The sequence below is a fragment of the Triturus cristatus genome, chromosome 11, assembly GCF_964204655.1.
Source record: "Triturus cristatus chromosome 11, aTriCri1.1, whole genome shotgun sequence".
Lineage (NCBI taxonomy): Eukaryota > Metazoa > Chordata > Amphibia > Caudata > Salamandridae > Triturus > Triturus cristatus.
In genome coordinates this window covers 599,715,593-599,787,681 of record NC_140594.1, presented here as the reverse complement: position 1 = coordinate 599,787,681, position 72,089 = coordinate 599,715,593, and positions in this window count along the sequence as shown.

Below are 72,089 nucleotides of genomic sequence, written 5' to 3'. Positions count from 1 at the left end.
TAATTTGAACACAAGTTGGTCGCACACTGCTCGTCACACCAGCAAGTTGCCCCAAAGGACTGTGGTGAATGTAGTGGCGACGGCGGGTACGCCTATGCCACGATGTGTAAAAAGAAAAAAGTATGTGTTGCATTTAGCCATCCCTGGACACGTGTTTCGAGGTAGTTGCCTCTCGTCAGCAGGGAGCAGGACAATGTAAAGGGGTGCCGAGTGGACTGCCAAAATGTAATTAAAACAGGTCAAATACCACTCATGGCGCGCAGGTGCAGAACCAGGGCTCGTCAGCCCGATAGCTCACAGGAGCCGTAATAATTTGAACACAAGTTGGTCGCACACTGCTCGTCACACCAGCAAGTTGCCCCAAAGGACTGTGGTGAATGTAGTGGCGACGGCGGGTACGCCTATGCCACGATGTGTAAAAAGAAAAAAGTATGTGTTGCATTTAGCCATCCCTGGACACGTGTTTCGAGGTAGTTGCCTCTCGTCAGCAGGGAGCAGGACAATGTAAAGGGGTGCCGAGTGGACTGCCAAAATGTAATTAAAACAGGTCAAATACCTCTCATGGCGCGCAGGTGCAGAACCAGGGCTCGTCAGCCCGATAGCTCACAGGAACCGTAATAATTTGAACACAAGTTGGTCGCACACTGCTCGTCACACCAGCAAGTTGCCCCAAAGGACTGTGGTGAATGTAGTGGCGACGGCGGGTACGCCTATGCCACGATGTGTAAAAAGAAAAAAGTATGTGTTGCATTTAGCCATCCCTGGACACGTGTTTCGAGGTAGTTGCCTCTCGTCAGCAGGGAGCAGGACAATGTAAAGGGGTGCCGAGTGGACTGCCAAAATGTAATTAAAACAGGTCAAATACCTCTCATGGCGCGCAGGTGCAGAACCAGGGCTCGTCAGCCCGATAGCTCACAGGAGCCGTAATAATTTGAACACAAGTTGGTCGCACACTGCTCGTCACACCAGCAAGTTGCCCCAAAGGACTGTGGTGAATGTAGTGGCGACGGCGGGTACGCCTATGCCACGATGTGTAAAAAGAAAAAAGTATGTGTTGCATTTAGCCATCCCTGGACACGTGTTTCGAGGTAGTTGCCTCTCGTCAGCAGGGAGCAGGACAATGTAAAGGGGTGCCGAGTGGACTGCCAAAATGTAATTAAAACAGGTCAAATACCTCTCATGGCGCGCAGGTGCAGAACCAGGTCTCGTTAGCCCGATAGCTCACAGGAGCCGTAATAATTTGAACACAAGTTGGTCGCACACTGCTCTTCACACCAGCAAGTTGCCCCAAAGGACTGTGGTGAATGTAGTGGCGACGGCGGGTACGCCTATGCCACGATGTGTAAAAAGAAAAAAGTATGTGTTGCATTTAGCCATCCCTGGACACGTGTTTCGAGGTAGTTGCCTCTCGTCAGCAGGGGAAGGACAATGTATAGGGGTGCCGAGTGGACTGCCAAAATGTAATTAAAACAGGTCAAATACCTCTCATGGCGCGCAGGTGCAGAACCAGGGCTCGTCAGCCCGATAGCTCACAGGAGCCGTAATAATTTGAACACAAGTTGGTCGCACACTGCTCGTCACACCAGCAAGTTGCCCCAAAGGACTGTGGTGAATGTAGTGGCGACGGCGGGTACGCCTATGCCACGATGTGTAAAAAGAAAAAAGTATGTGTTGCATTTAGCCATCCCTGGACACGTGTTTCGAGGTAGTTGCCTCTCGTCAGCAGGGAGCAGGACAATGTAAAGGGGTGCCGAGTGGACTGCCAAAATGTAATTAAAACAGGTCAAATACCTCTCATGGCGCGCAGGTGCAGAACCAGGGCTCGTCAGCCCAATAGCTCACAGGAGCCGTAAGAATTTGAACACAAGTTGGTCGCACACTGCTCGTCACACCAGCAAGTTGCCCCAAAGGACTGTGGTGAATGTAGTGGCGACAGCGGGTACGCCTATGCCACGATGTGTAAAAAGAAAAAAGTATGTGTTGCATTTAGCCATCCCTGGACACGTGTTTCGAGGTAGTTGCCTCTCGTCAGCAGGGAGCAGGACAATGTAAAGGGGTGCCGAGTGGACTGCCAAAATGTAATTAAAACAGGTCAAATACCTCTCATGGCGCGCAGGTGCAGAACCAGGGCTCGTCAGCCCGATAGCTCACAGGAGCCGTAATAATTTGAACACAAGTTGGTCGCACACTGCTCGTCACACCAGCAAGTTGCCCCAAAGGACTGTGGTGAATGTAGTGGCGACGGCGGGTACGCCTATGCCACGATGTGTAAAAAGAAAAAAGTATGTGTTGCATTTAGCCATCCCTGGACACGTGTTTCGAGGTAGTTGCCTCTCGTCAGCAGGGAGCAGGACAATGTAAAGGGGTGCCGAGTGGACTGCCAAAATGTAATTAAAACAGGTCAAATACCTCTCATAGCGCGCAGGTGCAGGACCAGGGCTCGTCAGCCCGATAGCTCACAGGAGCCGTAATAATTTGAACACAAGTTGGTCGCACACTGCTCGTCACACCAGCAAGTTGCCCCAAAGGACTGTGGTGAATGTAGTGGCGACGGCGGGTACGCCTATGCCACGATGTGTAAAAAGAAAAAAGTATGTGTTGCATTTAGCCATCCCTGGACACGTGTTTCGAGGTAGTTGCCTCTCGTCAGCAGGGAGCAGGACAATGTAAAGGGGTGCCGAGTGGACTGCCAAAATGTAATTAAAACAGGTCAAATACCTCTCATGGCGCGCAGGTGCAGAACCAGGGCTCGTCAGCCCGATAGCTCACAGGAGCCGTAATAATTTGAACACAAGTTGGTCGCACACTGCTCACATACTTTTTTCTTTTTACACATCGTGGCATAGGCGTACCCGCCGTCGCCACTACATTCACCACAGTCCTTTGGGGCAACTTGCTGGTGTGACGAGCAGTGTGCGACCAACTTGTGTTCTAACTTTACCTAAATATGCTGGACATAACCACTGTATTGTAAAGCAGTACAAGGCTCACAACACTGTGCCATTTAAATATGAAGTGCAGCCCTTAGGCCTTGCCATCAGAACCACTGCCACCCTAGTTGTGGTCTATTGGACAAGTTGGAAATGCAGAACCAGGAGACACAGTTTTTAATCCTGGCCTCCCCTATGGACATATTGAGTGCTCTTTGGCAATCACTTTTTGGAATATTTAGAACCTGTGTAAAAGCTGCTAGAAAATGTGTGTTTAAACACATGGACTTGATATTATCTGGGGGAGATGAGAAGTACTCAGTCTCTTGGGATATTCACAAAAAAATGAATTATGCTGAAAATCTATACCATTTGCCGCTAGTAGCAATGTGGTGCATTCTCAGGTCAACTACTCAACTTTGATCCTGGGCAAATCATAGTCTCCTTGTACCTCTGTCCACTGCACTGATGATATGTCAACGCTCTGAACAAGGATTAATGGAGGAAGCATCAATGGCATGCTCAGTGGACAAATTCCCCGCAAGGTATTTACTAACATACAAAGGGCTGTTTATAGGTCAGCAACTAGATTTGCATCCCAATAGATGAACATGTTCCTGAAGCTGCATTGTGGAGGACGTCGCCTGTGCTGCAGCTCCTTCCACCTAGCCACCAGTAGGCACCTCTTTCACAGCTCATCAAGGGCTGAAAGAGTGAGAGTTGCTTGTCTTTGAGAGGTTTAAAAGGGGAACCAAAATGGTGGACAATTAGCACCTTGCAGTGCTTGTTTGCATGCAGTGGAACAGGAGTCCTGATTGGAGGATAAACCTGCAAACTGCAAGATGGTTGGCCGCTCTAAGTCACACCTCAAGGAAAGCACTTACGATCAGCATCAGCAGACCAGAGGCGTCTGAGGAAACACCCAGCATTAAGTTGATTCGCCCAAAATAACGGACACCACACATGTAACTCAATAGCAGAAAAGGCCACTTTATTGGACGAGGTAACTCATATTACTTCAGGCAACTTAATTTCCTAGAACAATTTCACAATTTGGGCCAAAACCATTTTATTATCACTATGCCTAACAAACTGTACATTTTCCAAGCAAAACCAATGTTTACTTTTGCATTTCCATATTTTGTTTTCAATCCTTTTTCTTCCCTTTTCTTTAACGACTTACCAATAACGAGGGTTGGGTAAAATCCGCTCCAAATTTACCCTCCCCCATCTTGCCTACACAACTATACGTGCCTGAGCGAGTACCTGTCCAACTGTGGCGAGACACACCTCCCCAAATCCAACCCGCATGGTCCCCTCATGTATCTATATATATATATATTCACTGAAAAAACCATAGGTTTCACACATGTTATAGTTAGCGGAAATTTTACTGATAAAAAACCAATGAAATTCCCCCATTATAGTTAGTGCAGGCAACTATAACTCACGCGACCGCAATCCTCTGCTGATGCTAATACTGTATTTAGACACTTATTTGCCCATGTCTTCTTCCATACATTTTTAGCTATACATATATTACAAATATTTTTTTTTCATAAAGACACATATGTCATCAGCAGAAGATTGCGGTCGCGTGAGTTATAGTTGCCTGCACTAACTATAACGGGGGAATTTCATTGGTTTTTTATCAGTAAAATTTCCGCTAACTATAACATGTGTGAAACCTATGGTTTTTTCAGTGAATTTGCAAGGTTTTTTAAATGCTAATTCCTAACTATAACGTGTGTGAAACCTATGGTTTTTTTCTGTGAATTTGTACGGTTTTTTAAATGCTAAGTTACTTTACGCCATTCGTGGCGTGCGCGCCCACTTAACGCAGTTTGTTCCGTGCGCGCACGGTGCGCTTCGCGCACCGTGCGCGCACAGTGAGCACAAGGTGCGCTTCGCGCACCGCGCGCCCACTTTACGCAGTTAGTGCCGTGCAAGCACGGTGGGCACGCGGTGCGATGACAAAGCAAGAAAGCACGTCAACAAATCTGTTTCTGCTTTCCTCCGTGACTATGGTATGGGTGCCATTTACCACAACAACTTGCGTTATGACATGCAAGACATTTATAGAGGAGATGGTGTGCACTTCAATGATGAAGGGAACAGAGTCTTCCTCTTGAACCTTAGACTCTGCATCGGTACTTACTTGTAGGTACCACTAAAAAATCATTTCATAAACACAACGGCTCTTTTTAGAGCCCCCTAATATCTAAACACTTAAATCTGAATTTCATTTATTTTTTTATTTTTTTTTCTACCGTACGCTTACCGTAAGCTTACCGTACGCGTACCCCGTGATTTTTTTTAAAATCAATAAATGTTTTCTTTGTACTTTACAGTCCTTCTTTGACCCCCTCACAAATGTAAGGGGGTCTGTAACTCTCCTCATTGCCCCCTTTTCTTGTTTTCACTCTTTTTTTTCTGAGTGAAACATACAAAATGGCGGCCGCCGCTTCCTGGTTTCGGCCGATTCGAATGTTTACTAAGATCTAACAGCCAATCAGAATCGCGCTCGCGCACGCCACCGTACGCGTACCGTAAGCTTACCGTAAGCGTACGGTAAGCGTACCGTAAGCGGGCTCAGATATATATATTGATTTAAAGGCTATTTTCTCAGAATCTACTGAACAGATTTACACCAAACCTACAAAAGGCACTTCCTTGACATAGGGACTACCTCTCTGCCAAATTTCTAGTAGTTCTGTTCAGCCGTTCGGGCTGTAGCTCGTTCTAAAGGTCCTATGGAAAAATGCATGGGAAAAACGCGTTTTGGGACCCCCCTTTTATCTCAGCCCCCGCTTGACGTATCCCCCCGAGACTTTCAGGGTAGGAGCGGAGCGTAGCGCCCCACCTATTTTGAGAAATTTGCGAGGATTCATCGACCGGCGCCAAAGTTATTCAAAATAGAATGTTGCGGATTTCCTATGGAAAAGGGGTCCTAACTATAACTACCTACTGGCGACCGCCAGTAGGTAATATATATATATATATATATATATATATATATATATATATATATATATTTTTTTTTTTTTTTTTGGGTGGGAGGGTGGGAGAAAACAAACTTCCCCCACCTAAGTGCTTCTAAAAGCGCTGCGCCACTCCACGCTCGCGCTCCTGACTTCCTTATATAACCTACGCCTCGCGCTGCACGCTACGCCTACGCCGCCTACCTCTGTCTGTGGCCGTACCATTTGGGCGAATGACCCCGGGGGGAAACCGCTCCGCTCTGCTCCCCCCGAGGCCCCCATTCTTCCGGTTTTACCAACATTCGCCACCCTATTTTGACACGAACTTGGCTGTACAATAACAACTCAGTATTTCATTGGAGAATGAGGTGCAATCGTCATTCCTATTTCAGTGCCCTTCGTCCATTCAACTGCGTGGTGTAGTGTAGTTGACGTCATTGTCTTAGTAATCGAGGTGCTGGTGCATGAGGTAAAAATAATGATATCTTTTCAAAGAAAATCAGAGCGTGATTACATTTTAGATTTTGCATATGATTAAGTAATAGCTCTTTTCTGTAAGAGCAGTGATCAATGGACTCGGCCACTGTAACTGCGATACCGAATCTTTTAAATACCCTCGCTAAATAATATTTTATTCGCAGATCTAACCGCATACTATATAATTACTTTTACATTCCTAATTGTGAGTTTTTTCGTGTGCCTTTTATGGCCAGGCTCGTGTGATATCATACGCCATACATAAAAATGTTATGATAAAATACATTCGTTGACTAGGTGCATAACGGGGCCTTGTGCGAGGGAACCATGGCTGGAAAACTCACAAGAATAGGAAACAGGTTCAGAAATAAAAACAACGACACACATCTTCTCCGGTTTATCAACCCTCCCAGGAGCCTGTCTACCTGCCCCATTAACACCCAACAACAGCTCAGCCGAGCTGCGCGCGGAGCAGTGGCGCAGCCTTGTTCCTCGGACACGGGGCAGTAACTCGACAATCCCAGCCCGAGATGGCGGACTGAGCCCCGCGAGACTGCGCCGGGGAATTCACGAGCCGCAGCCTTGTAAGTTGCATGCGATGCAGCCGACATGACAGGTGATTATTCATGGCAAGAAAGCCTGAAAATCTATTGCTGCCCGCTGACGAAGATTAAGGGGGGCGAGAGCTGCTGCTTCACCCCGCACAACACAATCAAAGCAGAAAGACCTGTGATCAGAAGAAAAAGGTGGCTACAATGAGGCTCGGCCGCCGGTGGCAGACAGGGCACGGCTCTGTGGGAGAGATATCCTCTGCGCCCAGGGAAACTGCCGTACAACCGGAAGATCCGAATGTCAGATAACTCAGTTAATTACCTCACCGATTCTTTCATTCCCACTTGGCCACTCCATTTTTGAAGGAAACAGAATATAGGGCACTGGGTATGATAGAGACATGCTGTACTGTCGTTTCACTCGGTGCTATATCAAGGTAGACGGGACAGTACTCCAATAATACCAGGACGAGTGGAATTATATGGTTTTGCGGCAGTGGCGTTTTCCGCATATTTGTGGATTTGCATCATTTGCCACGTACTCCATGATCTGCTGCATAATATTTAGATTTTATCAAAAGAATGTTTCTAGCTCAAATAGATCAAAAGTTACAAAAATACAGCAACACATGTTGCAGTGCAGTGGAAGGCCCTTTAAATGTAACTAATCAATCACCTTTCTGCTGCTTTCTGTTGTATTTGGGTGTTAAACTGGTACTAATGATGTGAAACCTTTGCCCAGATGGAGTTAATGTATAAAAATGATACAATAATGAGGGAATGCTATCACAAAAGTTGCCGTATTATGTCACATAATTTGTCTTTTCCTGCTGTATAATTTGGTCAAATCTGATGCATAATTTGGCCCTCTCCTGTTGCATAATTTCAGAGGCCCAGAATACTGCAGTCATGTACCTTTCCAGGCAGCCATAGCCCCCTATTACTGATTACAGACGGCCAGGCGATGACTAGGATTGCAGACCCATTACCTGTTATACCTGCTAGCGTCGCTATGCTCCCTTCATTTCAGCCCATTGAGCAATACTGAGTTCATTCAAAAATCCTCTCTTCTACTTCATGATTCTTGTCCAGCTAAGTACTTAAAGCTCTGGTCCTCTCTCACTGCCCTCTTCTAACTGAGTTATTCCATCACTCTCTAGTTATCGGTCCAGTCCCCAGCCTCTGGGATCAAGCACTTGTACTCCTGCTTTTGAAGAAACCCTTACCCTTTCCTAAAATCCATTTCTAATTACAGGCCTATCTATATCTCTGCGCCCTGCTGCCACATACATTCTGGAATCGGTTGTGAACTTGAAGCTGTCCACCTTCCTTGAGTCATCGGTTTTATGACTCTCATCAATCCGGATTTGGTCCTGGCTGTAGTACTGAAATGGTCTGAGTGAGCGTCCAGAATGGTATCCGTTTATGCTTGGATGCTGGCAGCTCCACCAGCCATGATTTCTCGATTTGTTAAGTTTATTCAAATAGCTGAAAAGAAACTATTATCCTGTGAAGGATCGGCATTATAATATAGGGATAAATATTATTGAGGTGGTTGTAATTATGAAATGAAAACTAAGTAGTCAATTATTAAATTGCTATAGTATCTGTCAATCAGTATAAATGAAGAAAAAAAAATGGTTTAATTATAGCAAGGATATTACAATTATTACAATTGCCAAGTATATTTATAATATATAATTTTAGAACAATGTATTGTATATTTTATATTATTACCAGCAGTCAATGAAAATACGCCTAGAAGAAAAAAAAAAAGTTGCATGAATTATAGTCGGGATATTACAGTTGCAATGTCAGCACAAATGCACTTTACTTTTTTTGTTCTAGTCTATTGCCGAGTATATTGATAACACACAATTTTAGGGTTATATAAAGTATATTTTAAATCATAGCTATTAAGAATTGTTACCACAAATGCACCTTACTACCCAATGTCCTCTATCGCTGCTAAGTCAACTGTGTTAAGTTTCCTTTACTTAGTGTACATAATGATTTGGTAAACTTTGTTTTTATGCACATTTTATGCAGTAGCCACCAAAAATAGGAATTGGTCAATTATTCCCATGCTCTATGTGATTTTGATACTATATCGTTGTTTTATTCTCATTGTATATGTGTGGTTGCTATTGATTGTAATGATTTTAATTAATCGACCAATACATTTACACCATATTCTTTTGAACCAACGCAGTGCTTGAAATGGAACAAAAGAAGTGCAGGTACTCTGTGCCAGAGTACCTGCTTGTTTCTGAGAAGTGCCGGTACTCTCCAATTAAAAGTATTACATTTTCTTGGGAAGTGCAGGTACCCTCCGTCTCAAAATAAAGAAGTGCCAGTAATCAGTACTGGACAATACCGGCCCATTTAAAGCACTGTATGTTGGTGAACTTTGACATGACTCTCACTTATGTTAATTCATCAGTTTATGGAGGCATGGGTGAGGAGTGTGCCCTGAAGTGGGTGACATCTTTCCTCTCAAACTGTGCACAGGCTTTGCCCTCCCTCCTCTCCACTCCCACTTGAAAAACGTGCCATATGGAGTGGTGCAGGAACTGGGACTGAGTATTTCTTTGTTCAAACTCTATGTCAACCTGCTTGCAGCAGTTTTTCATGTCTTGGGCTTTATTTATTTATTTTACATTAATGACATTCAACTTATCATTAGACAGAAAGGTGAATTGTCTTAGGCCCAAACTAGATCAGGCACTATGTCTAGAATAGTTAAATGGATGAACGAAAACTCAAATCATGCTTCATTCATTTAAAACTGAAGGTCTGGTGTTCAAAGAATCTTCCATCTGGGATTCCATCTGTTAGCCAAACTGGTGCTTCTTCCTGTGCGCAATGTGACTTTCAAAAACCTGGGTATCAATTTTGATTCCAAGCTTTACTTCCAGTAATGTATTTCCAAAATGGTCACTTTCTGTGTTTGTTCTACTGAAGTTTCTAATGAAAACCCCTTCTTCCCAGGGACTGCTGGAAAACCGACACCCAAGTCACTGTGAAATCTTGATTAGACTACAGTAGTTCAGTTTTACTCGGACTTCCTAGAAAACAAATCTACACACTTTAAATAATTAAAAAATCCACCACTTCTCTACTTTGCCTGATTCCAGCTCATCTCACATATCTGAATGTCACTTACTCACTGCAGAGAAATGATGCATTTTCAAAGCCCTCTGGCTCATATTCATAAGGAAAATCATGCAACGCAGCACTGCAGGCCACCTTGCTGGTCTGCATTGCATGAAAGGAAAGGGCAGGAATGCTCAGTATTTACCTTTATATGGCGCATACCTGTCCTTTCATAGTGCTGGTGCACTTTTATCTACCTAGCTCTAATGCAGGTACCCTTGTGTCATGGTGCAAGGGTGCCCGTGCTGCAGCCAGGATTTTTTTGTGCAGGAAGGGAAATATTCCTGCCCAAAAACAATCCTCAGAGGCATTTTCCTGTTGTTAAGTGTGCTGCTGGAGGGGAGGTGTACAATTCTGACTCACTGCCAGGTCTGCCAATGTTGGTAAATCCGGGGATGTGTCAGAATCCATGGGTGGATGCGTGGGAACACTCCACCCATGGAATGCCTCCCTGGCGCAAGGTGGCCTTGAGTGGCTTGATAAATCTCATTCAGGTTTTTCATTGCTGGTGATAAATATGGGCCTTTGTTTCTATCACCGAGCACTTCTTGATAACCATCCAACCTATTTAAGAAACACGTTCTCCCGGCTTGTTCTTTTCAGCCTTTTAAGGTCCTCATCTTCCAGAGTTCTCTCTATTCTATTAGTCAAGAAAACAACGGTGGATGGCTGGTCCTTTTGTTATCGCATGGCTACACTCCAGAATAAATGACTTTCCTTTATCTGCCCACTTCTTTCATGTTGCAGACACATCTTACTGCACTCCTCTTCTCTTCCTAAACAAACTTACCTCGAGGTGCTTTCCTGGGTTCCCAAACAGTGCCATGACACCTGTTCAGTAGCTGTGTGCTTTACAAAATATCAATGACTCAATCAGTAAAGATTTACAGAGTTTCAGATCTCCCATATCAAAAACTAAACACCATCGTGTTAACTACACCACGTGTTAACTTCACCACCAAATTATCATTGGGGCTTATAGCCCAAATTAAAATCCTTCTCATCCACTCTAATCATTTGCCAGATTCAGACTATTACAGTTAATCAGCATGCCGAGAGTACTAGTGGGAGGCAGTGAGTGGGCCAATCATGCCCATGCAGTGCCATAACAAAACTTGAGGGGGCCCCCATGGAAAGTACAGGGAGGGGTCCCCCGCTGGACCCAGTCAAGAGCTCTCAGGCCAGGGTACTGTGCTGATGAAGCCTCCTGGAGTTTGCCCCCCCCCCCGCATCGCGGGAGCTGAGGGGGCCTATGTTATTCCACTGTGCCCATGTCTGATGGGCAGAAGCTCTGAATTGTCCATTAAAAGGGACATCAACACTTGTCCCCGAATTCACGTACTATAAAAGTATAATAAGCCACAGTGTCTTATTTTATCTCTTCGGGGTGTAGTGGTTTATTTAGTGTTTTGTCTATCTGTCAGTGAAGACCATTCTGGCAGGATAAAATACTACTTGACTATGGTATTTTTCTGTAACTAGACACAAAAAAATAGGAAAGGCGCACCAGATTCCCAGATAAAACTTATCTGGATCTTAGGGGTCATTTACACTATATCAAGAGTTCCACCAGGTGAGCAGAGGCTTGACCTCCTCTCCCTGGTAGAGGAACACCATTCAAATTTAGAATTTCTAGTCTGTCTGACATGGATCTCTGCAGTGATTGTTCTTCTGGTGGTTCACCTTAATGGCTGCTAAATCAGAGAGGGCCGCCAAAATGAAGCAGCGCGCTCAGCATTCTCTTTTGTCTTACAACAACAAACACCCAAAGCGGATTTTGTTGTTGCAAAAGACAAATGTCCTTGATATGCAGTATGCAGGAAGTTTTCATACTGCAGATCAGGCACATTAAAACTTTTTCCTTCCCAGGGCCTGGGAACAGAAAAAAAAATAATAGTTGCTTTGCTACCCTATTTTTTGGTTCCTGAAAAACGATGCTTATTTTTTAGGTTCATTTTAGAGGTGTAAGACATGGGAGCTTGCGACCCATGTGTAACAACCTGTCTCTCATTTCCTTATTAGAGCCGGCTTGTGAAGTAAGTAGTTGCCTTTAATAAAGGAATGACATAGCTGCTCAACTGTAATATGTAGTTGCAGTTGAGTTCTGACATCACAATACCTGCTGCCCATCCAGCAGTCTAGAAAAGCAGGTCAGAGAGCATAATTAAAGCTGCACCTTAAAAAATATTAAAGTGAAACATGGCTTTTCCTTCTTCTGTCTGCTTTTCTAGCTAAACATCGATAAGCAGAAAGGAGATATGGATGGCAACATGCTCATTTTACGAAAGCTTTAGGCAAATATAGGATATATAGAATCTGTCTTCATATTTCTACCCATTCTAAGCCACAATGTTTTTCTTTTTTGTACTCTAACTTGTACTTCACTGATGAAATTGTTTTTACGAGATATCTAACTGCTTTTTGTTGTGTTTAATTTTACACTAGAGATTCTAATTGCATTCTTTATGTTTAGAAACATCCTATCTCTTTCATGTGAAAGAGCACCACACCGATAATATAGTGGCTTGTGGATAGGGTACAGAGTGATCATGTATTATATGGAAAAAAGTACCCTCTGCTGTACATTATAAGGATATTGACAGTCACCTCAGATGTCCATAACATGATAAAAGATTCAGCCTTCTGCATCATTCCTCTATATGCTCACAGAGCTCCTCAGTGACTTGCAATGTTCTTAAAATGAATGGCAGGGGGTACTTTATTCCATGTTCGATAGTATATAAAAGCATTAAATTCCCACTCCTAATTTTGTTATTCCTTGTTTCCTTTATCCCTGTTACTTATATCAATTCAAGTTGTATAGATATAAATTCTGCACCAGGTAGTAACATTAGCAGTAAGAAACACCTTAATTTCTGTTTCTAACAGATTTTTTTATTTAATCTGTGGCAAAGCAGAGACAATGAGTTGGAGCATCCCAATTAGAACATCTTATGACAAAAGGGAGATGATGTATTTTTGAGTTCGATTCACCATCAGACTCCAATGCCTTTTTTTTTTAAAACAAATTTTACATTTTGTAAATTATGTCAAAAATGGAGACCAATAAATCTTACTTCCGCAAATGAATATTTAATTACACTGTCATGTTCAGGTATAAAAGAGCTAACAAGATTTCAGAGTATGAGCAACAAATCGCCATGGGCCTCTAAACGACTATGTATGCCTCTGAATTACTAAAGTCTTCCTTTTCTGAAGGGCAGTTTCCGCCTTGATGAACAGTAAATTTATTTTTGGCCTATTAATACGGTGCTTCGCCAAGACTAATTATTATTAGAGGCTTGGAAAGAGAACGCCCTACACCTGCAAGCATTGGCATCATACACGTCATACGCATGACTTGACAACCAAGTTTTTAAAATTTTAATTTGTCTTCGTTTTGGTTTTCGCACTGGTGACAGAATTAATGCAGTATAAGGCAGGAATGCTGCACTTGCCTCACCAGAATAGGAACAAAGAGAATCAACACGTTTTGAAGTACTTTCAGAAATTAATAACTTCCATCTAGCATATAGAAATCAATCATCTTTAATATTTTTATACTTGGGAGGAACGTCTCACTGTTTCAGGCCACAGTTATTCCATCTTTTGCTTTGTTCCTTGATAACAATAGGCATCTACGAATCCTGTTTTAAAAAAAAAATATTTGCAGTTTTTATATAGCGCAAACTCCACCCGAAGGTATTGGAGCGCTTTACATAAGCACCAGTTACATTATACAGGGGCACATTTCTTTTTTTTGGTAGCCAGGGGAGATTAAATGATTTGCCCAGAACCAAACGATGTTGAGCAAACGCCAAGACTCTAACCTGGTTCACCATCCCCAAAGTCGGCAGCCCTAGCCATCAGGCCACATCATCGGCCGCAAATGCACCTTACAGGTGTTCCAGAACCTTCAGCCATGGACTGTGTGATCTATCATGAAAAGCTCTGATACATACTTTTGGAAATCTGATGAGGAAAGAAGAGTTACCTTTTAGGGACCCATGCCCTACAAAGCTTCCTATATTTGTGTATTATAGCTTTACAGTCTAGTATTTTTTTCAGCATGAGGAAATACCTGTCAGGAATCATGAAACTGAAGACACTGAAAGCCCCAGAATTACTATGGGGCAGATTTACAAGCCCCTTGCGTGACTTTTGCGCTGCAGTTGCGTCACTTTTTTGCTGCAACAGCGGCGCAAACAATGCGGCCTATTTAGAACGTGACGCATCTAGGGAGATGCGTCACGTTGTAAAGCCCTGCGTCACATTATACCTGCGTCAGGTATAATGTATGCAGGGTGCGCGTTTCCACGCAGGAAGGCCTCGTAAAAGGGACTCAGTGAAATCTACAAGATTTCACTGCGCCACTTTTAGGCCTGCTTCAAGCAGGCGTAAGTAGTGACGCAGTGTAGTGGGAACAGGCCTCAACACGCATTGCTGGTGTTGCGTCGTGCTTGCGACACGACACCAGCAAATGCGTGACTTTTCCGTCAGCAGATGCGTCAGAATTTCTGACGCATCTGTCAATCCTTGCTCCATAGTGCGCCGTTTTGTAAATACGGCGCATCTATGGTGGCGCAAGGGTTTCTAAGGGTGGCGCAGGGAAAGTGACGCATCTGTACAGATGTGTCACTTTCTTGTAAATCTGCCCCCATATGTTTATTTGGGCGCCCTAATGACCCAAGGCAGCACAAAACAACGCAATTGTTACCAATGATCAACTTTCTCACACAAAGCCCTTCACTTACCCTTGAAAAGGCAGCGTGGCCGGAAGAGTTAAAACGCCCATAGGTGTCCTACTAAAATGACATGACCCGGCTTTCCATGAAATCCTAGCACTAAATGAAACCAGCTGCAAACAAGCAACAAGAATAACATTTCTACAAGTAACATATCATTTATTTATACAAATTTTTATCAGCAGGTATAATTGAGTCACCAATAAATTTAGAAACATGAACGTGGACTCAACAGTTTTCGTAACCCTTTTGTGTTTTGGCCTGGTGACGCTTCTGGGTCAAGAAGGCAAACTATTGCAATGTGATTACAAGAAATGTCCGTCAGGTAGGACATTGTGTTTCTATCATCCCTAATTAGGCAAAAGAGTTCTTCCATTAATGTGAATTTATGGTGAATTCATTGTGAGTACATTAGACGTGGGGATTCGTTTTATGCAAATGGACCCTTCACCATCTAGAAATGGCCTTCAGTAGTAGAAACAGTCAAGGCATTTCTGTTACCCCTGCTTTATGGCTGATTTCTGGACGACCAGTCCCATCTCTCTGGCTTATCTGTTCTAAGCATTGCCACACTGGGCTCCTATTGGGGTAATGTGGCTTCAGTGGCATTGGGGTGAAAGACTTGCCTAAAACCCCAACTTTGTGGTTATTCATCCAGGCAAAGTATGTGTATTCCACTGGTCATTTCTGTCACAACTTCTGGTGTTCAATTTAGTTACTAAGTTCCCATCCATGAAACAGCCTCTCGAGTCATTTGGCCTTTCCTTCTTCCAATCAATTATTCCAGCAATAAAGTAAAGGCCTTGTATCTTCTTTTTACGAACCCTAACGAGATGGAATATGGGGGCATATTTACACTGGGTTATCATGCCAGAACATCCCTTTTTTGATGTTCTGGTGGTGATAACCCCTTCGCCTTATTTACAAGGCGGCATTAACCCCTTCAGCGCTGCGGGAATTCCCCCGCGGTGCTGAAGGGTTCGAGTGCGGGCGGGGCCATGACGGAACGGTTCCGTCATGAGCACAGCGCAACCGATGCTCATGACGGAACGGTTCCGTCATGGGCATGGAAGGGGTTAAGCCACTTAACGTGGCTTAACACTGCCTTGTGAATAATGACCCTGTTCCAAAGTGGTGGGCAATGGGTTTGCAGTGGGCATTTCACCGCAACACCCATTGCTTTTTGATGCTGCCCCTTGTTTACAAGGCTGGCATAAATCTGGGGCAGTGCCAAAAATAAGACTAGGGAAAAACTGGTCTTAACCTCTTCAGTGCCCATGATGAGATAGTCTCGTCATGGAGCACGGTTGCGCTGTGCCCATGACGAGACTATCTCGTCATGAACCCCGCCCGCTAATGTAACGCCCGGCACAGGGCGGGGAAAGGGCGTGGCACTGAAGGGGTTAAACTGGTGCAGTGAGGAGAAATGATTAATGTCAGCTCGTTTTTGCTGTTTCTATGTGTGCTGCAGAAGGCAGCACACATAGAAAGAGCAAATCACCATCAGTGATTGTTCATGTGCAGAAAGGGGAAGAGTCCCTTCCTGCACATAAACAATTGTTAGATAATGATGAGTTGCACCTTCTATGCATACTACATAGAAGTTACAATTCACCATTAGGCATTGTTTATGTGCAGGAAGGGACACCTTCCTGCACATGAACAATCATTCATGCACTATGGTGCAAGGGTGCCTGTGTTGGCTTTAGGCAGCTAAATTTAGCACCAGGGTTAGGGGAAACACAGGGCTGTGCTGTATTGTTGTAAATACAGCGCATCCCTGCATTTTCAGAATGTCAACGCTCTGATTACCAATTATGGCGTAACATTGCACTCCGCCATACTCTGTAAATATGCCTCATTGTTTCTATTTGATATTAGTCATTAGCACCTTTGCTCTCTCTCCCATCGAGTCATCCCCACCCGATCCATTGTCTTTTTGCTTTACTGCTTTTCACTCTCTCTTCCTTCATTCCCAATCCTGTCTCTGCTTCTCTTGCTTACCTTCACTCCTCCTAGAACCGGATCTCTCCCCACATATTCTCATCTCCCTCTAAGCATCTTCTAACCCTCCACATCTTCTCTCTCCCTCCCTACTTCTGTCTCCATGACTCTGCTCTCCCTCCCTACAAATATTCTCTCTATACCTTCCCTTTATCTCCCTATGTGGCCCAGATTACGAGTTTAGGTGTTATGTATCACACCAGATAAATAAGAATACCACAGGGTAGGTCATTTATCAGGTGCGATAAATAACATCTATTACATGATGGTGGGGAATAACATGGGGATTTTTGTGTTTAATGCACAAAAATCCACATGATACAGTAAATACCTTATGCTTTTCCCCCATTAAATTTTGGCAGGTTTGAATAGGCGAAATGTAACGAAGGTTGAGGTATTTAATTAATCCAATAATTGTCGGATGCATTAAATACCTAACAACTCCTGATTCAAGCACCTGCTTAAACAGGGGTTTACTCACGGGTCGGTATAAACTGACCAACTTGTAATCAGGCCCTTTGTGTACTGTGGTTCTAACTCTGGCCCCCTTATATAGATGCCAGTTCAAACAGAAGAAATGCTCTTTCCAGAGCTAGACTAGGAGCGAGGATGCCCTCTCAGAGACACTGTTATGGTTTATTTACTTAATGACATTCGATCATATGTGGGCAACTATAAGTGTAAGTGACCAATCTTGGATACTTTGATTCACCTGGTTCTGATCATAGAAAAACGATTGTGTCATGCAACAGCAAATCGACGAAAATCCCAATTTGTGTCTGACTGTATTTCCATGTTATTTTTATGCAGTTGCATACTTGCTAGCCTCAAAACAATAAGACATTTTCAAAATTTCGGATTTTGCCATGTCATGAAGGCCATTTTAACTCTACCAGGAGGTAATTATTGCTTAGATATTGCAAGCGTGTGGAATAGAGTTACACAAAACCTCTTATTTGACCCCTGCTTCCAAAAAGTGATATTATTTGTCTGCATCATGATGAAGTGCAGTCAATATGTTTTGTTATGTAGAATGAAATGAGTGTGGTTCGGAAGGTGATGCCCTTGAGGTATAGATAGGCAGGAACTTAAGATGAACCATCCTAACTAGGGATATTTGTTGTGGGTGGTTTATGAGAGGGAGTTGAGCAGTGGTGGTCTGCTTCTCATCACAACTCTACACCTACTCTACTCTACCTCACTTGGGCACATCATGCTCTGTGCGAGCGACTGGACGAGTGTCCGCCCATATAGATTAGTTGATGCATGTTAGTCACAGGCCAGATGACAAGTGCAGAGGAGAGACATGAGGTATTTACCTAACCCGCTAATTACCAACATCACAAGTCAAGTCAATCCTTTCTATTCAGAGTTTAAACTTGGAAATGGGGCAGAACATGGTAAGTTCGGTGTCCAACACAGCAGAACTTGTCCAAGTGATTACCAGGCACTTTTCTCCAGGTAAAACCTGTTCAAATTGTTCTGGTGAAAATTGCACAGATGCAGAGTTTATTGCACCCAATATTTACCATTGCAGTTGGAGGTGTTTGTGCATGGTTTGGAATTGTATTGCCCCATTTGTGGTCAGAGCCATAGAGCATTGTTTGAATGCTCTGTTTTAATGTCTGTGGTGGTTCATTCCTGCACAATGGTGTAAAGGACCAGGTGAGAGATTCCTTGATTCACTTTGGAACTAATGGTGTATCATAAACTGAGGGTCCTTCTCCCCTGCAGAATTTGAAGAGGGGTCCATGAGTCACACATATTGCACAGATATTGTGTCTTGGTGTACAATGGGCCCGCCCCCCAAAAGGGTTGGTAGGGCGAACGTTTGAGGCCTCCTCTGCACCACAGGGGCTTGTGTTACACCCCTGGTTGGAAGAGCTGAATTGTCTACTAATATAAACGTTAAATGTTATCGTACAATTTATTGAAAACCGAGATGTGTGCCTAGTGTCTGCCTAGATGAGTTCTTATCCATGGGCATGTTGGAGGTGTGGTTGTCAGTGCAATAGAAAGCATGCTGGCTAAAAAACCTGTTACAAAAGGCAAATGCGTGCACTGTGAGTCAAAAAGTATATTTTCTAAACAGGTATGCAGAATTAGTGTGTCTGGCTTCATTACAAAGCAGTCCACCCAAAATTAATTGTGAAGTTCCATAAATGCGCCATTCTCTCAGTGCACGTTGCTGGGCAGCTAAAGGAAAACCATGCCCACTATTTGAAAGTGTAAGAAGGTAAAAAAACAAGTGGAGCTGTTGGACTTGGGCCTTTTTGCAGGGTTATCCCCAAACCTTTTGCTTCCCTCTTCCTATTTTTTCTGACCTGTTTTTGTTGGCTTTAGGACTCTGGGCACTTTACCACTTCTGGTCAGTGCTAAAGTGCATATGCTCTCTATGTAAATTGTGATTATGATTGATTTTCCATGATTGGCATATTTGATTTACTGGTAATCCCATGTAAAATGCACCGTGTGTGCCCAGGGCCTGTAAATCAAATGCTTCTAGGGGGCCTGCAGCACTGATCAGGGCCGGACTGGCCGTAGCGGGCACCGGGCAATCCCCCGGTGCGCCGCACAGGTGGGGGCCGGTTTTGGGCCCCTGGTGGCCGTTTTTGTTACAGGGCCGTTTTTGCAGCATAGCTGTAAAATCGGCCCTGAAACAAAATCGGCCGAAACCCGGCCCTGGCAAAGAGCTCGGCGGCACCCCCAACCCCCCGGGGGCGGGGGGGGGGGCGGCCGAGCACTTTGCCAGAGCCGGTTTCGGTTCCCAGTCCGGCCCTGGCACTGTTTGTGCCAACCACCTAGATACCCTTTCAAAGGTGTATCAGACCTGCCACTGCAGTATATGTAAGTGCAGTTTTAAACTGCCATGCCGACCTGGCAATTGCACCTACGTGCCATGCCCTAATTTCCCCTTAAATGTAATTCACCCCTAAGGTAGGCCCAAGATACCCCCATGGGCAGGGTGCCGTATATGTGAAATGTTGAACATGTACTGGTGTGTTTTATATGTCCTGATAGTGAAACACAGAGTATTTCATTTTTCACTATGGCAAGGACTAGCTCTCACATAGGCAATCATTAGAGCTGCCTTGTAACATTTTACAAGTGTAACGTTCAATTGGGAATGACTAGAGATTTGAAGTTTGGTCTCCCTGAGCTCAGAATTTAATAACACATCTTTTAGTAAAGGTTGTTTTTAAATTGTGTGTTTGAAAATGGCACTTTTAGAAAACAGGCATTTTCTTGCTTAACTATCCTGTCCCCCTGCCTGCCTGTGGAATCAACATCTGGTTTTAGATTGACAGGTGCTTGTTTGTGCATTCACTCCAGACACTCACACAAAGGGAGGTGAGGTGTGCCCTGTACATGCTGATGAGCCATGGGCTAGAGTGGTAGGAGGAGTTGTCACTAGCACCTGAATAGACTGTGCCTGCCCTGCACAATGCTGTCTCCTCCCTCTGTAGTGTGGCTGACCAGGTTGGAGAGAACTGGTTTTGCTGAGCAAGAGAGATTTTCTGAACAAAGACTTCAAAGGGGAAAAGGGTTATACGTATTAGACCTAAAACCCCAGATCTTTAAATTACTTCTGGAATCAAGAGGGACCTCTGCCATGGAAGAAGAGCTGAATATCTGTTAGGAGGAGTACTGCCCTTTTGCTGTGTGTTGCTTTGCTGGGTTGGCCTGCAGTGGCTGCTTCTGCTAAGAAGAGGACAAAGACTGAACCTTGCTGTGAAACCTTCTTAAGAAGAATCTCAAAGGGCTTGTGTGTGCTTGCCTCCTGTTCTGAAGTCTGATGACACAAAGACTTCCCCTACAGCCTTCTTGAACTCCACTACTGGGAGTTCTGACCTGCCTGGGTGTGTCTATTACAGATCTGGGCCCCTGGAGTTTTTTCCTGCTACAAATTGCTGTAACAAACTAAAGAAGTTACAAAACTGATGCTTTGCTCTTCTTGCAGCTGTTTTATTCAATGATACACTGTAGTGCGGGAGAAAATCCCGACGCACATCTCCATGTGGCTAAAGAAATCAATGCAGCATCTGCCTGTAGCCCAGACAAACACTGCACGCCGAGTCCCATGCACTGATCACTGACTTCAGAGATCACCGCACTGACTCTGATGCAGGCCTCACTGTGCGGCTAAAAGAATCAACGCATCGCCTGCCAGCAGCTACAGAGGTCGGCGCAGCTAATTGATCGCCACCGTTTCGACCCATAGCAGCCAAGTGTTCTCACGCATCGCACCTGTGGTTCAAATCTATGATGATGCTGGGCTTTCATAAGAAACCGACTGTTGGAAATCAGGACCTGTTTGCAATGTCCCCCCACTTTTTGCCACATTTGAGAACCCATGATGTTGGTTTTCTGGCTCTGAGAGTGCCATGGTCTCTGATAGGCTGGCCCAGGGCCAGTTCTATGCTGAAAACACTTAGAAATTAGTAAAACACCTACACACACACTAGGGTACACTATGGGTTCCCCTAAGATTGGCATGACCTCCCCTACAAGTCCCTAGTACATAATAGAGCAAGGAGATTAAAACTTACATTAAGTCCCTAGTATATATTAGGACAGTTTTGAGGCCAGCAGCCCTTTTTAGGGCTTGCGCCTGCGTTGCAGTGCGCAGAACTGCACGCGCAGCGAGAGCCCTTTTGTATGTGGGATCAGCTTTTGCCGTCAGGCATTGGCTTTCGCGTGTTTTTGTTACAAAAAAGGCGCGCGATTAGGCAAAGGCGGGTGCATGTCCCGCCTTTGCTGCACCCATTCCCGACAGTGGCTAGCACACGCATCAGCGCGCGTTCGCCGTGCTGTCGCTGCCGCGCTCCCTCCCCCGCTCCTCTGTGGTGCGTGCGCACCACTAGTTGTTGACAATAGCGATCGCGACGCGATTGCTTTCAGTGCCGTTTATTTTCTTTACTTTTGGATTAATCGCGGCACCCGCGCTTTACTTGTAACATTAAAAGTAAAGCGTTGGTGCTGCGATTATACCAAAAGTAAAGAAATAGATTTTATTTTCTATTTATTTACTTTTGGTAGAATCGCGGCACCCGCGCTTTACTTTTAACATTAAAAGTAAAGCGTCGGTGCCGCGATGCTTGTTGTTTTATCCAAGTATTCATTTCATTTACTTTAGTTGTAGAGCTCACGTCAAAACGAGACCTTCCACAGCACTTTAGGCGAGTGGTAAAGGAAGGAAAACAGGAACACAAGCTCTCATATTCAGCATAAGGCCTTCACGCAGGACGGTTTTATGTTTTCCAAATTATCCGTTCCGTTTGAAAAGAGAGACGTGATGTAAAGGGAACCCAAGTACAGTTTACGAGCATCCATTGAAGCATAGCATGCTCATTTTATTTAGTTGCGAAACTGTCCCCCCCCACCCTTTGGGAACAGATTACATTACAATGTGTGTCAACGCGGTGACCCGTGGTGACCTCGTGTTCTCACCAATGGAAGCTTGCAGTGGACCTGCTAATTACTCCCACAGGCAGTATTCTTGCACATGGCCCAGTGCTTGGGTTTTATGGGGATGCAGGAAAAGACTTTGTGGGGGGAGAGAGCTTCTTGTCTAACGCAAGTGAAATATCCATTTGTATTTATTAAAAAAGTTTTATATAGCGCTTGCTTGACCCATGGGTATCAGAGCACTTTTACATACACACAGTAGGGGCAAAAGAAAAATTGCATTACATAGTAGGCAGGCGGTAAGGAAGCAAATAGAGATTTAAGTACAACATAAAAATTAGCTAAACAGTGCAGGAGAGGGAGAGAAAAAAGAAAACGAAGGTGGCTAACACAATCCATGATATAGATCCCTAGTTGGATCTCAGAGGACCTTTCGGAAGAAGAGATAAGTGGAGGGCATTACAGACTCTGAAAATGAATAATCATGAATTCATATTGGGTCTGGCTTAGAGACAGCTTTATTTGCCTTCTTAGCCTTACGTTTAAAATATTCCTAAAAAACATACATAGATATACAGGTACATAGAGGGACTTTCAGTCGAGCCTCCTCAGCCACAGGTCTGTAAAAGTATCATTCATATTTTGCGTTTACCCACCACAGCATATAGCATGTGGCAATGGGTCAACCCACTTCAGTTATTGGCTGTTACAGCATTTGGCTCTTGCACATGCCTCAGAAGGCACTCTGGGGAGTGAATTATACAGAAAACCCCAAGCAAAAAATTCATTACTGAATTTTCAAAGTCACCATCCTAGGTCTCTCAGACAGAACTTGCCTGTTGGACAATTTCTGCGGATACGCAGAAATTGATCCACTAAGGAGACTTTTGAAAAGCATGCAGCAGCCTTGTCCCATCAACTGAAAGCCAAAGAGTATCCTCCTTTTTTGATTAGACAAGCTAAGAAAAGAGCGGCTAATAACAACAGAGACGCTCTCATTGCTCCCCCAATACCAAAACCGCCACTAACAAGATTAACCTTTGTCAATACTTTCAGCACACTTTCCAATCAGGTGCAGAAAGTAGTACGTAAACACTGGCGCATCTTGAATCTCAACAACGAAGAAATTCCTCCCCCACTTTTCTCTTTCAAGAGGGGTACAAATCTAAAAGACAGTCTGGTTCATACACGACCAAGAACTATGAAGAACCCTGCTAATTCAACACTCTGGGACCTGCCACCTGTACAAGGGCATTATCCCTGTGGCAGCTGCTCAGTGTGCCCACAGACAACACATACTAAATCAGTAGATATTGGCACCTCAAGACCATGGTTGCTTCATAAACATACCAACTGCAACTCAGAAAAAGTAATTTATCTTATCACCTGCCCGTGCTCACTTAAATATGTAGGGATGACCACCCGCAAAATTAAAATAAGAATAAGTGAGCACAAGAGCACAATCAGGCGTAAGAAACAGTCAACAAAAATGACTACACATTTCTTAACATCAAACCATAAACCAGAAGACATGCAATGGCTCATCCTGGAACAACCTTTCATTCCACCACATATCACAGATGTCACGAACTACCTATTCCAAAAGGAACAGAGATGGGTGTTTAGACTACATAGTGACCAGGATGGGCTCAATGATGATATTCCTTGGGCAACTATCTAGGTAGATACACACTTGTGTCCTATGGAATTGTGTGGCTCAGGTCGATATGATCCAGTTAGCATGCGCTTGTACACTACCATCTATTTCAGGCTTGTGTTTGGCTGTATTCACCAAAGCGGCTGCCTTCTTTATGTGTATACATACACTTTTTTTCTGACATTCTTGTTACCTCCATGGACAAGACAGAATATTGCCTTAATATGCCATCGTTCAAATCGAGCAATATGCACGTGATTTGTTTCTCTAACGATCTATCTATGACGCCTTCTCATACAAACTACATTTCCCATATTGGCTTGGCGTGATGCGGGGACGTGATTCCCCTGCGTCTTACTCACAGGGTTGCCATGACACCATGACACCATCTATTCAGGCTTGTGTTTGGTTACATTCACCCGAGCGGCTGCCTTCTTTATGTGTATACATACACATTCTTTCTGAAACTCTCGTTACCTTCATGGACAAGGCAGAATATCGCTTTATTTTTGCTATCGGTCCAATCAAGCAATTTGTACGAGATTTGTTTCTCTAACGATCTATCTATGACGCCCTCTCATATGAACTACATTTCCCATACTTGTTTGGCGCGAAGCGGTGACGTAATTCCCCTGCGTCTCACCCACAGGGTTGCTATGACAACCAACACCGGCTTTCTTTACTTTAGCCGAGTTTTCCACCCCGCTGGTTGCCTCCCCTACGAGCTCAGCTCCACTCCGAGGTACCGACGGAGAGGTGAGCAGTAATTCTCTTCATTTGATTTTGTAAGAAAGAAGTATATCGCGTTTGGTAATATCGAGTAAGTTACCTTGGGTAGTGGAGCCTTTCACCTCAACTGTTACCATGGCGACCACTTCGCATTACCTGAAGGTACTATCCTTTTGACGCTTTGTAGCCCTCGAATGTCATCATGTGGGGTTAGTCGTTTCTGGCATATCGCGGAATGAGCGCCTGCGGTTTTTACAAAAGAGCTCATATTTCGAGCAAAAATACATTGTGAACCCTCTGATTCTCTTACAGAGCGGGGCCTCCCCTAACCTGAGCAGTAGCCAGGCGAGGTGAGGCGCACACCCACAACATTTTGGGTAAGTGCCATAACCTTTACTCACTTCATTCAATTAACATAGACTTAATATAGTCTTGATATATTTAAGAGTATTTGCATACTTGATCAATTACTGGATGCTAAAAGTTTGGACCTCATGAATTTCACTTTCTAAAAGGTTTGTGCCATGCTGTGTTTTCTCCCCCCTTTTTCTGTTTGTATCTCTGTAGGTCAACGGAGGAAAATTACCTCCCACAGAGTTCCTTGGCCCTTCGTTTGGGTCCAGGTTGTATCATTCACTTTATCGCTCACTCGAGCACCGTTCAATTTCTGCAGTAGCTTATTTGGTCCTGAAGAATGCTTGGGTGAATTTCACCCGGTAGCAGAAACATGTAGACCTATTTGTCATCACAGTTATTTGTTTAAACTGTCATAGCACTGTTTTTAGTCATTGCTAACATGGCAGCGATTTAATAAAATGTGTTTAGTGCCTTGCTAGACAATTTTTATCGAGCACCCCCACAACATCACGTTTCACGAGCACTGCAATCCACACATCTATCCATCATCAAATAACAACTATATCATCCACTGGTCTGGGACACATAAGAGACCAAAATCTACTAATTGCTAAGTAGAATATGGTACTCTTGCCGTCCTCCATTCCCAGATGATGAAGCTAACCTCTTGAGGTTGATGATGGGAATTTTATTTCCAGTGCATACACACATATATGCATAAATGAATCCACAGCTTTACTAAACTCTAGCATTATCTTTATCCTTGTATCTAGGTCTTCTATTTTTTGAGACTCATAGTTGTTCTAGTATGTTATGATCTTGCACATGTACCCATCCACGTAAATCGTAGATCCACTTCAGTGCCAGGGCTGGTCGGCCAATCTCTGCTTTCATTATACTTTTTTAAAAAGTTTTTACCAAGTGATATTTTTTTACTTATTTTCACATGAATGCTATATTTATATACTTGCAATTTTACTTTGTGCTGCTTTTAGACATGCAATACTTATTGCCAATCGTTGTTTTTACATAGTGCCTCATAGCACATTTTCACAATATTTCAAGATGCGAATTAAGTGTTCCTTTGTTCTTACTATATAACAAGTAAGTGTGTGAAATTAAAAATAAGTAATTGAACGTCCCAAAAATGATAATGGCCTTTGGACTGTGAATACCTGTATAAATATATATACAGAAGGTGGGGGGATCCCTGGTTTGAAGACCAATGACCTGGACTGTTGCTAGCCCTCTTTAAGTTCTCTGTCTGTAATACTCCTCTCATCTGCCTCCCTGTCCAGGCATGCTGCATTTCAAGTGTTACAGCAAACAAATGATGGACGGAATGCTGACAATGCAAACATTCTCCCCCAGTCAAAAGATCTGGGTTAAATCCATCATTCTTTTGCCCACTACGCCACCCAAGTTTGGACCCAGTCATACGCAAATCAGTCTTGACCCTGTGCCTCATGGGAACAGTCCAGACCGAACTGCCAGGCCAGGTCCTCCCTGGACCGGAAAAAAGCATCCTGGGACCGGTTTCAGGGTATGTCACCCTTCCTCAGACACGTTAGCTTGAATCCAGTGGCACAGTGAGCAAGGGACCCATGTCTGGGCATACCCGTGGCACTTAGGGCAAAAAGTGTTACAGCAAACAAATGATGGACGGAATGCTGACAATGCAAACATTCTCCCCCAGTCAAAAGATCTGGGTTAAATCCATCGTTCTTTTGCCCACTACGCCACCCCAGTTTGGACCCAGTCATAGTGTTTGATTTGCTCAAACGCTCCGTCCATCATCCCCTTTGGTATCGCTTTGTTCACCCTAAGTTGGCAGGGCATGCCCAGACGTGGGTCCCTTGCTCACTTTGCTACTGGATTCAAGATAGCCTGGCTGATGAGTGTTATGAACCCGAAACCGGTCCCAGGATGCTTGTTTCCCGGCCCAGGGAAGACATGGCTTGGCAGTTCGGGCTGGACTGTTCCCATGAGGCACAGGGTCAGACTGATTTGCATATGGCCATGTCTGAACTGGGGTGGTGGAGTGAGCTAAAGAATGATGATGGATTAAACCCAGATCAGTTGACTGGGGGTGAGTGTTTGATTTGCTCAATCGCTCCGTCCATCATCCCCTTTGGTATCGCTTTGTTCGCCCTAAGTTGGCATGGCATGCCCAGACGTGGGTCCCTTGCTCACTTTGCCACTGGATTCAAGATAGCCTGGCTGATGAGGGTTATGAACCCGAAACCGGTCCCAGGATGCTTGTTTCCGGTCCAGGGAAGACATGGCTTGGCAGTTCGGGCTGGACTGTTCCCATGAGGCACAGGGTCAGACTGATTTGCATATGGCCATGTCTGAACTGGGGTGGTGGAGTGAGCTAAAGAATGATGATGGATTAAACCCAGATCAGTTGACTGGGGGTGAGTGTTTGATTTGCTCAAACACTCCGTCCATCATCCCCTTTGGTATCGCATTTCAAGTCCAAGGCATTCTCCACATGGCAATTTCTGCCCATTCCAGTGAAGTTCCATCTGCGGCAGTTACACCGCTCCCCACAAATACCAAAGGCATACGTTTGAAATAGAAAAGCTAAGGCTTCTCACAGTGAGCTATTTTGAGGAACTACATAGAAATGATAGTGAAAAAGTGCAGATAATAATGCTAAGAATATTGAAACCACGTTGTTGCTTTGTTAATAGAGGTACACGGAAATCAAATTCAGCAGGCAACAGTTGTGCATAATTCACAGTTTTGTGCCTAATGAAATTGAAAAGTTTATCAACTTTACACACCTTTGCCTATTGGTGCAACATGGTGCAAAAGTACAGCGATCTGAATTTCTCCTAGAAAAGTCTACTTTTAACAGAATTCTTCCCTCTCTTCCTGTTATCAAATTTGGCAAACTTTATGAAGTTTAGAAGGAGTTTCAAAAAACGTGCCTAGGGAAAGTCTCCATTCTTTTCGCACTCCCTAAAATAGTTTCCACATCAAATTCAAATTCAAGATTTTTTAAAGAGACTTAGACTAAGGGAATCAAAGCACTGCAGCTTCAAGTGGTCCCTTAGCCCATTAGTTAATATGTGGGTCTTTACGTTTTTATTATCTTAAGTAAGGTGTGTTACTTTAATATCACTGAAAAGTCATTCTGCCAGGTAACAGACAGACTGAAAAGACTTGCCACCAAAGCATATCTTCTTTAAAAGAGGGCAGTTCTCCAGACACTTAGAAAGCCTCAGAAAAAGGCCGGGTACATACCATGCAGAGGTGCAGGCCAAATTACACTGTACGACCAGGTCTATATTATACACAATAAAAGTGTAAAACCCCACCCGAACCTAATCAACCTCTATCCACTACCTAACGAGGAAAGAATTGCATTTAAAACTGGCTTCCTAAATTATGCATCCGAATAAATCTACCTGTCTTTCAAACCTGCTCATTATCTCGGATACACAAGGAGAGCTGAGAAGCAGGAACCCATGGTGCATGAAAGTGCCAAGGATTAGCACACGACAACCCACCACAGGCATGGGCACTGCCATGCTTTATGGAGCTCTTTGTCTTCCAACCTTAGGACAAAATGTTCTTTCCCATTCTTCATATAGTGTTTAAAAACCCACATTTCAGAAATGTGTTCTCGCTGATGTCTTTGACTTTACCTTCCTACCTCACCAGTTTTAACTCCATGTGGTGGTTAAAATGTATTCAAACTTAAAACAACCCAATATTAGTGTGTGTGCAGGGGTGCTGTAAAAACTGATAAATATGTAAATAAATACATAAAAAATAAACTATGTGAATACCAGAACATATTCTCTGCGGTCTCTTAATACCGCTAGTACATAATTCTGCATATCGCCCTACCCCCCCTCAATTACCGTAACATTTTGCTACAGTCATTGACAGACAAAGAGTGCACAGGTGTTGCAGTTTTACAGCACAACAACTTCTAAAACTACAGCTAAAATCTAAATACTTGTAAATAGAGCTTTTAGGACAGACAATCTACGAAATGGCGGTATTGTATTAGTTGCCCAACAAAGGTTGAGAGGTGGTTTTACCTTCATTATCCACTGCACCACCTCCTTCATTGCATGGGGATTGAGAATTTCTGCTTTCTCATTTTCCTCCTCCTCGCCTGTCAGAGTGACCTGCACGGGCATTGCTAAAGGAGGGCATAGGGTGGCAAGGGTAGTGAAATGGGATGGGACCACCTTGGCCTTGACCAGAAGTCATCACAGGGGAGCTCCGTTTGGGGCAGTGGCTTTATGACACCTGATGTTGCAGTGGGGAGCTCTCTTTGGATTTTTCCCCTTTAACCGTCTGGTAGAACTGTATTCAACACTACACCATGCTGAAAGGTGCGCCCACCCACCCAAATCGCCTTGATCTATATGGTGTGGCTTAAGAAATCAGAGTATTATGGTTTAATAACCAAGAGCTACCCTTATTTTACTATGTTGATTCTCTAAGACTAAACCGTGGGCATGAGATTTTCTGGATTGGGAGGGACTGACCTTCCGGTGGTCTAGACCCTCTAGCTGAGGCTAGGCACAAAGATGGTTCGGAGTGGACTTACTTGCTGGTGGTCCAGACGCTTAAGCTTGCCTTCGGGGTGCCATTTAGTTTACCAGTTATTGGGTGTGGCCATTATGGATCACAATGGGTCCCTAAAAGTGGCGTACTGCAAAGCAGTACACTATTTATGTATTATATGATTTTGAGGTACGACTCTGTTTGATATATCATGGTGTGGCTCTAGCTGAAACAGTTATTGATTTTTGCACCACAGCGGTGATGTAAAGAATAAGCTGTTTACTGCTTCATGATGACTGCACTGCTATGCAGCATGTTATCTTGTTTATGACTGCATTATAAGTTGCTGATATTGATATCAGGTGCTGATTTGCGTTCAAGTAAATGACAGCTATGCTCTTAGTGCATACCAAATGACTTGGTCTCTAAGTGTTCTCTGACTTTCCACTCTCAGGTGTCAGTGGGTGACTAGTGTGTTGTTGCCTTTTCCGAATGCAGGGGGGTGGGGGGGTGAGAGTAGAGGGCCTATTGTTCAAATTTTTACTTTCTCACTGATTAGTGAAGAGTAGTCCAAAAGATATAATTTCCTAATGTCCTATGCTCTGTCTGAACTTTATGGCTAAGGTTCAGTTTATTTCAATTCATGCTAAATAATGAAGACGAATGTGCATTAGAATATGATCTGTTGGGTGTGGCCAGGAGCCTATCGCTCATTAGTGCAGCAGATGTAGTGGCATAGTGGCCCAGGCAGTGATTACATCATAACAAGCATTTGCAATGCAATAGGTCTCGCATTTACGCAAGTTTAAGCTATTGGCATTGTAAATGGCAATGCCTTTTATTTATGTTTTAAAAACCCAAATCATTACAATGCCAATAGCTCAAACTTATGTCAATGTGAGACCTATTGCATTGCAAATGCTTGTTGCACTTGCCTGTGTGCACTTCTGAAAGAGAGCCTGAGGTCATTTTAAAAGCAGCCATGTGTTGCAGAACTGGTTTTAAATGTAAATTGTGCCCAAACTCGACTTTGGTGTTAGGGTAACTTAAACATTGATAAACTACAATATTTTGGCATATTAAGTGCCGCCAGGGTCTCCTCCAGTTGTCCCAGGGATGGGGGGTCAGGTACTTATGCGGAGGACCCTTATAAAAGGGGTTTTATATACCATTGTAGCTCCAGGAATGTTTCTAAGTCAGAAGGTAAAAACTGTGACCAGGGCCTCCCACAAGGGGTAATTTGCAGGGCTCCATCGTGGTCGGTCTGAAACTTTGACTTTGTCACGGTCTCACACGACCAGATGTTCCAATGGGCGCAATTGGTTTCTATGTGTTATATGATGCTAAATAGCTTGTGAATAATTTTCTGAGCCCAATACTGGGTTAGTGGCCATATTGCCAGTGGCTGAGGCATTTTACCCACTACTAATCACCAACTTACCCACACCAACGCATCACCTTCTCTTCAGTAAGAAACCAATGCATCACTTCTCTTGTGTGGCAGAAGGGAACTGACGCTTCACCTCCCCTGGACCAGGGTACCCCGCATAACCTTCCCTACTCTTGCTTTCGTACCATATTTTTGATGCATTTTAGGTACTTGGTGCAAACTTCGTGCATCCATAGTTTTCTAGGGACAGAACTGTTTTTCCCTTTCAAAAATCATCAATTTTGAGTTGTGTATGTTGGATTTTTGTCATTTGGTCTTGTTTGGTTTAGATAAAGATACTCTATTTTTCTTACACTGGTGTATTGTCCATTTGTGGTGTTTTCACTATGTTACTGTGGGTTATATACAGAAGCTCTACACATTGCCTGTGTAGTTTAGCATGCCTGCTCCGTGCCAAGCTAACAGAGTGATAGCGCAGGCAAACTTAGGTGTGTGCTTTACTCATTCTGACTAGAAGGAAGGTTCCCTACTTGGACACCTGTTGTGTTTAAGTAAGATTGTATGGCTGCTGCCTGTGCTGTACCTGTTCAGTGTGTGAAGGAAGCTTGCAAATATACTGCTTATGTTACATCCCTTCAGTGTGAGTGAGGGAGATTTGTGCTGCTCCTGCATGCTCTCTATTTTTTCTTTGTGTTTGAGGCTGTGTGCACTTCTGCTGGCCTTGTTATGTGTGTTATGTCTGTGAGGGAAGTATGTACTTCTCCAGGCCATGCTGCTCATATTCTTTGTCTTAGTGGTACATGCAATTGCATTGTCCACCATGCATAAGCCAACATTTCCGACTATATACTACTTTTACTATTGATAATGATATCAATAATAATATGAAATACAATAATATGATTAAAGCTTTTGCTTATAGTTAGAACAATAGAGGTGCCGCTGTAGAACTATGAACAATAAATTACATAATGATGTAGAGGGACCCTTGATTAATGTGAGGATAGAATTAACTAGGTGGCATGAATATATTTTTCAATTTGACTGATAAATCAAATTTGGCCATATTAGAAGTTGGCAGACCGTCAGTTCATTGAGATTCCTGGCTGGCACACACAAAACATAAGGACAGGAATGAGACAGCGGGCTATCATATTTAATGGGCCAGGACAAATGAACTGGAACTTGCGAAATTAAATCAGAAGCAACTTTAATTATTTGGCATCTGCTAGGTAAACATAAAAGTCCTGAACAACTCATTTTGGCAGAGTTTCATCCGAATTGTTATTTTAAGCCTAATTTTGTCGAGCACTAGCTCCACTGATGTCACGTGGCAATTCACGTTCATTGAGTACGTGAAATAGGGTTAGTGTCCGAGATATCCTCTAGCAGGAGTTGGGTGGTGTCACGGCCAGACTGGGACACAAAAGCAGACCTTCAAAAATGTTTACATCAGCCCACTCTCTTCCTTCCCTCTACCAGACTCTCTCTCTCTTTTCATCCATCGATTCTTCTTCTGGCACTGCTTCTTTCCTCTCTCTCCTGTGCCTCGCGTATCTCTCCCTCTCTTTTCATCCATCGATTCCTCGTCTGGCTCTGCTTCTTTCCTCTCTCTCCTGTGCCTCGCGTATCTCTCCCTCTCTTTTCATCCATCGATTCCTCGTCTGGCTCTGCTTCTTTCCTCTCTCTCCTGTGCCTCGCGTATCTCTCCCTCTCTTTTCATCCATCGATTCCTCGTCTGGCTCTGCTTCTTTCCTCTCTCTCCTGTGCCTCGCGTATCTCTCCCTCTCTTTTCATCCATCGATTCCTTGTCTGGCTCTGCTTCTTTCCTCTCTCTCCTGTGCCTCGCGTATCTCTCCCTCTCTTTTCATCCATCGATTCCTCGTCTGGCTCTGCTTCTTTCCTCTCTCTCCTGTGCTTTGCGTATCTCTCCCTCTCTTTTCATCCATCGATTCCTCGTCTGGCTCTGCTTCTTTCCTCTCTCTCCTGTGCCTCGCTTATCTCTCCCTCTCTTTTCATCCATCGATTCCCCGTCTGGCTCTGCTTCTTTCCTCTCTCTCCTGTGCCTCGCGTATCTCTCCCTCACTTTTCATCCATCGATTCCTCGTCTGGCTCTGCTTCTTTCCTCTCTCTCCTGTGCCTCGCGTATCTCTCCCTCGCTTTTCATCCATCGATTCCTCGTCTGGCTCTGCTTCTTTCCTCTCTCTCCTGTGCCTCGCGTATCTCTCCCTCTCTTTTCATCCATCGATTCCTCGTCTGGCTCTGCTTCTTTCCTCTCTCTCCTGTGCCTCGCGTATCTCTCCCTCTCTTTTCATCCATCGATTCCTCGTCTGGCTCTGCTTCTTTCCTCTCTCTCCTGTGCCTCGCGTATCTCTCCCTCTCTTTTCATCCATCGATTCCTCGTCTGGCTCTGCTTCTTTCCTCTCTCTCCTGTGCCTCGCGTATCTCTCCCTCTCTTTTCATCCATCGATTCCTCGTCTGGCTCTGCTTCTTTCCTCTCTCTCCTGTGCCTCGCGTATCTCTCCCTCTCTTTTCATCCATCGATTCCTCGTCTGGCTCTGCTTCTTTCCTCTCTCTCCTGTGCCTCGCGTATCTCTCCATCTCTTTTCATCCATCGATTCCTCGTCTGGCTCTGCTTCTTTCCTCTCTCTCCTGTGCCTCGCGTATCTCTCCCTCTCTTTTCATCCATCGATTCCTCGTCTGGCTCTGCTTCTTTCCTCCCTCTCCTGTGCCTCGCGTATCTCTCCCTCTCTTTTCATCCATCGATTCCTCGTCTGGCTCTGCTTCTTTCCTCCCTCTCCTGTGCCTCGCGTATCTCTCCCTCTCTTTTCATCCATCGATTCCTCGTCTAGCTCTGCTTCTTTCCTCCCTCTCCTGTGCCTCGCGTATCTCTCCCTCTCTTTTCATCCATCGATTCCTCGTCTGGCTCTGCTTCTTTCCTCTCTCTCCTGTGCCTCGCGTATCTCTCCCTCGCTTTTCATCCATCGATTTCTCGTCTGGCTCTGCTTCTTTCCTCTCTCTCCTGTGCCTCGCGTATCTCTCCCTCTCTTTTCATCCATCGATTCCTCGTCTGGCTCTGCTTCTTTCCTCTCTCTCCTGTGCCTCGCATATCTCTCCCTCTCTTTTCATCCATCGATTCCTCGTCTGGCTCTGCTTCTTTCCTCACTCTCCTGTGCCTCGCGTATCTCTCCCTCTCTTTTCATCCATCGATTCCTCGTCTGGCTCTGCTTCTTTCCTCTCTCTCCTGTGCCTCGCGTATCTCTCCCTCTCTTTTCATCCATCGATTCCTCGTCTGGCTCTGCTTCTTTCCTCTCTCTCCTGTGCCTCGCGTATCTCTCCCTCTCTTTTCATCCATCGATTCCTCGTCTGGCTCTGCTTCTTTCCTCTCTCTCCTGTGCCTCACGTATCTCTCCCTCTCTTTTCATCCATCGATTCCTCGTCTGGCTCTGCTTCTTTCCTCTCTCTCCTGTGCCTCGCGTATCTCTCCCTCTCATTTCATCCATCGATTCTTCGTCTGGCTCTGCTTCTTTCCTCTCTCTCCTGTGCCTCGCGTATCTCTCCCTCGCTTTTCATCCATCGATTCTTCGTCTGGCTCTGCTTCTTTCCTCTCTCTCCTGTGCCTCGCGTATCTCTCCCTCTCTTTTCATCCATCGATTCCTCGTCTGGCTCTGCTTCTTTCCTCTCTCTCCTGTGCCTCGCGTATCTCTCCCTCTCTTTTCAGCCATCGATTCCTCGTCTGGCTCTGCTTCTTTCCTCTCTCTCCTGTGCCTCGCGTATCTCTCCCTCTCTTTTCATCCATCGATTCTTCGTCTGGCTCTGCTTCTTTCCTCTCTCTCCTGTGCCTCGCGTATCTCTCCCTCTCTTTTCATCCATCGATTCCTCGTCTGGCTCTGCTTCTTTCCTCTCTCTCCTGTGCCTCGCGTATCTCTCCCTCTCTTTTCAGCCATCGATTCCTCGTCTGGCTCTGCTTCTTTCCTCTCTCTCCTGTGCCTCTCGCATCTCTCCCTCTCTTTTCTCCATGAATTCCCGGTTGTGCTTGCTGCAATTATCCTCACGTAACTTTAGAGGCAGAAGTGCCAACAGTAGACACGGGGCTACAAAAAATTGCCTCCAGTGCCCCCGAAGCCTTCCACCCCCACTCTCATTTTGGGAAATGCCCAAGAGAAAAAAATAGCTATTTAGGCCTTCGGCAGTGTGATATCGGACAGAGGTACGAGCGTATTCCAATTTGAAATAAAATGATCCCCTGTCATTTTCAGCTGCCATTACATTTGACTTTCACAACGAAGAGTCAATATCCGACCCAGGTATAAGATGACTGGAACGTCTTTCAAAAACGAAAGCTACCAAAGGCTTTTTGGCGCAAAGAATGATGGCGAATGTATAGGAGAGCGTTCTGGTGAGAGCAACAGTGCAGAACAGTTATCCACGTGGAGGTCTATCGAGTAGCTGTCCATGGTGCTGATCCAGGGAAGTGTCCCTAACTGTGATGCCTGCTGGCAGATTCAAGAGACTGAAGAAAGATTTAAAGGCAAATTTTCCCTAGATGGACTGCTATTCACAGGGCTCTGGAGCGTGATGACAAAAGATGGTTGCTAAGAGAGAGGGTGGGGGAAATTTGATTATTATAGGACTGTAGCAAGGGCAAATGCTATTTAGGTATTTTATAAAGTTAAAAAATGTTTATCTGTAAAGTGCACATTTGCCTCGAGGGGCATCTTGCCAATGGCATCAATTTGGAGGATGAATGGTTGAGTGGACCTAGAAATCTAATCTGTGACCATAAGGTAAACACACACATTTCAAGGGTGGACACATTAGTTCACAACACCACCAGACCAGCTCACACTTCTGCCCCTGATGTACAAGTAGTGCCAAGTTGTGGGTCCTAACACTGCCAAAACGATGGTCCTATTAGAATTACCACCTTCCTCTAGGTCACTCAGCACACATTTCCAGATCTGGACTTTCGGGGGAGGGACAAATGCATTATGGGTGTTATTGTCTTGTTTTGCTACCAATGAATAACTTGGACAAACACACCTGGGAAAAACACAACTTATCGGAGTAGAGTACAGAACTTGAGTCTGTCCTCAATGATGAACAGAAGTGAGGAGGTCACGAAACTTCTCTGAGCATTTTGGCCACATTCATTGTCCCATGCAGACTCTTTATCTGCAGCATTAAGGATTTCAGGGGGATGTTTCGTTGTGCTGATGTTTGAAAGGTCTCTACTTCTCCCAAGGTACCGCACTCAAAGGTCTCCAGTTACAGGAGATGAGAAGGGAGACAGCTTGGTGAGCTCTTGGTCTGCTTTGGTCACTATGGTTGGTGAAGACATTGCAGTTTCTTTGCTGAAGCTACTTCAGTCTTTTCTCATGTGATCATCTCAGAACATGCAAACAAAGGAGGTCTTCTCAACACTTAGGGCTTGATTATGATGCTGGTCGGACGAGTGTCAATAAGACAGGGACTGCCATGTTCTTCACCCTGGGTGTGTGCCTGCCCTATTAAGTCAGTGCAGCTTCAAGCTTCCCGGTCACAATGGAGAGCATGCAAAAAGGTGTCAATTATGTGATCCATCCCTAAATCCAAAATAATATCCCAGAGCTTAGATCTCACCACGCAGTTGAAGGTACAGGAGAGATCCATGAAGGTCAGGTAGATGGAGCCATGCTTAGCAATTGCATATTTGCTAACCAATAGATGGAGCTGATTAAGACATTGCTCTATCGTGACCAGGCCTTCACGGAATCCATATTGCGTTTTTGAAATTGTGTAATTTTTGCACATCCATTAAGTCAAATGCTTAACCACAACCCTCCCCATGACCTTCACAAATGAATCCAAAAAGGATATTGGCTGATAGCAGCTAGGGCTGGCATGATTACCCTTCTTTAAAATGGGAACAATAATGGTGCAATGCCAAGATTGCAGAAGCCCAAAGGTGCATGCACCATTGCTATAGCTTGTAAGTAGTGGGGCTTCAAGCTTCCACATCACACAGATGACAATACTGTGATCCACCCTGACCCAACATAATATCCCAAAGCTTAGATCTCACCATGCAGTCGAAGGAGCAGGAGAGATCCACGAAGGCCAGCTAAATGGAGCTGCGCTTAGCAATTGTATGTTTGCTAACCAATAGATGGAGATTAAGACATGGCTCCATCATACCCAGGTCTTCACGGAACCCATAATGCACCCTTGGAAGGAAATGATTTTTGCCCATCCATGAAGCCAATTGCTTAAGCATAACCCTCCCCATGACCTTCACAACTGAACCCAAAAGGGAGATGGGTCACCATCAGCTAGGACTGGAACGATTACCCTTCTTAAAAATTAGGAACAAGAATGGCGCAATTCAAAGAATGCAGGAACCCAAAGGTGCATGCAGCACTTATATCACTTGTGAGTAGTGGGGCCAACAGATTTCAGTTACCCTTGTAGAGATCCATCAGCATGCCATCCGACCCAAAGACTTTATTGTCCGGACTAGCAGTAATGGCCTCAACTACCTCAGATAGGGAAAAGACTACATGAGTGGGATGGGAGAAATGTGGACATTGTTAAACATAGTGAGAGTGATAGTGTGGTTATAGATTTTATGGAAATGATCCACCCACTGATTTGGGCTAATGTTAGTGCGCATACTGCACTTATTAACATTTTGCAACTTAATGTCATTAACCATACGCAGGAACAGGCCAGTATTGCGGCTTTTGCAGGCAGACACTAAATTAAACAGGCGTCGGCATGCACTTCCAACTTCCTCTCGCACAATGCCTGTTTAGGAATTCTGCGGTAATCAGAGTTCTCTTTTTTGGGGAGAATGAAAGGCCTTCCTGAGCCATTTGTTGGTTAACCTACAGTTACCATTAAACCAAGATGGATATCTATCAGACTTAGGGAAAACTTTAGATCTCGGCAGTTGGATTACTCCGTCACAAAGGTGATGGGTATTCCATCGGGCAAAATATAAATCCTATTATATCCTATGGAATTAATATTTTGGCTGATGGGATAGGCGTCAGATAGTGCTGAAAATCTGTTGGGAAGAGGTAAAGCACAGCTGTGGTAGGCTAGGGGAAGGCTTGCACAGGATGGTTATACCCAGGTACAGATTTGCGCCTATGATGCTGGTATAAAAAGCACAGTGGGATTATCCTATTCCCAGAAAGAGCCCAGGGGTTGAGCCATGGAACATGCAGAATATTGGCCACGGTATTTGGGCTTTTCAAATTAACAATAATTCAATGCCCGGGGAACTCATGGCTAAAGGCCCTATCCACTCCACTCTTCACACAAATAAGATATGATTAAACAACCTATCCTTGCAAATAAGGCTGGTATGAAACAAGTGTGTGACCTTGTTTACGAGCGGGCCTGTTGACTCCCTGTAAGGTTGGCATAAATTTGGAATGCTTGCCAAGATAACCACAAATGGGCAAGCTGATGGAGGCAGATCACATGTGGGGGAACTATAGCCTTTCAGCTTCTTCTGATTGGCTATGTCAAGCAGACGGGTCAAAGTAAATGGGGGTGGTCCCCAACAAGACAAGCAGCATAAACTGCTGAAGGGACTGACAAAGGACTGGTGGATCAAACACAGAGGTCACTGATCTAGACTCATGCCAGACCCAATTCGGGGGGCATGGGGCTAGAAGGGGCAATTTGACCTCAGCTGTGGGGGCCTTGACCATTTGCCTCTGATGTCCTGGACACTATCCTACCATGGTTCTGCAAACCTTTCTCTCAGTGATAGTGATGGCGAGCAGACATAGGCTTTTTAGAGCAATAGTGTGGGGATTGTTAAAGTTCTGAACTCATCGATCAATAAGCAGCACAATAATTTATTGCTCAAATCCTTGCTTATCTTTTATTTCCATAAACAAAATATTATATACTTCAGTATAAATGTTCAAAACCCACTAGTGCGTGCCATTGTACCCAGGAATCCCACCTTCCCTCTCCACTCTCTTTCCTAAAGGCAGGGTTGGATCTGGCATTGCAGGTTTGAGGAATGGCTGCAGGGCTATGCCCCTCTTTCAGAGTTTGTTCACTTAGGTATAACAGTCTTGTCCCAGTATTCATATTTTACCAATGCCAGCTCTTCAGAAGTGCTGGTCACAGTTGGCACCCTCACCACACATCTGCTTTGCCCTCCCTCCCTCCATTGGGAGGGGGCGTGCTAGGTGGGAGTGCTTTGTGACCAGTGTTCATTCCTCAGAAGCAGCAGCAGAGGTCACCAGCTGGAATGTGTTCAGGGTGGCAGTCTCCGGTGCCATTGATGGTCTCTGCAGTGGCGGCTGCTGACTTTTGAAATGGTGAGGCGTAAGAGTCCTCACATGAGCGACAACGAGTGAGTTAGAAAAAAGCAAGGCCTGAATTGCGCAATGTGAAAGTAGAAAGTTTGGGCTGAATCCAGGCTTCCCCAAATTGTGTGATCCTAGGCAATTTTGTTTCTTCTTGTCGCCTGTTCTTTTCATTGCCACATGAGACCACCTTGAAATACATGAGTTCAGTATGTGCACCATCAAAAAAATAAACAAAAAAAACTTCTTACGCTTTTTTAGTGGGAAATAACGTTGTTTCATATATAATAAGAATCTAGGCCACATGTGCAGTAGCCTGGCAACTGATATACCCCTTAGTTCACTAATTGCATTGTGTCAGGTGGAAGGCAGAAACGTCTTTAAGAGCATGTTTATAAACTATAATTTTTTTTAACTGCCTCTCAATACAACCATCTTGTCTGACACACTAAGGTGAAACGCTTCAGAAAGTTAAAACAACATAAAACATTTTGAATTTTGAAGAGGCTTTATCGTAGTGTTACATTATGCCTGTTGCATGATCACTTGCATAATGTTTTCATGGCCCAGATAGCGCAGGGGCTCTTTGACCCAAGCAGACCCTTGTCTCGGCTCTCTGTGTTAATGTGTTGGCTCGCCTATTATTACTGAAGTTTATTTAGGCCATCTTCGCTGTAGGCACATTGTCAAAGATCTCTTGATTTTTTTCAGCTGATGCCTGGTCACTCACCAGTAATCTTCATTACTCCGAGTCCTGGTCTTCCTATTCCATTCCTTGCAAGTGAGCAGCTTGTCTTAACTTCAGAAACCTTTTACCATAGCAACTGAAAATACTTTCCCCAATATGGCACTGCCTACACTGTCTGACATGCATAAAGGGGGAAGTACGACATTAGAACATCCTGAGAATACCAAAGAATCCCAAGACAAGGAAAAACAATCACCTGAATCAGAAAAAAAAATAGGGAGGGAGGGACGGGCCCAGTGATGGAATGGGAAGACCAGGACTCGAAGTAACGAAGATTACCGGTGAGTAGCCGGGCATTACCTCCTCGGCAAGTGAGCCTGTACCCAAGCAAAATGGTGATTGAAAACACAAAGACCAGAAGGATGCAGCAGAACCAGCAGTTCAAATGTAATCAAAACAGAAACAGTACAGATCATAAATCATGTACAGCAGCAAAACATGAGAGCCAAAAGCAGCTGACGCCGTCATCACCAACTGAAGGTGGTAGTGGGACTCAAAAGTATGGGGAGAGGCTCAAGTAGCAGCATTACAAAATCACGCAAGGAGGCATCCCTAAACATGGCCCAGGAGGAGGAAACCCCATGAGTGACCAACCTCTGGGCAGAAGAAGGAAAAGGACAGTGCACAGTCTCATAGGACAGGACCACTACACACTTCAACCACCGAGTCAAAGTGGACAGAGATGGCTTTAGACCCATGCCAGACATCCTGAAGGTGACAAAAAGAGAATACACCTTTCGAAACTCACAGGTGCGGTCCAGATAGATGCGAACAGCCTGCAACACATCAAGAAAACGCAGACCCTTCTCCTCAGGGGAGGAAGGATCAGGAAAGAACACAGTGGAAGGCAGACAAGACTTTGGGCAGGAAAAACAGACTAGGCCGCAAGATCACCTTGTCTGAACAAAAACGCAAAAAAGGGGAGAAGCTAGCAAATCCCTAATCTCACCAACCCTCCTACCTGAAGATATGGCCACCAAAAAAAGAACCTTAGCCAAAAGGAAATTAAGGTCAACAGAAAGCAGTTGCTCAAACGTGGGACCAGTCAACGCCTGAAGCACCAAAGGAAGATCCCAAGTGGGAACCGGAGAGCGGGAGACAGACTGCAGAAGCAAAAATCTCTGCAAATGGCGAGACACCAAAGGAAAGAGAGAGGCCACCGCAAAATCCCGAAAGGCAAGAATGGCGGTATATTGGACATGGAGTGTGGAGACAGCGAGACCCAACACAAAACCATCCAGCAAAAAATCCAGGGCCCGGACAGGATCACAGGAGGAAGCAGACAAACCCTGTTCACAACACCAGGAGTCAAAGTTCTTCCAATGCTGCACATAAAACTTCAGGGTCAAAGGGCAACAAGATAACTGAATACTCTGGGCCACCTCCAGCAAACATCCCTGAACCAACAAATTCAACTCTCATGAAACCAAACCCCGAACTAGAGGTGAAGAAGAGAGGACTCATTAAGAAGGGGAGCAAGCAGAGGAGATGGGGACAGAGTTCACCACCAATGGGGACATATCGTCAAACCCGGAAAGACGGGAAACCAGGGCTTCTGAGACCATTCCGGAACCACAAGAAGCAGCTCCACCCAATCAGGCCAGACCTTCCTGAAGACCCGAGTAATCAAAGGAAAAGGAGGGAAGGTGAACAGGAGCCCCTGGGACCATGGGATGGAGAAGGCATCGATTGCCCAGGCCATCCTTGAGGGGATCAGGCTGGAGAACAGTGGAAGAAGGCAAAGAGATCCAGCCAAGGAAGGCCGAACATGGAGATGATCGGCTGAGAAAGAAGAGGAGACAGGCCCATGGCTACAGCGAGGAAAACACCTTGCTCAAAGAATCTGCAGGCCCATTCTCACTCCCCGGATGATAAACGTCTGAGAGAGAAAGAGATTCAGCGTGGCCCACAGACCAATCTTCCGGGAAATGAGAAACAGAGACCAGTCGAGACTGAACTACTGTTATTACCGGAACAATGTTCTGGGAGAATTGAAGGAGTGACAATTTAGTCCGTCTTCCATCAACTACTAGCACCGACATATGCGGACAGAGCAGGCACACGCTCACACACAGTGATAGACATTACCGTCTGTCAGCGTTTCATTAACTGTGTTGTAAAGCAGGCTATCTCCCTTCTAACTGTGGTACAGCGGTGAACCCCAGGGTAAAACTGTACTGTGCCCCACTACGAGTCACTGGCCCTCCTTGCACCTGTTCAGAGCTTAATGTGAGCCAGTGGTTTCAGGTGCTGGGCACCGGCACTTTCTTGTCAACACCGGCTCTTATAACAGCCTGCCACATGGCGGCGCTGTTTATCTGATTTTGTGAGGAGCACAACAACAGTTGTTTAGTAATTAAAACACTAACATCTGCCACCCAAAAGTATAAGAATAGTTTGAGCGGCATATGCTAGTCATGTTTAATGTATATTTAAAGTCTGACTTGTCACACTAGTTGTGATGGTAATGTCAGTTGCAGCGCTTGTGAGGAAAACAGGAGGGGAAAGCCGCAGTGGCCTTCTGACACGGACCATGCCACTTTTTTTTTTTTTTTTATTAAGTACTGCACCTGTTAAAAGCATACTCCAGTACCGCTAATGAACCTTCACATTACATGAAAAAGACAAGACATAAAAATAAACATAACAAATAATCAACTTACCTCAGCACTGTAGTTGATCTTCTGCACCCATGGCTCGACTCTTTGAAATGCTCACCTTGTGAGGAGCTGAACAATGTATGCTGAGTGTTCAAAGTGAAACTAAAACACTGCGCATCAGCCAATGAAAGCACTGCTCTCATGCTATTTATAATAGTAAATAGCACAAGAACAGTGCAAGGATTGGCTGGGACAGATCACCACCGCACTCCATCTGAGACCGACTGGGCTGTGTTGCTCATCCAGCTTGCTGGCAGCTATATGTAGGTAAACCCTAAACTCCGCATGTCGGTTTGGCCAGAAGCAAAATACTGGCCAACCTGACAATTGCAGTACAGTCAAACAGTTGGCAATAAAGCCACGTCTACTCTCTGCCGTGAGAGGCAGCTCCATGTAGTGGCATACATACAGATTGTATGTATGCTGGTGTGATACATTGCAGGCAAGTAATGCAATGGCTGTAGTCAGGGTGCCAATGTCCCTGTGGCCCTACATGGAAACCACCGCTGGGTCTCTGGTTGGTCAAAGGACCATTTCTGGACATCAGATGAGCCCGGACAGTGAGTTGCTGAGTAAGAGGTCACAGGGGCATAGTGAACACTTTCTTGTGGCTACATATCTTCGATTCAGCACACAGCAATGGGACAGCAGTACAGTCCAAACAACTCCAGACAGTCATCACAGCAGAACAGGCTTCTTTGGCCACTCCTTTAAGACTTGCAGAGGCAAGGTCCACTTCTGCTAAGTTTTCATATTCACTGTAGCACAGTCTGTTTGGACATTTCTCTGGGCAGTGCCATGATGCAGGCTGCTTCAGGATCAAATTGGCACAGTCCCCTTGGGCAAACTCCAGGGCAGTACCACGGTACACGACTCCTAGTCACAACCTCAGTGTTACAGCAGCACCGTCGTCTTGGGCACTCATTGGGAGAGTGTCATGATGCAGACTGCTTGAGAAAGAAAATTCTTGAGCTAGCCCAGGATGTAATGTTGTGAGCATTCTAGTAGTTGGTGGGGCGGAGCCTTGGGGTGAGGGGAAGAGGAGGAGCGACGAGAGAAGCGGGCAGTTAGGGTAGGGACAAGGCAGAGGCAAGAGGTAAAGAAATAAAGCTCCAGATAAACCACCAAAAGTGTCTGTGGTTCTTTGTAGCGCGATGCTACAACTGGCGACGAGGGTGGGATCAACAAGCCCACACCATTCACGGAGCCCCGGAGTTTGGTGAAGAACCGGACCTGCCTGAAGTGACCGATCACCTCGCAGCTTGATTCACGCTGGATGCGTGTAATCCGGATACCACCAGTGAGTACAGAAGTCGGGAGCCCACCCCGACCCTGCCTTGTGCCCCCGAGTGAAGAAAGAGGTGCCTCGACGTTGGAGACGCTGTCTCCGAAAGCCTGCCAACAAGCGCTGTCGAGCGCGGTGAAATACGAGCTGGAAGCTCGTCATTGCCGGCTAATCTCACGCCCGATGCGTGAGCTTTGGCATGATCGGTGCGAAGGAAAAGCGGGAAGCTGCAGAATAAGGCGGGAGGCCACCCCGACCTCACATGATAGCTGTCGCCGTCGTGAATGAGCAGAGCCTGGAGGGTGCCACCCTTGAAGAGGCCCGCCGGTGAGTCCAGCATGGAAAAGACTGAATGAGCCCGGAGAAAAGCCTCGTGTGTGTGTGCAGTGATGGCGGCCATCTTGAAGTCAGGCAATCCTCCTGGGACACCCCCATTAAAGTGAATTGGCGGCCATCTTGAAGTCAGGCGCCTAGGATTCACCGAGGGAGAACAAACAAGCATAAGCATACCCAGGATAAGTCATCAACAAGCACAGGCAAAGGCAAGTGTACAACAAACAAGCACGAGCAAAGCCAAGATAAAGGAACAAACAAGCACGAGCAAAGCCAAGATAAAGGAACAAACAAGCACGAGCAAAGCCAAGCCAAGCCAAAGGAACAAACAAGCACGAGCAAAGCCAAGCCAAAGGAACAAACAAGCACGAGCAAAGCCAAGATAAAGGAACAAACAAGCACGAGCAAACCCGAGACAAGTGTGCAACAAACGCAGGTGCGAGCACGCAAGCCGACTGAAGTGAACTGACCCGAGCGCACGGGATTCACAATGTCGATTCAAGGATCACCGACCCGACAGGAGGCAAAACCCATCGTCATGGGGCTCTCACACCTGCACCCTCCGGAGCCCCTGACGCTTGTAGTCGGTAGCAGCATGGGCCCTCGTTGGGAGGAGTGGATCGAAGACTTTGAGGACTACATCAAAGGTTCCAAGGTCCTCGGCGATGAGGACCAACTGATTGCGCTTCGAAACCTCGTGGGGAAGGACATTAGCAAGATAATTAAGGAAATCCCAGCTGCGGATGCAGGGACGTACGCCAAGGTACGGGAAGCCCTGGATAAGAAATTTTTACACAAAAAAAATGTAGACTATGAGAGGTATGTGTTCCAGCGGGCGCACCAAGTAAAGGATGAAGCGATGAGCACATACATAACCCGACTACGACGGTTGGCGCGCCACTGCAACTTTGAAGCGTTCTCTACGGAGGATGCCATACGGCTGCGTGTCATTGACGGCTGTCAGTCTGAGACACTCCGAAGAAAATTGTTAAAGAAAAGTCACACCCTAGACGAAATAGAGGAACTGACCAGACCGAGGAGCAGGCCAAGACCATGGAAGCAGGGCGTACGGAACGCCGAGAGCAGATATGTCAGGTGCGAACCGGTCGCCCTCGCCGAGGGTCCAGGGAGCGCGGGCGATTTGATCGGCCATCATCGCGCCGGCGCCATTCTGGGCACCGTCGACCGGACTCGGAGAGAAACAACAGACGACATGATTATGCGAAGAAGGCGACAGCACGAAAATGTTACAGATGCGGGTACGACTTCCCACACTCCGGAGTGTGCCCGGCTATGGGTCAGCAGTGCCGCAAGTGTGGTCGGAGCAGTCACTTTGAAGCCATTGTTAAATGGTAGCGGCAGTTTCAGTCGATAACCCTTCAAGTATTGCCCGGCGGTAATCGCCTCTCATACCATTCGATAATTTACCAATGAAAGAGGCAGGCGCCGGAGACTGGAAGGCAGGAAACAAAGTTTTTATTCCGTCGGAGCAGAACACATCAGATCAGACAGCAAGGTATCGTCACGAGGTGCTCTAACTGCATCTCTGAGGCCTGGCCTTTTATACACAGGTTTATGACTTTATTGCAGGTTTATTGTACATGGCACATTCTTGAGATTACTTTTATGTATAAAAGAACGTCTTCGGAATCCCCACTTCGAACTCGTTCCCACACATACCTACAGTGGAAGTCCCCACCCCATCTACAGTAGGAGATGGCTATCACGCAGCTGGACATTCCGCCAATTCCCGGGGGTGTGTGCAACCGGCCGGGTCTCAGGGGGTAGGGGCTTTGATCCACTGTAATCCCTTTGATGTGGGGTGTTTCCCTTACAGTAGGGGCAATAAACTGCATCCGCAGGGCTAGGTGATGGCCTGGGATCGGTTCGGACAATGGGGCGCAGAGGAAGGGGGTTATCAAAGAGAGGCATGACCATGTATGGGATGTCGGTCAGGCGTGGGATGTGGTTCCATGGCAGGGTCGCGCAGAATGAGGGGGTTTATGGCCGTGTATGAGAGTGCGGGGGTGGCCGGCGCGCGGGTGATGCTCACAGCGCCAGGGGAACGCGTGGCGATCGAGAATGAGCGGGGAGAGAGTGGGGTGCCTAAAATGGCGGCCGTGCGTTCGCTGTGCGTGGCGCTGGGGAGAGGCAAGATGGCGCAGATAATGTTCAGTTACAAGCTAAATTTCCACAGTCCTCCCTTTTAACATATCTCGCCAGTTTGCCTGGCCGACGTTTACCTTCGTTAACCTTCAGCTATAATATCGCTAATGTTTTTCGTACATTCCTTAAAGATACAGAGTTTTTAGGGCAGGCAGGAGTAATCTGACACATTTGTACATAGTTACATACAGGTGATAAAGTAGGCGAGGAGGTAGTACATACAAAGTTACATCAGCTGCGCCGCATGTCAGGCCCAGGGGTAGGAAGAGGTGAGCTTGTTTGAGCACAAATAGGATACTGTAAAGCAAAAAAATGTTTCTGGCAAAGCAAGGGATATTCCGTACATTACATAAGGCCCAGACTTCGTGTGGATCAAAGAGATAGTCAGTATAGTCGTGTGCATGGCTGGTGTTGTATGAATGTCATTATACAAAGTTAGATTTTCTAAACTTCTCAGTGTGCAGTCGGAAGTGACTGATGCAACATCATGAAAACTCGATAGGAAGATAGTTAATATAAAAAAGGTGGTTGGGAGAGGATTTTCGACTTAACATGGGTTCTTCTTTCCAGTGTCCTTTTATAAAGAGCCATCACTGGTAAGCTCTTATTGTTGTTCTTCTTTCGTTGGCACTGTTGAGCACCGGCGGTGGAGCTAAGGTCCAGCTCAAATCCAATTTCTCACGTGGCAGGGTGTGACCATTCGCTGTTCTCCGATCACAGTCCTGTTCCTTAACACAGTTCATCATAGGTACTTTGAGACAGGGTACCTGCTTTTTGTTCTTCTGTAGTTAAGTCAAATTCATAATCCATATAAAAGGGGGAGAGGGAGAGAGAAGGGTGTGACGTGCTTCGGGATGCCGAGGGAAGAGGGGGTGGAGTGGGATCGGATCAAAATGCGGACCAAGGAGAGCAGAATCTTCCAGCACTGGGCCCATCAATCGGGCCCGATGGGTTGGGACTTCAGGCACGCTGGTCAGTGAGCAGGGGGCCTTGATATAGCCCTTCGTTCTATCACTTATCATCCTGATATTGGTGCCTCGTCTCATGCCCTTTTTGCTTCGATGCTTCCCCCTTGGTCGATGCCATAGATGTTCCATGGTCCGCAGCCAGGCTGTGCGTCACGTCCGACCCCTCTCTTCCGATGGCCGCAGGTTATCTTTGAATGAGTACAAGAAACAAAAATCTTAGAGAGTTGGCAGGGAAGACATTTACATACTTCATCCTCTCTCCCAACCACCGAGTAGTTGCGGAAATGCTTTTATCGGTTGCTGTATGATTGGTGTCTATTGACTCTGATGTTTGTGTGCGTGTTACCAATCTATTAATCATTGCTGTGGTGCAGGTTTCTGTGGGTGTCTGTCCATCGTCTGGCCTTCTAGGTGCCGATTCCTGCATCCTACAATCGTTGCAGGAAGCCTGACATCTGTCAACCTTCTGGTCTATTAAAAATTCGAACCGGCTTCTCCGGTAGAGACTCGTTCATCCTAACACAAGTTTTGTTAATACACATTTTCCTCCGAGGACTGCTAAGTTTAAGAAAAGAAAGTGCGAGGTGCTACTGTCACGGGTTCACGAGTATCCATTTCGGGGAGGAACATAAGCTAAGCATTATTCTTGCTGGAGACAATAGGTAACCCTTTATCAGTTTAGGCGATGTATTATTAGAGAATAAGGTCATCAGCTGTTTCGTTCAAAATACTCTGAGGCGGCTAGTATAGGGCTGGGGTTATTTTGGGACAACGGGGTGCTTTAGACATTCTATTTCGGGGTAATTGGGCGGGGGCAATTCTGGGCGGTGGAGGTGGTGTTGTTGAAGCTCTAAAGACAAAAACCACTGACATATAGTCCCCGTGATGAGGGCCAGATTGGGAGACATCAGTCGTCTTACCTGTCCTTTCTTTTTCAGCCAATTAAGCTCAACATTTGCAGAAAGGAGAGGTAGTAACGTGGTGAAGTATGGTCGTTTTGTTTCTGTCAATTTGTTCGAACACCACCGTGTTTTTAGGCCAATTATACACTTACCGAAGAGGTATGTGTCATTAATTTATTTCAAAAAGAAAGAGGGCAAGAAAGCCTTTAGAGAGGGGGGGGGAGAGAGAGAGTGAGAGAGAGAGAGAGAGAGAGGGAGAGAGTGAGAGAGAGACGTGTGCATCAAGTAGGCTATTTGGCATATGTACGACACAAAACGAGAGAGAGAGAGACATGGGTACGATAATAGGCCACTTGGTGCGCACACAACATGGAGTAGCATGGGTCGGTTCTATGTAAGAAAACACCAGCGGGAAAAAGACATAAATTCGGTGATCACGTACACACACATACCGGATAGGGTGTGACAGTACATGCATCAAGCGCAGAAACTTAAGACGGAGACTCAGGGCTACGCTGAGTATGGGGACCTCTCCTTTCCTGTCCTCTTTCCTAAGCATGCTGCGTATTTTCAGTATTTTTGTAGTTTATCTTGGGGGGGGTGTTGGACCTTTTACTCTCCTCCCTTTGATCGATGGACGAGCACTTCAATCATACGGTGACGCTCTTTTCAAGTGACCCAAGCATGAAATGCATACACAGTCATACCGTATAATCATAGCACACACGCACAGTCATATCATACAGTTTTTTTCATGTTCCCAATGGTGGTCTGCACTTTACGCACTATCCCACAACGTTTGTCTATGTTTTTCCTGATATCGAACGCGGTGCGGTCCATGTCCACTCCATTCTTTAGTCGGAACTTCGTCGTGACCTATAGAGGGGAGAAAAGAGGGGAGGGGATGTGCAGTATTCAAAGTACCTTAGCGCGCGTAGACACGAAAAAGTTCTACTTACCACGTACCAGGCTAGCCGCAGGAGTGGGTAATACCACAGACCTATTATTCTTTTTGTCCGAGGCAAAGATGCTCTATTTCATTCGTCTCCTAAATTCGGGTTCCCTGGTCGCGCATGCCTTTCTCAATCGGTCGTGTATTATGGTGCAAGATATCATACCTTGCGTTCGGCCTACACCTTAAGCTATAGTTGACCATCGATTTGACAACTCTTGGAAAAGGACAGGTGTGATGGGTACAAATTCCGTTAATCAAAAAGATTCAGGCAAATGGGGTCTGCATTATCTGTATTCTTTTGCTTGGGAGTAACAATCATTTATTCAAAAGAAAAATCTTTATCAACCTATATGATTTGTCATGACACTGATTCAGTAATCCTTTCAAGAAGCCCTTTATTTAAAACAATGTCAGTATACAAATACGGGCCTACAACCGTTCAGGCCGGCCACGGCGTGAGAGGCGTCGAATATCATTAGCAATACTATCTTAGCTAAAAATAAAAATGGGTAGGTCAGCAATCAGTAAGGTTGTACGTATGCTCGGTCAGTACCCTTCCCGTCCCTCTGCTCATCATGTGTGGGAACATCACATTCATATCCTTTTAACACAAATGCCACGTGACTGGGACGCCACAAGGAGTTGTAGGCCTCTCCTACATCGGCGCCATTTTGGGGCGAGGTCGGGCCAGTGTACAGTCTAAGTTTTTCCATGAATTAGCTGTTGGACCAGAATTCCTTTCGGTAGTTCGAGAACTTTCGTTAGCGTCAGCTTGCGTCAGCATGGCGTCACCGCGATCTTGTAGCAATGCCATGGTCCGTTCTTGGGGCGGGGCAGCAGGCGGGTTCTTCCGCCGACGTCTTGAATCAGTCTTTCTCACTGCACCAAGCGGAGGCAAGGTGGCTGCCGCCCGGGGCAAAGAACAATGGCGGCGGTTTGTTCTTACCAGAAGTCCGCGGGAGTCGAGTGCCAATGACTCCAGCAGATTCTGCAAAGCTGAGGGGAGCGTTTTGTCAAGGGTGGGGCCCACGCCCAAGCAGACAAGCTTTCGAGTCCAGAATCGCCTCACGGAGGGCTAGGTCTGGATCCGAAGAACCGACCGCCGGAGTCCAAAGGCAGCAGCAGTAGCAGCTCTTCGGTACAGCCACCGGAGAGGGGCCAGCAGCAGCAACGACAGCAGTTCGGATGGTATCGCCACCGGGGTGATTCCAGTAGCAGCAACAACAGCAGTTTGGATGGTATCGCCACCGGGGTGATTCCAGTAGTAGCAACAACAGCAGTTTGGATGGTATCGCCACCGGGGTGGGTCCCCGATTACTTGGCTGCAGGGGCCCACTCCTCACGTCGGGTGCTAGTGGCAATTCTGGTGAACCCGTGCTTGGGTGGTTGTCCGGCGGTCGAGTGCAGGGGCGCTAACTCAGCCGGACGGCGAATGAATGGTTGGGGTGCCCTCATCTGCTGGCGAGCCTCCACCTGGGGAGGCGGGGGAAGCCCGTCCGCGTCGCTTCCCCCCGCCAGGGCACCCTTCGTTATTGAAGGAAGAAGAAGAAAATGGGAAGATCCGCACGACGTGGCAGGCTCCGCCTTGGCGCTGCCAGAGCTTCGGCGCTTCGTGCAGCCTCCGGCCTATTCGCACAGTCGTCCGCCACTGATGTCAATGGATTTTTGCATGGCTTTTATAGCCCAAAACCGACTAAAAGGACCGCCCAAAACAGGCCAATGTTGCAACTTCGAGGAAGGAGAGGCGAGGACGGTGTCACGTGGACGTAAATGCTTTGGGATGCAGGTCGCAGCAGACTGTCATGTAAATAGTTGTTTAAAACGTGTTTTAACCTGTTCATCTTGTCGGAATGTTGTTATACCTATAAGTTATTAAAATGTTTAACCATACCACTTTGTTGGAGTGTTGTACATATTTGCAATTTAGTTAGTGTAATCGGAAAATGGCATTGTCCAATGGCGCGTGATCCCAGTCAAGTTCGGTGACGTTGATGGTGGGTATCAACGGACTTCCGGTTGGGTCTATTGGGTGGGGTGGGTGGTAGGGCAGACATGTTTAGGTAGCGAGAGCGATGGAGTCGGGCTACCTCATGGCCGTCTCGACCGTGAGCTTGGCTCCTTCCCTTAGTTCCATATATCCCACAAAGGGCTATTTCCTAGCATTACTTTAGTTTTGTAGGGTCAAAAAGGATTCTGCCAGTGGCCACTGACTCTTGGGGTCCCCCTTTGTATATTTTATGCCATAGCTTGCTATAAACTACGGTGATTAGTTTGTATTTTAGTGAACATGTCCTTATTAGGGGTGCCCTCCAGAGGAGCCGGATGGTCCACCTCTAATAAGCGGTCCGGGCAGAACCAACTACCAATCAGTGGGGAGAAGATAGGCATGACGGGTTTCAATGGGGACAAAAGTCAGCACTACCTATCTTTTCACTGCTTGCAAAGACTAGACAGAATATCTCTATTCCTCGTTATTTGTAAGCAGAGAATACCTCCAAAGAACGAATATCGAACAACTAGTGTTCAGACAATCAATCAATCAATCAATGGGGAGATAAAGATAGGCACGACGGGTTACAACGGGGACAAAAGTCTGCGTTACCTACCCTTCACTATTTGCAAAGACTAGACAGAATATTTCTATTCTACGTTATTTGCAAACAGAGAATATCTCAAAGAGCACTATTCTTCAAAACAATCAATGTTCGGTCAATCAATCAGTGGGGAGATAAAGAAAGGCACGACGGGTTTCAACGGGGACAAAAGTCTGCGTTACCTACCCTTCACTATCTGCAAAGGGAGAGAGAGAGAGAGAGTATTTCTACTCCTCCCCGTTTGTAGACAGCGAATATCTCAAAGAGAACAATCAATGAGCAATACTAGTATTTCAAAACTTCAAACAATCAATCAATTATTTCGCAATTTGTCGTGTATCACGACCTTACCCGGACCGCGTGGACAGTTTCTCGTCTTCCGCCTCCAGTGCCCGATCGTCCTCTACTCTCCGTATTTGCCGCGGCACTCCTGATGGTTCCCAGTCAGGACCGTAGATCACTCGAGAGAGGTCTGCTCGGAACCAGTGAAGTTCGGATGATCGGCTGCCAGACGAGGGTCTATTGGGCAGGAGCTCTCCCGATCGTTGCAGTCGTTCACTCTGTCGTCAGGACCTCTCCCACTGGATCCACGTGTCTCTGATGGGCCCCACGCTTGGGACGCCAATTGTTAAATGGTAGCGGCAGTTTCAGTCGATAACCCTTCAAGTATTGCCCGGCGGTAATCGCCTCTCATACCATTCGATAATTTACCAATGAAAGAGGCAGGCGCCGGAGACTGGAAGGCAGGAAACAAAGTTTTTATTCCGTTGGAGCAGAACACATCAGATCAGACAGCAAGGTATCGTCACGAGGTGCTCTAACTGCATCTCTGAGGCCTGGCCTCTTATACACAGGTTTATGACTTTATTGCAGGTTTATTGTACATGGCACATTCTTGAGATTACTTTGATGTATAAAAGAACGTCTTCGGAATCCCCACTTCGAACTCGTTCCCACACATATCTACAGTGGAAGTCCCCACCCCATCTACAGTAGGAGATGGCTATCACGCAGCTGGACATTCTGCCAATTCCCGGGGGTGTGTGCAACCGGCCGGGTCTCAGGGGGTAGGGGCTTTGATCCACTGTAATCCCTTTGATGTGGGGTGTTTCCCTTACAGTAGGGGCAATAAACTGCATCCGCAGGGCTAGGTGATGGCCTGGGATCGGTTCGGACAATGGGGCGCAGAGGAAGGGGGTTATCAAAGAGAGGCATGACCATGTATGGGATGTCGGTCAGGCGTGGGATGTGGTTCCATGGCAGGGTCGCGCAGAATGAGGGGGTTTATGGCCCGTGTATGAGAGAGCGGGGGTGGCCGGCGCGCGGGGGATGCTCGCAGCGCCAGGGGAACGCGCTGGCGATCGAGAATGAGCGGGGAGAGAGTGGGGTGCCTAAAATGGCGGCCGTGCGTTCGCTGTGCGTGGCGCTGGGGAGAGGCAAGATGGCGCAGATAATGTTCAGTTACAAGCTAAATTTCCACACCATGTGCGGAGAGTATCGCCGCGAGAAAGAAAAGAATCCGCCTGTGACGTCGCGGAGCGACACTTACCGGCAACATGCGCGAGCGGTGCATGGTCGCCCAAAGTCGTCATCAAGATCATCGCACTCCAGCAGGGAGTCGCGGACATCGCGATGGTCGAGGAGATCACCCTCTCGGGACTCTAGATCGACATCAGACGAACAAGAATATTCAGTTGAATACGCGAGCATGGTTGCCGACCCGGACCAACTTAAGAAATATTCCCGACTGGACATCAGCGTCGGTGGACATGCCACAAAATTTGTAATGGACAGCGGAGCGTCACTAAATTACATTCCGGTGTCGGAGTACAAAAAAATGAACCCCCTCCCGCGCCTGAGTCCTGCATTTGTTCGGGTCTACACCTGGATGTCCAGGAAGCCCCTCCCCTGTCTCGGGAAGTTTTCAACCACGCTGAGACACAACAGAATGTCAGTTCCCGCTGTGATCCACTTCATAGAAGGGCCGGAGGCTGACTGTCTTCTTAGCCTGCCGACGGACGTGCGGCTGCGTCAGGTGGAAGTTCTCTATCGCGTCAGCAATGACAATGACATCGTGTACAAGCCAGGCAAATCAGTCAACCTGGCTGATTACAAGTCGCGACACCCCAGGGCATCACACTCGCTTGGACTGTCCGTTGTGGAGGAAGATGTCCATCTTGGGGAGGATCAAGCGCGACCGCCTGCGGGCCCCCTGGAGACCATCCCTCATGCCACCCTGAAAGAGTGTCCACAGTGTCCAATAGTAGGGCACGGTGATCCTCCGGCCCCGAGTCAGATGACATCGCCGCCGCCTGGAGTGTGGCACAAACTAGCCCTGGACTTTTATGGCCCAATGAAATCAGGCAAATATGTTCTCGTAATAATGGACGAGTACTCCCGGTTTCCCATTGCCCAGTTTGTGCCGTCCACCAGTGCTGCCGCCACCATTGCGGTTCCAGATGAAGTCTTTGCAGCCTGGGGTGTGCCCAAGGAACTGAAAACAGACAATAGTCCATCGTTCAATGGACGGAAATTCAGCGACTTTGCGAAATCCGTGGGTGTCCGGCATTGGCGGATAACACCTGTGTGGTCACAAGCCAATGGCACTGGTGAGAGGTTTATGGCCATACTCAAAGAGACTCTCCAGCAGGCTACCTGTGATAGACGAGATTTGCAAATGGCTCTCAACGAAGTGCTTCGAGCATATCGAACAACACCCCATGCCACGACAGGCAAATGTCCAGCGACACTCATGTTAGGGCGCCCCATCTGGACGCGGATACCCACTTGGGAGGAGGCATCAAGACCGGTGTCATCAGGTCATCTTCACCAAGAAATAGTAACTGACGCTGATTGCGCTGACAAGGAGAGCATGAGAACTTCTACGGACCACAAGAGACGAGCTAGATCTCTCTCGCCGCGTGAAGGGGACTGCGTCGTGGTCAAACAAGAACCAAGTAAGGAAACGGACTGCTGGTTCCGGGCCACGCCCCTCACAGTCACTAGACGAACGGGTACCGCGCTGACGGCTGAGTCGGAAAACAGGCGCATCACTCGCAATGTCCCCCACTTTCAAAGGTGCAGTCCCACCATGAAAGAGACACTCGCGCTGGGGCCTACAACGTCTGTGACTGGACACTGTGAAGGACATGATCGAACACCAATAGGTCCGGAAAGGGACGCTGAGGGTGGCAATGGAACTGTGTCTGAAGGCATGTCCCTCCGGCCAAGAAGAGACATTCAAAAACCGAGACGGTTGATCGAAGAGATGTGAGCGCTGTCACAAGCTTTATTAACAAAGGGGGAGATGTAATGTTGTGAGCATTCTAGTAGTTGGTGGGGCGGAGCATTGGGGTGAGGGGAAGAGGAGGAGCGACGAGAGAAGCGGGCAGTTAGGGTAGGGACAAGGCAGAGGCAAGAGGTAAAGAAATAAAGCTCCAGATAAACCACCAAAAGTGTCTGTGGTTCTTTGTAGCGCGATGCTACACAGGGGTCAATGCAGATCTCTCTTTTAAGTCTCTTTTGTGGGGAATCCTTAGATCGTGGGTAGGCTGCTTCTGCTTACATTGGTCAGTCACTCAGCATGTAGGGTTGTCATATGACTTCCTTTTCTTCTAAAGGCAGGTCAGCCCACAGGCTCTTCGGGGTAGAGGTACAGTTCTTCCTTCTAGGTCGGATGACAGATGATGACCACTTAGCTTTGGTAAGCTGACTGTCAGGCATACACCAGTGTGCATTGTTCAGCAGACTGCTGAGTACTCTGAGGAGCACTTCCTTCCTTGGTAAAAGAGAACTTGGAACTGGAACAGCAAGTAGGTCAGCATCTCCCACTTTTATACAGTGAAAGCAGATACAGGATGTGTATTATCTGTCAGCACCCTTAAACCACTTGGGTTGGTCCTTCTTTCATGTGTCCTTTCCAGGTTATCGACTACACAATCTTTTTGTAGAGTAATGTTTCTCACAGCAGGGCGTCTCCAGTTTGGAGCTCACTCAACAGAGGCAAAGGAGGTGTGAGCATTCTGAACCAGTCTGTCACAGCCATGCTGAACAATGATCTAGAAAGAGACACAAGGCTGGACTCACCTAAAGAACCCTTCATGCTCTGAACAACAGAGACTGTAGTTCCACCCCTAACACCATCTACCAAAGGGCAGTGATCAGGGGGACCACTTAGCAGTTCTCTGCAAAAGGACCTAATCAAATTTCTCTTTCAGTGTTTAGGTCTCCTCCCTCCAGCTTCGGTGATGTCAGGAATACACTTTCACTGCCTGGAAAAAACAACCAGTTCTCCATCTTGCACACATAAGAAGGCATAGCGCTTCCAAACTAGAAACTCACAGGCCTTATTATTCGGGTTCACTTGTGCACAAAATGCATGCAGCACGTGGCTGCACACATGCATATATACTCTTAACTATGATATTAGGTCAAGCACTTGTTTAGAGCTTAGAAGTGGAATTTTACATGAGTGGGCCAGCAGGCCTCCACTCTATTGGCACAGAATAAAGGTCTATTCACAACTGCTCATTCACAAAACACAGAATGGTGCTACACAGCTCTACAGGCTAAACCCATGATCGGGGCAATAGTTCCCTCTCCAACAAATGGGGGAATGTTTGGTGCATCCCTGCCGGTTCAGCATAGATCCAGAACCTCTCTCATGTCAAGGGACAGGCCTAGGCCTTCACAAACACACTAGATTACCTTGCGGGCTGGGGCCAAAACCAAAAACCAAGGCACCAGATACTTATAGCTGGTCACTTGGGACAGAGGAACAAGAGAGTACACCACGCAGGTGACATTCCCATCCCAACAAACAAGCATTGTCAAAGCTAATTGGACTGGTCTTAACAAGCCTGCAGTGTTTTTTTTTTATCTAAATTTGCAATAGTCATCACATTTTGCAAGTGATAAAAAGTAAACATATTGCTGCCTGAATGTGATGTCCAAATGTTTGCAAATAAACAATATGACTAACACTTGATCAGACCCCTGATCAGACCAATCAATGAAGAAGGCAGGGTGAAAGCCCAGGTATGCAATCATATGTATTTTCATTTTATTATACATTTATACCTTTTTGGGAATGTATGAGGCTGACGAGACACAGCGAAAGCTCTCTCTAGATCAAACGCATAAAGGCTGAACTCGAGTTGCCTTTTGCCAAGTAAATCCTGCAAATTAAGATTACACACACAATGTTAATCAGCGATCAAAAAGCAGAAGCAGTTTCTGAAATTCTATTGGCCAAAATAAGAAAAGGTGACAGGCGAGACTTTAAAGATTAAGATACATTGTAGATGGAGATTTTCGGAGGCCTCTACAATTAAACATGCCCACACGTGAGTAAATGCAGATGGCGTCTTTGTTTACCCTGCACAGAGTAACACGTCTGCCAAAAACACGCTTTTTGCACTCTGCTAAGTTCACCAGCTTCTCCTGCTGTCAGGAAGAGATGAAGCCATCTTGTCTCCTCCTGCGGTTGCCATGATTTCCCATTCCTGAGAGAAAATACGCTCGATAAAATGGAGACATGGAGGGGGAATTCCAGATTTCCAGGCCTGAAAATGTAGACACAAATGTCCTCTCTGTGATATTGCCTCCTCTGCTGGCAACCCGTCACCTTACGTTAATTAACTTTATTTATTGCTGTTGGCACAGTGACCATGCCACTAAATCAAGCAATTAACAGGCTTGCGCAGAGCGAAGTCAGTGGGTGCCAGACAGGATTTATTCCTGTTTTAATGTTTTATTCAGTGCCTTAACGTTTAGGTGTTTCGCTTCCCCCCGGCTTCCACCGAGTAGGTAAGTGACTCGCGGAGACTATTTCCCGTGAAGCAGGTGCACACTAAACACAAGATCAAAAGGAAGAAGCATTTACAAACCCAATAGTTTGGAGTTTAATGGACTAACACATGCTGCACTGGCACACTGGAGCAAGAGAATCGAGAGAGAGAGTCAGCAGGAGTGGATAGAGAGGGCTGCAGTTTTAAAGAAGTCCTTCATACAGTTCAGCGGAAGCACTGGAGTGGCGGTGGAAGGATACATCCCAACACCCCATAGCATTAGGTGAGAGATAAATAGCCTCCTGGGCTGACCCAAGACCTGATTTACAAGGTCCCAAGCCAAAGGCTGAAAGAGGCTGGTCGATGCAAGTGAATGATAAAAATGGGTGGTCCATAACCCCTTCTGTACATTTTAGCAACACGTCTGTTTGAAAGCTGCACTGTAAAAAGGGGTAGCAAAAATTCTCCTGGGATTCATACTGGTCAGAAGAGTGTCTATCCATTCTGCTGCACATATTATAGGCTTTCTGGAACTGAAATAGGGCCTGCGGTAGAACTGGGTGATAACAGGAAAGCCTAAGCTGAGGGAGAAAGTGGTAAATCGAAAGCTAAATTTGCTGTAACACTTCCCTCTTCTATACCATCCCTTTGGAGGAGGGTATTGTGTCTGTTGGGTTTCCCATAGATTTAGCATTTCTCCAGAAATTAGAGGATTTTCTCATGCCAACCATCTTGAAATCAGAGGTAATTAAAGTGAACTGTTGTACTTGCAGGGCATCAGCTATGTTCACGCTATGCAAATACCACATACATACATACTTGATTTTGTGTTCTGGAGATTTCATAGCCACTCCACCTTAAAAGGAGAACTTTTTGATTGAAATCTGATCTGCTGTTTTCTTGCAGCATATTAGTGCATATATTATGTCTCTCTCTCTCTCAAACACACACACACACACATGCACACATATGCACTGACAAAAATAGATTTTAAAGTGATTTTATAGTTATGTCTTGAAATGAGACAAAAACTAAAGTTAACAACAAAAACCACTGAAATATGTTTGTTTTAAATTAGGTAATTAACTATAACTTGCACCATCATCACGCATTGCTTTTGACCACACATATTACCTTGGGAACTATGGTACTCATTAGTAATTTAAAACAATATTGTTTTTTAGAATCTAATGAGTGATTTCATAAATGATGTCATTTAACATGTCATGAGTGATGTGATATGTGAGGTGCAGGATGGAGGTGCAAGTTAGTTGAATGAACTATTTCAGTCGTGTTTTAACATTTGTTCTTGTCTCATTTCAACACCTAAGTATGATGTCACTTACCTTTGTTTTTTCAGAGAATTTCAGTTTTTTAATCATATTCTAAACTGGCTCAGCACCCAACCCTCAGTGTGTGCCCAAACTTGCTGCGCAAGGCCATCAGTTCTGTGACAAAATGAAACCCCTTATTTCTTCATTTACTGCACTAAACTCTATAGGAAATGCTTCATTTTTATAACTTTGATTCCATCAAGATGGTGTAATGGTGTGACACACTTTTGTCTTGAATGGAGAATATTAGTACTCTAGTTGTTCATTAGAAGACTATGGTGAAGTTGCATTAGAACACTGGAAAATCAACTGACATGCTGCCACTGCTGTTGAAAGTATGGTTTTCTATCAGCATCCAACAATTTTTAGGATGATACTTGAGAACTTATAGAAAATGCCCCTCCTTTTAGCCTTTTAAAGTACTACACATAATTTATTTGTCAAAATGAACTTCCTCATTCTTTTTATTGTAAAGAGATATGTTTTTTAGTTTTACAGCTTTGATTCCATCAAGAGGGCATTCAGGTGCACCAAACTTCTGTCATAAATACAGATTAGAGATGGGTGTAACTTGTGGAGTTTTACTTCACAGAAATCCACGGCATTACCTAAAAACTCAGCGAGATTCCGCGGAGTTCTGTGAGTGGTGGAATTCCAGTCCATCGCGTGGCTCTTGATGATTTTTAGGGCCGAGACCTAGTCCCACGCTGTAAAATCAGCATTAAAGGCACCATGCAGTGCCCCATTGGGTGCTAAATTGCTCTGCCGCTCAATGAAAGTGCTGCAGCTAAAGCTTTTTTTCTGGGTTATATTATACTGGGCCCACATGAGTAGAATTTTTACTCATTCTATACTTCACCTCAGAGGCGATGGTCCTCTGATGGATCTTTCGTCGTCATAGTAAAGGGTGAGAAATCAGGATGTCCCACTGTCGGCCACCCAATGAGGACGATTCATTTGTAGCCAACTCACAAATTGGAGATCAGGTTTAAATATATTACTCTTAGAACCATGCTATAGAAATAGAGTATCACAATTGGAAGACTCAACCGCCTAAAGAAGTTTACTGTGACAAGAATCATACAAACCAATAGCTCGGTTGTGGCTACACAGAACAAGAGCAAAAGAACCTGATGTTCTGAAAATAATCTATAACTCTCTCTATTATGCACTTAAAAATCTGATAATTTTAGGCTCAGTTTCTGTGGAAAGAGCATTAAGGCACAATAAAAGACTCGAAAAAAATTAGATAATTTGGTTATTGTACTAAAGATCCAAAATCAATACATATAAGTAACATTTAAGAAGCTCAGTCATAAATCTTACAGCTTGAAATTTTAATTCAGACATCAGTTCATAGTAAATCTATTGCTAAATACAGGCATCTATAAGAGGTTGGTTCCAATGATTTGAGATTCCTACGACCAACAAAGGCAGGAGGATAGTTCATAAGGAATCATTTAGCATGGGCAGAGGAATCAAGTCAAAGTCCAGTAGGGAACAGTCCAGGGGCATAGGTAAAGGGAATGGAGCATAAAACAGGAAAGTTCGAGCTGGTCTCTCACCAAACTGCTCCAAATCATCCAACAGGCAAGTTCATCAGCAAGGGCAGAAAGGCAAGGGCCATGATAGAGAATGTTTGGCAGGCAGGTTGAAGGCAAGGAGAGTGAAAAGTCACATTTTATAGACCAAATTGTTCACAGTGACATCAATAGTCACCCTATATTGGTCTGATCATCATGTGACCATTCTTCCATTCCCCAGATACAATTTGATACTCTAGCATTCTTTCCCATGCTACTCATGAGAAACGACTGTCCATTCCATCCTCACAGGTTAGTTGACAAAGAGCTTATTTACTCTGCTGCTCTCCATGGATAAAGGTCAGGTTTCCACCTTTCATACACAAAGAAATGCTGTAAGAGTGTCTCTTGTCGCTTAAAGACTTTCACATGAACAAGAACAAAATAAAGCAACATTTGAGAAAATGTATCGAAGGTCCATAACATCAGGCTATGAAATGCTGCAGCCCAAGGAAAATATAAATTCAAATGCATTTTAAAGTTAGCATTTCTTATTTCGTAAAATGAATTCCTAATTAGGTTCAAGCATACCAAAATTAATCAACATATCAAATATGAGCATTTTGTAAGGATGTTGGACTTGACCCTTTTTGCAGGGTCATCCCTGAACTTTTTTGCCTTCCCCCTAGTCATTTTTCTGACATGGTGTTGGTGGTTTTAGGACTCTGGGCACTTTATCACTGCTGTCCAGTGTAAAGTACATGTGCTCTCTACGGTTAAACATGGTAAGATTGGTCTACATCTGTTTGGCGTATTTAATTTACCTATCAGTCGCCAGTAAAGTGGTATCTCATATACCCAGGACAGTAAATTAAATGCTACTGATGGGCTTGCAGCACTGATTGTGCCACCCACCAAAGCAGCCTTTCAAACCTGTCTCAGGTCTCTGTCATTGCAGGGCCTGCACGCGCAGTTTATGGCTGCTGTGACGTGCACATAAAGTGAGTGCCACGTCTGTTACTCCCCTTTTACTACCTATCAGTCACCCCTAAGGTAGGCCCTAGCTAGCCCTATGGGCAGAATGCATTGTAGGTAAAAGGTAGGACATGTGCCTTATTTGTGTGGCATGTTCTGGTACTGACAGACAGCCATTTTGGTTTCTCACTGCTGTGAGGCTGCCCTCTCATAGGAATGCATTGGGGATTCCCTGATAAGTGTGTCAGTGGTAATTCCTGATATGAGAGGGGCAGCGTGGTCAAGTTTGGTATGTTTGAAATAGTGATACTAAATCTGCGAACACCATAAATTGAACAGGCCTTCAAAATTGTTTGCTCTGCTACCCACCACCCAACCTACCAGTGCATCACAACACTCATCCACAAACTCCCCCCAAGACTGGTGAGACAGTTTCCTACTGTCCCTAAACCTCAAGCTATACCGTTCAGGTAAGATACCCTCTTCCTGGGAACTGGGTACCATTCTCTGTGCTCTGGGACCTTTGCTGCCACCACTGGACCCCACCCTCACTGGTGAATTCATAACACTGAAACTACACTCAGGGGACAACCGTTCCATAAGAGCTAGTTTCTCCCTGGCGAAGGCCCTCTCTGCCTCCGCCATCCTCTCCTGCACTAAGACCCTCTCAGTCTCTAGCTTTTTCTCCTCAACACCCAGCTGCGCTATCTCCTTGGCATGTTTTAACTTGAGCCTCTACAAAGCCAGCTGATGCTCCCTTTCTTCCCTCCTATCCATTCACTCCTCTTTGGAAAGGGAGAGGGATGGGGCAAGGGACTCCCTCTCCTCGGGGTCCTCACTATCTACTGGCGTCCCTGCCCTGTCTTTTTCTCCCTCCTCATCAGACTCTCCAGGCCCTCCTACAAAACCACCACTTAGGTATGCAGAGGGATAATCTGTAAGGTCCCCCCAGGGCTCTAAGACTACTCCCCTGCGGGTTGCTTCAAAGAGGAACATTTTTTTACGGAAGTTGCCTTCTATTGGTATCCCCCTTTCTCTGCAGAAACTCATTACCTCCTCCTCAGTGTAGCCCCAAACGTCATCCTCATTATAGATTGACCCCATCTTGGCATGGTACACAAACTACAGTGCAACACAAGAGACCTAGACATTTGAGCAGAAGCAAGAGTATTCAATTAAAAAATTACACTTTAAGGAGAAATAAAAATCAGGAGAAAAAATCCCTAAACATGTGATTATCTAAATGCAGAGTTTGTAGTGCAACCAGTTGTTGCTGTGGTACTGCGCAAGCTCAAGTCCTGTCCTCACTGCTGACAACCAATGTTAGAAATGGTATTTCTGGTTGGCTAGGGAATGTGCATAAGCCAGACAAGAACCACCACTCTAGTCAGGGCAAGGGAGTTACACGCTGAAGATAACCCCTGCTCACCCCCTTGGTAGCTTGGCACGAGCAGTCAGGCTTATCCCAGAGGCAATGTGTAAAGCGCTTGCGCAACACACACTCACAACAGCGACACACTGGGCACACCACGAAAGAAACCCACACCAGGTTATGAAAAAATAGCTTTTGTATTATCCATAAAACACATTAGAACACATCACATATGTACACTGTGCCACCTGGCACTAGGTTATACTTTACAGGGGATTATATACAGGACAAGACCAATCGGACCACTGTCATAACCAAAATCACAGGTAAGTAGTAACTATAGGTGCAGACATTTTGCATAAATCACATTAGGCATAAATCACAGTATGCATAAATAATTTTAGCAATGCACCTCAGTAACACTCACCAAGTGCATACATCACCTTAGGGCCTTGCGCCCTACCAGCACACCAGGTGCTCACAGACCAACTGGCCTTCCTCGGGGGGCCCGTCTTGTGCTTCCCCGCAATGCCCTATGTCCATCAAAAGTCAGGGCTCTAGGAATCTGTGGCTTCTGTCTGCCACCAGGCTGCCACTGCAGCAGGGTACAGGCCCCACCAGGCCAGTACACAAAATGGGGGCGAGGGTTCTGCTCATCCGTGTCTCCTTATGAGACTAACATGCCCCCCACATTGCAGCTGCCATGATCAGGTGGTACAGTTGTGTGCCCAATACTAGGCACCAACAGTGCCTTGGTAGCCCCTCCTTCCCGGGGCTGCTCTTTGGGGACAAAGCGGACCAAGTACCTGTTGGTACTAACAGTGCTACCCCTCCAGCCCCACTAACTGGGGCTTCTACAGTTGCTGAATCAGGCCCCAACAGTGTGCCTTGCAGGCCCCTCCCACAGGACCTCTTCTCACTTTGCCCGGTCTCCTCATTGTGACCGGCGATCTCTGGGGACCCGCCTCTCCCTCTAAGAGGCGGGAGGGAGGCGTGTGGCCTACTACCAAAATTTCAAAAAGTATTAACATGTAAACTATTTCTAAAAAATCATTAAAATAAAATAGTTTCTATGGTTAAAAGATCTTTATAATGTAGGCACATATATAGAAGGTTTCAATCATATAGCACATTGCTTGTATAAATTGCACCATTGTCGAGTTTGTTATGGTGCTCTAAAATGAAGTCAACATAAATGCTAAGTTTCATCATTAATTTTCATGACATCTTTGGTAAAAATATAAGATAATCAGTTACTAAACATTTCTAATTCACTATTTGATTAGCCCTACTGTTTCTTTCAAGTCAAGCACACTTTTACAGGGGGAACAACCTTTACAACGCAACTTTTACAACGCACTACACTTACAACGCATTTTTTACAACGCACAATCCATTACAACGCATGACATTACAACGCATGACACTACAACGCATTTTTAAAAACTACCTTTACAACGCATTCCATTACAACGCATACTACCATTACAACGCATACCATTACAACGCATAATATTACACTACGCTATCCAACACTTACCCTACTGTTGCTCCCCCTGGAGTTAGAATAGTAATTTTTACCCCTATACTATCCAACACTTACCCTACTGTTGCACCCCGTGGAGTTAGAATAGTAATTTTTACCCCTATACTATCCAACACTTTCCCTACTGTTGCACCCCCTGGAGTTAGAATAGTAATTTTTACCCCTATACTATCCAACACTTACCCTACTGTTGCACCCCCTGGAGTTAGAATAGTAATTTTTACCCCTATACTATCCAACACTTTCCCTACTGTTGCACCCCCTGGAGTTAGAATAGTAATTTTTACCCCTATACTATCCAACACTTACCCTACTGTTGCACCCCCTGGAGTTAGAATAGTAATTTTTACCCCTATACTATCCAACACTTACCCTACTGTTGCACCCCCTGGAGTTAGAATAGTAATTTTTACCCCTATACTATCCAACACTTACCCTACTGTTGCACCCCCTGGAGTGAGAATAGTAATTTTTACCCCTATACTATCCAACACTTACCCTACTGTTGCACCCCCTGGAGTTAGAATAGTACATTTTACCCCTATACTATCCAACACTTACCCTACTGTTGCACCCCCTGGAGTTAGAATAGTAATTTTTACCCCTATACTATCCAACACTTACCCTACTGTTGCACCCCCTGGAGTTAGAATAGTAATTTTAACCCCTATACTATCCAACACTTTCCCTACTGTTGCACCCCCTGGAGTTAGAATAGTAATTTTTACCCCTATACTATCCAACACTTACCCTGCTGTTGCACCCCCTGGAGTTAGAAAAGTAATTGTTACCCCTATACTATCTAATACTTACCTTAAATGCAATTTAATATTATGCGTTGTAATGGTATGCGTTGTAATGGTAGTATGCGTTGTAATGGAATGCGTTGTAAAGGTAGTTTTTAAAAATGCGTTGTAGTGTCATGCGTTGTAATGTCATGCGTTGTAATGGATTGTGCGTTGTAAAAAATGCGTTGTAAGTGCATGCGTTGTAAAAGTGTGCGTTGTAACGACATACATCCCTTTTACAGTGTTGGTTCTTCAACTTTTCTCAGTTTCAGTGTTGTTTTTCTAGACGTGTGCAAAGTGCACATTTGTTTTTTTATTGTCAAGATTGTTTTTTGCATCGTGCAAAGCCTTATCAGCTCTTACACTGCATCGAAAGCGACCTACTGCATCTGCCCACTTTGAGATCCTTTTTTCTCACTCACCAACATAATGTTAGCGAGACGAGTGTGAAAATAGCTCAGGCATGTGGGGATTGGAGGAGTTTTTGCTGAACTCCGCACTTCAAGAGCACAAAGAGGAAAAAATATGCGAACTTCTCCATAGTGTACCACCCACCCCTATATAGAATGTTAGCAGCCTAGTTGCTCATTAGAACAATTGGGAATTAACTGATAAGCTGCTGGGGTTGCAAGGAAAGCATGTCCTCAACTCATGTAATGGCTGGCATCAGTGCTTAGTTTGAGCCTGTGGTTTCCAGGGCCCGGCACCGGCACTTATTTGTCAGTACTGGGGTCTGTGATAGTATGGCACAAGGTAGTGCTGTCTGGCTAATTTAGAGATGACCAAAACAACAGTTAATTATTAACTCAATATACAATGAAAATGAATATTGCCTGCCACCCAAACCATACTTATAGCCGTGGGGGCATGAAATAATCCAAACTGTCACACTTTTAAGAGTGTGACTGTTAATACGTGTGTTGTTACTATCATTTGCAGCGCTGGCAGAGGCAATGTGTGGTACAAGGTGCAGTGGCCTCCCAACATGAGCCCTGGCACTTATTCTTCTGCAAATTAAGCACTGTCTGGCAGAACATATTGTGGCCAATCAATCAAAAGGTGGTTCTTTTGGAACTCCCTCAACATGTCTGTCTAGGTTGCAGTGTGCTCCCCCTGCCCATGTGTTTTTGTTTTAATTCATTTCAGTATGCAGGCAATATGTCCCTGTGTCCTGCTGTGTTGCTCATGTTGTGGCCAGCCAATCAGGATTGGCCAATCCTCTATAAATTGGCTATTCAGAGTATGTCTGGACACAAACCATCCAGATATCACTTTTTCTTTCCATGTCCACCTAGAGCACCTTTTTAAATGCAAACTGTCTGAAAACTACTGAACGGATTAATAAAACATCATGAAAAGCCCACTTCTTGAGTAAAATTCTAACTTTCTGCCAAATATAGTTTATTTGGGCTTTGCTGTTTTTTCTGTATCAGAGATTAAACTTTGCTCTGGGAATTAGAAATGAAATCAATATCCCCCATCACCTCTCCTTATGTTGGCCACACTTGATGGACCAGTGCAAAACATTCCATGAAGGAGCCAAATTGGGAGAACCTATTTTGGAAAATTTCATGCAGAGTCATCTAATGGAGAAAAAGGTATTAAAAAAATTAATTTCTCATGTAAACTTTGGCTTAACTATAACTACTCTGGAGCTACAGAGCAATTGTATGCGACATATGTAAATATGTTTCAAACAATCTATACATACAGAAACACTTGATAGTCCTCATTTCTAACTATCTATCCATACTTGGACATGTAGATCTTTATGCAGTACAATTTGATATCTCTATATTATTTTACTTTATACATGTATACCTTTTCTATGTAATTATGAATCTATATATTTAATTTCTTTACTCCAAAGAAATAAAGAACGAAACCTTCAACTCCCTCCAATGCACTACTCTATGTCTCATCCTATACCCCTCTCAGTATTTTCTCTACCTTCACTTTTTGACTCATCCCAAACCTTTCTCTACTACTATGAACTCTCTAAGATCTTTTATTAACTCTTATGTCCTCTTTCCCTTCCTGATTCACTCCAAACCTCAGTCTACTATCATAAAATCCGCTATAACCATTTCTAATCTCTTCCCTTCTCAAGGCCTCCTTGACCCACTCCAAACCTCATTTTACTACTATGATCTACAAAATAAAGGTTCCTAGACTCTTCATTCCTGTATTCCTCCTTTAACGTATCCCAAACCTCATTTAATACTTTGACCTCCCTAATTACTATTTCTAGACTCTTCCCTCCTCTATCCCTCCTTTGACTCATCCCTCAGCTAACTAATATCTCCTAAATAACACTCTCTAGAATTTGACCTCCTCTATCCCTCCTTTATCCTATTCAACCAAACTGACAGACCCACATGTCCTCCGCTAAAACTAACAACTTATATTTTCTCTATACTAATTCAGCACACATCCATTGGGTTCCTTAGTAGCGTGCTACTCGCTAAAAAAAGTGCTTCAACACCTCCTTAGGGATAGAAAGTGCTATATAAATACAATTACGTTTACAATGACAATCAAATTTGGCATGTTGCAGGATGTGACACTGCCACCGCTGCTTTTCAATTTGTTTTGTTAGCCTTTTTGACCAGTCTTCAGTTTTCAGTCTTACTATGAATGGTGGTTTCTCAAGAAATCCAGAGATTCTGGGTCAATTACTACCTAGTTTCAGTGTGTGATTAAACAGTGGGGATCTGCCAACTTCCTAAAATTGAACTCCTGTGTGTGTAAGAGATACATCTTATTTTTGCCTTTTTGTGTGGCAGTGGAAAAGGAGAATAAAGACTTATTTAAAAATCAACTCAACATCAGAGAATATTGCAGAAAAAGTTTCAAACATCATAGACTCTGAAGCCTAATTCCATGTCCAGCACTAATCCAGCTTCTTCCACAAACATCTGTTTGTGCCCGATCAGGATTCCAAGTCAGATGCTAAAGCACATCATGGATGTGTTTAGCCACACATTTTTTTGCCAAGTAAAACCTGCTGAACATTCAAATAACTGAAATCTTGGCTCACACACCTTGGAAGTGGAGAGGAAAACATGCACAATTATCACCCATTCTGGTGCCAGAAACTCATAATGGTGCATGAATTGTGTAGGAAGCCATCCAGCCACTACAAGTTCAGAGCATGTTACATGCACCACCAAGGGAGGGTGCAGCCGAGGGGTTAACTAAAGGGACAGTGAGCGACTGGAAGCCACTCCCTTGACAGTATCCAAGTGAACATAATCACTATTGCAAAGGGACGACTGCTGAGGGTGGGGGCAGCGCTGTTACATTGGCAACGTGGATGGTTACTGACGCCCACTGTGGAAGTGAGACTGAAAGTGTTGGCTCTTTATATTGCCATGCTGACTGAGGCATACGTACGGAGAAGCAGTGATTTATATGAGCATGCTGTGCCACCCACCTGCTAATGTCTGCTCCTATTTGTGCTGTGTGACTGAGGGTGTTGGCTGAGCAGTGAGGGAGTGCTTAGTTGACTGTCACACAAACGCGGAGAGCAGCGTGTAAACCACACCGGTGGTAGACTTGAAAGAGGTGTGCAACAAGCCCTCTAGCTGCTTCTACTGCAGGTCTCATCTGACCTTCAACACAGACACAACAACAGAAACAAAGCATTGCACTTGCCCAATGTCAGAAGATCTCTCTAATTGGACCACCCAGCTTCTGGGTACCAGAAATAGGTGCACTGCACTGTAGCACACAAGTGAAAAACAGGTATAATGGGGACACTCAGCTACTGAGAAGAGAAAAGAAAGTTTTAAGTAACATTCAAAGACTGGCACAACTGATCTTCATAGAGCACGTGAGGCACACACAATCATGACTAGGCTTCAAGAGCTGAACAAAACTCAAGGAAAACAGCGCACAGATAAAACAGACGCTGAACAATCCTGCACAGGGCAAGGCCATGGACTGGAGGAATGGCCGATGATCTCCTACCACCACAAGCCCAGACTGAGTCCCCCAACAAGGAGAAGCAACCTCACATGCCTCTATGACAGCACTCCTCCTTGTAGTGCGCTGGTTGACCTGGCCACAGTGGACCTTAGCTGGAATATCTGGGTCGACCGCCTGAACAATTATTTTCTAGCCACTAGAAAGACAGACTGAACCATAAAGCAATTCCTGCTACTACATTTCACAGGGGAGTAAATAAGAAACTATACACAAACCTCCCAGGGACTGGGTCTGGCATACTAAATGCACATTTTGATCTCCTTCTTTACCATGGCTCCAAAATGTTCAAGCTATGACAATTCAGGTACCAGGAAGATAAGATGATAGAGGCATCTATCCCCAGCTGAGGCAAGTATCATGCAAATGTACCAATAATGAACAACCCAGAGAGGTGAGGCTGCAGTGCACTCAGGCAATATTGAGTCAACAGACTGTGATCAAAACAACCCCTATCAAGACCAAAACCATTTAGAGATGACCGCCACACACCCAGGAGGCAAAAATACCATGGCCAGCTTAAGACAAGCTGTAACTGTGCACTGTACTTCCACATACTAGACAACTTATCCTGTTTAAAGTGCAGCTAGGACAACCATTTTGCCAGAGTGTGTCCAAGGGGAGAAAGAGGATGAATAACTATGGGGTACTCTCATGCCACAACCAGTGTGTGACAGTTAATGCTGGAGGACAATCAGTCCCAGGCAACAGGAACATGGCAGCCCCAAGACGAGTGTAGGATCAGTGGAAAACCTATTTATGATCTTGTTTGCGAGGCATGATAAGAAAGGAGCATGGCTCCATGTGCAATTGCTGGCATCAAGGTACCATCCCTCATTGATACTGGGGTGTCAGAAAATGCCATGGATCTTTGATAATACCAAGCACTGAAACCCAAACCACCTCTCGCATCCACATGCACTCGAATATATGAATATGGGCAGCAGCAACCATTGTCATTGGCAGGAGTGATGAAGAAGTCAATGAGGAAGGCAACATTGAAAAAGAAACCCGTTTTCATGTCACTACAAAAGACGAAGGGACACTAGTCAGCTGTCACACAGCAGAAGATCTAGGACTGCTATTCTTTGCACAAAGAATACATGATTGCCCTGTTGAGTTAGTACTGAAGGACTTTTTATAGCTGTGTGAGGGGCTATGGTGCTTCGCGGACAGATCAATTGAGCTGTACATGTGCAAAACCATTAAGCCAACATCTCTCATACACCAACGTGTTCCATTCCATCGTTAGCCATTAGTAGAAGAAGAAATTCAGAGACTGGAACAACTAGGAGTCATTGAAAACCTTTCTGGGTCAACTCTTTGGGTGGCTCCTATGGTTGTTACCCCAAAGACAAAACAGCTTGGGGCCATCTGCTTTTGTATAACCTAGAGAGTACCAAATAAAGCAATACATCATGCATCACTCTTAACACCAACAATGCATGACATTATCGCTGAGTTGAACTTAGCACCATGCTCCTCCAACGTAAACCTGACCATCGGATTCCACCAACTGGTGCTGGACTCACCAGCAGATTCTCAACACACTTATGGCTATGAAGGTATCAGCGTCTTAATTTTGGCCTGTTCTCGGCTGCCAAGTTGTATCAGAACGCTAATGGAGGAACACTCTAGTGCCTGTATGGGGTCCTAAACATTTTTGATGACATTTTGTTTAATTCAACCAGGTTGGAAGAGGACCATCACAGCCTAAGAGCAGAGCTGCCCAGACTAGCAGACTATGAGCGCACCCTTCATAAGAAAAAATGTTGGGGAATATTTACTAGAAAATGACGGAGCATGGAGCTGCACCATATTTGGCAGCGCCGTTCTCCCACATTTTTTAAATGCAGGGATGCGCCATATTTACTACATACCGTGCACCTCTGTGTTTTCTCTAGCGCTAACATTAGCTGTCTAGTGCCAACGGAGGCAACCTTGCACCATAGTGCAAAGGTGCCTGTGGTGCGGTAATGATTGTTTATGAGCAGTAAGGTGTCCCTTACTGCACATAAACAATCCATAATGACTATGTGTTACTTCTATGTGTGCTGTATTCTGCAGCACACATATAAGTAGCAAATCTTCATTATTTAACCCCTTCCATGCTTATGACGAGCTGAGCTCGTCATGAGTCACAGTGGAGCTGTGCTCGTGACAAGCTCAGCTCATCATGACTCACAGTGGAGCTGTGCTCATGACGAGCTGAGCTCGTCATAACGGCCGCGGCCTGCCCACGTGCGATAAATTCCCCGCCGCTGCGGGAGAATTAATCAGTGGGCGGGGTCGTGACGAGCTCAGCTCGTCATGAGCACAGCTCCACTGTGAGTCATGATGAGCTGAGCTTGTCAGGAGCACAGCGACGCCGCGGCCCCTGCCCCCGCACCGTGGGGGAATTACCCCCACGGGGAAGGGGTTAATGATTGTTATTTGCAAGAAGGGACACCTTCCTGCACATAAACAATCATTAATGGCTTGTTGCTATTTCTTTATGTGCTGCAGAATGCAGCACACATTGAAAAAGCCAAAAGGAAGAGAAATGGAAGCATTTCTCCTTGTGCGCCATTCTAAGGCCTGTTTTTGAATGGCGATAGTTCTTGGCACTGCCACAGATTTCCACCTCCTTGTAAATCTAGGGCAGCACCAAAAACAATGTTTTTTGCAGGGGGACGCCCACATCAACACCCATTGATTGCCCCTTTCATGCAGATACCTGCCTGAAATTGTAGCATATTTACAAAGCGGTATTAAGCCACAAAAACAAAATATGGCTTAACGCCACTTTGTAAATATGGTGCAGGAAATATGCAATCGTCGCATCAATAAAAGTGAGGCTTCTCTGGCACTAGGTGCTTGCACATATGCCCCGTTGCTTTTTCAAGACTCAAATACAGTTTTTGGGCACATGTTCTTAAAGGATGGCCTCT